The sequence below is a fragment of the Bos mutus genome, chromosome 28, assembly GCF_027580195.1.
Source record: "Bos mutus isolate GX-2022 chromosome 28, NWIPB_WYAK_1.1, whole genome shotgun sequence".
NCBI classification, from domain to species: Eukaryota; Metazoa; Chordata; class Mammalia; order Artiodactyla; family Bovidae; genus Bos; species Bos mutus.
Window position 1 is genome coordinate 44,638,379 of NC_091644.1, and position 72,089 is coordinate 44,710,467.

At 36.1% G+C, this 72,089-nt stretch overlaps 2 protein-coding genes and 2 pseudogenes across 2 annotated transcripts; 2 read left to right on the forward strand and 2 right to left on the reverse strand.

The window, feature by feature from the left end:
- Positions 1 to 14,151: 14,151 nt before the first annotated feature.
- Positions 14,152 to 15,175, forward strand: LOC102281495 (olfactory receptor 4P4-like; annotated as a pseudogene).
- A 7,036-nt stretch (positions 15,176 to 22,211) lies between these two features.
- LOC102281773 (olfactory receptor 4P4-like) lies at positions 22,212 to 25,848 on the forward strand (annotated as a pseudogene).
- A 2,636-nt stretch (positions 25,849 to 28,484) lies between these two features.
- Positions 28,485 to 37,238, reverse strand: LOC102282047 (olfactory receptor 4P4). Its single transcript, XM_070364861.1, has 3 exons — positions 37,225 to 37,238; positions 28,729 to 29,457; positions 28,485 to 28,647 (listed from the first exon to the last, which is right to left on the reverse strand). Exons 1-3 carry the CDS (start codon positions 37,236 to 37,238, stop codon positions 28,485 to 28,487), a joined length of 906 nt encoding a protein of 301 aa, XP_070220962.1.
- A 28,382-nt stretch (positions 37,239 to 65,620) lies between these two features.
- Positions 65,621 to 66,532, reverse strand: LOC102268184 (olfactory receptor 4P4). The gene has a single exon (XM_005905608.1). It carries the CDS (start codon positions 66,530 to 66,532, stop codon positions 65,621 to 65,623), a length of 912 nt encoding a protein of 303 aa, XP_005905670.1.
- Positions 66,533 to 72,089: the final 5,557 nt, after the last annotated feature.

Below are 72,089 nucleotides of genomic sequence, written 5' to 3' on the forward strand. Positions count from 1 at the left end.
TTTCAGAAATAAGGAAACAAATGTTCAAAGATGATAATTTACTTGATCACATTCAAGCATCAACTCACCTTTGATTTTTATCTTTGTTGTTCTAATTTTAGATTTTGAGATGTGTTGGCTCTTGGTTACTTACATAATCACATAGTTTGGGTAATGAAAAATGTTAACACTTAATTTTGATTTTATAAGTAAATAAACAAGAATTTGGTGAATATATATCCTGATATTAATATAAACATTAAAATCCTACAGAAAAAAATACTATTAATATATTACACAACAAAATGCATAATGAAGTTATAACTGTTATTAACATATATATATGTGTGTATATATATATATGTGTATATATATATATATATATATATATATATAATATCAATAATTCAATGACAAAGCAAGCATATTCATAAGCCAAAAAACTGTAGGAGATGAGAGGAGCAATAAACAGACCTTAAACTGAATATATGATATTATATATACATATATATGTGTGATTGTATTGCTGTTATAATCCCAAATAACACAATTACATATATATCACAGAAATCTACTAGTAAGGAATATAATTTTTCCAATTTTTCCTAAGCAATTTAAAAATTGACTATATTTTAACCCATAAGTAAAACACAACAATTTTATCAATAATCAAATTATCATTTATTGGTTGCTAGCAAACATATGAGTAGATAAGACAGTCCATTTAAAACTGTAAAATCATGCCTTTAAAAATTACAAAGGGATAATATAGACTATCATATCAAAAAAAACTATATGAGATATAATCTAGGTGATAATCAAAATAAATTATATGGTATTGCATACTGATAACAAAAAAATTGAAATAGTAAACCATTCTTCTGTAAAGGTCTAGAAAAATACCTTAAGACACTGTTAGGACCTAAAATTTAATCTTCCCACTCATCCTTGCAAAAACTTTTCAGACCAGGGAAATCAAATGAACAACCCATAATTTTTGCATCACTGTGAGAAAGATAACCCCATGAAGTGAAATTTTCCTGTATTCATTTTCCTGTATGTATGCTTGTATTTATTTAAGTAAATAAATACTCATGAGGAGTACGAAGACCTCTGGGTCTCAAATTACCATAAGTCTAAGTGTGTAGAGTGACGAAATCTGAAGACACCCATGGTGGATTCATGTTGATGTATGGCAAAATCAATACAATATTGTGAAGTAATTAGCCTCTAATTAAAATAAATAAATTAAAATTAAAAACAGTTTAGAAAAGAGAAAAGGAAAGTGGAGATCTTATTAGTGGGACATAACAGGTAAAATCAATAATGAAGTTCTACTCACATAACCAGTAGTTGAAAGCAGGTCAAAAGTCTGATAGGAAACAGCACAGGCTGCGAGAAAAAGGTTAGGAATTGTATAGGATTTTAGGTGAAAACTTCAGGTAGGGAAATTTCTTTCTAAGACAAAGGGGGAAAGGGAAAGGATGACAATAGAGTTATAAATGTCAAGAGAAGCAAGATGAGTAAATTGTGTTAAGGATTTCCAGAAACAAGATAAAAGAAACATACATACAAAAATGATCATCAAAATCTCTCAACAACCATGCATTTTACATAGTGAGGGATATATATATATATATATATATATATATATAGGTAGGTATATGCTGATGATGCAGCTGAAACTCAGGTACCCTGGCCACATGGTGTGAAGAACTGACGCATTGGAAAAGACCCTGATGCTGCGAAAGATTGAAAGCAAAAAAGAATAAGACAGTGGCTGAGGATGAGATGGCTGGATAGCATCACTGACTCACCGGACATGACTTTGAGCAAATTCTGAGGGAGAGTGAAGAACAGGGAAGCCTGGCATGCTGCAGTCCATGTGGTCTCAAACAGTCAAACACGGCTTAACAACTGAAAAACAAAAAATACATATAGGGATACATATTGTGTATGTATGTGTGAATATATGTATGTCTGTATGTGTATTCAAATATACTTCATTTCACTACACTACAGAAGAAAACAGCACTAAACTAGAATTCTTGTAAGCCACACAAAACCCAAGCTTACTCCACTCAGTTATTAAAAAAAAAAAAAATCTGTATCCATACATTGCTACTATAAAGGGAGGTGGGAAAAAGCATAAAATGTGTCAAAACATTCCAAACAATGAATATGTTCCCATAAAAACATCACATGCACTCAAAGACACACACAGAAAGAAGAAAATGATAACACTCTGAACTGAATTAAATATCCTTAAATAATTATAGGAAAATATTAAAAGTACAGAATAAATATAAAATAAAACATGAATAGGAAAAAGAGACTATGCCAAACAAGAATTTGTTGGACTCAAGAAAATGGTGAACCACTTTAGTACTTTTGCCTTGAGAACCCCATGAACAGTATGAGAAGGCAAAAAGATATAGCACTGAAAGATGAACTCCCAGGTCAGTAGGTGTCCGATATGCTATAGGAGATCAGTGGAGAAATAACTCCAGAAAGAATGAAGAGACAGAGCCAAAGCAAAAACAACACCCAATTGTGGATGTGACTGGTGATGGAAGTAAAGTCCAATGCTGTAAAGAACAATATTGTGTAGGAACCTGGAATGTTAGGTCCATGAATCAAGGCAAGTTAGAAGTGGTCAAACAGAAGATCGCAAGAGTGAACATCAACATTTTAGGAATCAGTGAACAAAAATGGACTAGAATGGGCGAATTTATTTCAGTTGATCATCATATCTACTACTATGGGCAGTAATCCCTTAGAAGAAATGCAGTAGCCCTCATAGTCAACAAAAGAGTACAGAAAGCAGTACTTGGGTGCAACCTGAAAAATGACAGAATGATCTCTGTTTGTTTCCAAGGTAAACCATTCAATATCACAGTAATCCAAGTCTATGTCCCAACCAGTAATGCTGAAGAAGCTGAAGTTGAATGGTTCTATGAAGACTTATAACACCTTCTAGGACAAACACCCAAAAAATATGTACTTTTCATCATAGGGGACTAGAATGCAAAAAGTAGGAGGTCAAGAGGTATTAGGAGTAACAGGCAAATTTGGCCTTGAAGTAAAACATGAAGCAGGGCAAAGACTAACAGGATTTGGCCAAGAGAACACACTGGTCATAGCAAACACCCTCTTCCAACAACAGAAGAGAAGACTGTACACATGGATATCACCAGATGTCCAAAACCAAAAACAGATTGATTATATTCTTTGCAGCCAAAGATGGAAAAGCTTTATATAGTCAGCAAAAACAAGACTGGGAGCTGACTATGGCTCAGATCATGAAATCCTTATTGCTAAATTTAGACTTAAGTTGAAGAAAGTAGGGAAAACCACTAGGCCACTCAGGTATGACCTAAATCAAATCCCTTATGATTATACAGTGGAAGTGGGAAACAGATTCAAGGGATTAGATCTGATAGACAGAGTGCCTGATGAACTATGGATGCAGATTCATGACATTGTGTAGGAGGCAGAAATCAAGACTGTCCCCAAGAAAAAGAAATGCAAGAAGGCGAAATGGTTGTCTGATGAAGCCTTACAAGTAACTGAAAAAGAAGAGAAGCAAAAGATGAAGGAGAAAAGGAAATCAATGCCCATTTGAATGGAGAGTTCCAAAGAATAACAATGAGTGATAAGAAAGCCTTCCTCAGTGATCAATGCAAAGAAATAGAGGAGAACCATAGAATGAGAAAGACTAGAGATCTCTTCAAGACAATTAGAGATACCAAGGGAACATTTCATGCAAAATTGGGCTCCATAAAGGACAGAAATGGTACGGACATAACAGAAGAAGAAGAGATTAAGAAGATGTGGCAAGAATACACAGAAAGACTATATAAAAAATATATTCATGGCAAAGATAATCATGATGGTGTGATCACTCACCTAGAGCCAGACATCCTGGAATGTGAGGTCAAGTGGGCCTTAGGAAGCATCACTATGAACAAAGCTAGTGGAGGAGGTGTAATTCCAGTTGAGCTATTTCAAATCCTAAAAGATGATACTATGAAGTGTTGCATTCAATATGCCAGCAAATTTGGAATTCTCAGCAGGATTGGAAAAAGTTAGTTTTCATTCCAATCCCAAAGAAGGGAAATGCCAAAGAAAGTTCAAACTGCCATACAATTGCACTCATCTCACACACTAGCAAAGTAATGTTAAAAATTCTTGACACCAGGCTTCAACAGTACATATACGATGTACTTCCAGATGTTCAAAATCCCAACATCTGTTGGATCATAGAAAAGGCAAAAGAATTCCATAAAAACATCTGCTTCTGCTTTATTGACTATGCCAAAGCCTTTGACTGTGTAGATCACAAAAAAACTGAGGAAAATGTTTCAAGAGATGGGAATACCAGACCATGTTTTCTGCCTCGTGAGTAATCTGTATTCAGGTCAAGAAGCAACAGTCAGAATCAGAGATGGAACAACAGACTGGTTCCAAATAGGAAAAGGAGTATGTCAAGATTGTATATCGTCACCCTGCTTATTTAATCTATATGCAGAGTACATCATGGGAAATGTTGGGCTGGCTGAAGCACAAGCTGAAATCAAGGTTGCTGTGAGGAATATCAATAACCTCAGATGTGCAGATGACACCACCCTTATGGCAGAAAGTGAAGAGGAGCTAAAGAGCCTTTTGATTAAAATGAAAGAGGTGAGTGAAAAAGCTGGCTTGAGACTCAACATTAAAAAGACTAATATCATGGCATCCAGTCCCATCACTTCATGGCAAATAGATGGGGAAACAATGGAAATAGTGAGACACTTTTATTTTGGGGGGCTCCCAAATCTCTGTAGATAAAGACTGCAGCCATGAAATTAAAAGATGCCTGCTCCTTGGAAGAAAAGCTATGACCAACCTTGACATTATACTAAAAATAAGAGACATTATTTTACTGACAATTGTCCATCTAGTCAAATCTATGTTTTTTCCAGTTGTCATGTAGGGATGTGAGAGTTGGACTATAAAGACAACTGAGCACCAAAGAACTGATGCTTTTATACTGTGGTGTTGGAGAAGATTCTTGAGAGTCCCTTGAACTGCAAGGAGATCCAACCAGTCAATCCTAAAAGAAATCAGTCTTGAATATTCATTGGAAAGGCTGATGCTGAAACTGAAACTGCAATAGTTTGGCCACCTGATATGAAGAACTGGCTTATCAAATGTACCCTGATGCTGGGAAAGAGTGAGGGCAGGAGGAGAAGGGGATGGCATCTTAAACTTAAAGGACATGAGTTTGAGCAAGGTCAGGGAGTTGATGGACAGGGAACCCTGGCATGCTGCTGTACATGAGGTCGCAAAGAGTTGGGCATTACTGAGTGCCTGAACTGAGTTGAACTGAAGATTAAGTTGCTAGGTAGAAAAAAAGGATAGGGGACTTCCTTCGTGGTCCAGTGGTTAACAATCCACCTTGCAATGCAGGGGACGCTGGTTCAATCCCTGACTGGGGACTAACATCCCACATGCAGAGGAGCAACTGAGACCCCACACTGCAATGAAGAGCAGAGGCAGTGCAATGAGAGATCCCTGTGCTACAACTAAGACTCAATACAGCAAAATTAACTAATTAATTAAAAAAAAAGGATTGGAGAAACAAACATTGTGTGATTCCACTTGTATAAAATGTAAGAAGCAGATTTACAGAGGCAGACTATATTACAGGATATCAGCGGCAGAGGGAAAGGAGGCTGAGGAGTTATTGCTTCTTAATGACTGCAGCCATGAAATTAAAAGACGCTTACTCTTTGGAAGGAAAGTTATGACCAACCTAAATAGCATATTCAAAAGCAGAGACATTACTTTGCCAACAAAGGTCCGTCTAGTCAAGGCTATGGTTTTTCCTGTGGTCATGTATGGATGTGAAAGTTGGACTGTGAAGAAGGCTGAGTGCCGAAGAATTGATGCTTTTGAACTGTGGTGTTGGAGAAGACTGTGAGAGTCCCTTGGACTGCAAGGAGATCCAACCAGTACATTCTGAAGGATATCAGCCCTGGGATTTCTTTGGAAGAAATGATTCTAAAGCTGAAACTCCAGTACTTTGGCCACCTCATGCGAAAAGTTGACTCATTGGAAAAGACTCTGATGCTGGGAGGGACTGGGGGCAGGAGGAGAAGGGGACGACAGAGGATGAGATGGCTGGATGGTATCACCGACTCGATGGACGTGAGTCTGAGTGAACTCCTGGAGCTGGTGATGGACAGGGAGGCCTGGCGTGCTGTGATTCATGGGGTCGGAAAGAGTCGGACATGACTGAGTGACTGATCTGATCTGAATGGGTGCAAAGTTTCTGTTTGGAGTGACGAAAATGTTTTGGAAATATACAACAGTTGCACAATATTTTAAATATAATTAATGCCACTGAGTTGTGTACTTAAAATTGTTAAAGTGCCTTTTTTTTTTTTTAATGTAAACACATTTCAGGAATATGGTCTCTGGAGCTTGAATAAAATGCTGTCAGATAAGAGAAAATACTGTCTCAAAATGTTACTGAGAAATAAGAAAAACATAAATAATCACAAAAAGACTTGGTATTGTCTTCCATTACAGGTATGAGGTAAATAAAGGAGCTGTTTGTGTGAATTGTTGACAGAAAAATCAACAGTAAAGGACATTGAGGAAGAAAGGACAACAGATCATGGTAACTTTTCAAAGTGGTTTTATTATTAATAATCTATAGGAGATGCATGCTGAAACAGCCAGCACCCTCCACAAATGGAAATGAGGCAGCATCAATATTTTCCTTTTACCTGCAACTCAGAGTTTCCTTCTTTTTCTTCACCTCTTCTTTCTGAGGTGTGGGTATTATGAGCTTTCTTTCCAGCTCATTAGAGTTTTCTCACAATTGTCCCTGGATTAAAATAGAAGATGACTTGTACTTTGTTTCCATATGTGCATAGGGAAAATATGACTTGATCAATATAATTATTTTTATGTCTTTGAATAATGTTAAAAAAATTTCAGCTTCACTTTGGTCAAATTATTCCAAAGGGGATTTCCAAACTCACCAAGATATTGCAGTAAATGTCTGCAAGTTAAATATCTCCCTGGTAAAGTTGTTTAGAAATCAGTTAGGAACCATGTTTTGTCTTTGTTTTTACATTCAGCATAGAATATAAGTGTTATTTAAAGAGAAATAAAGAATAGTTGCCAAAATAAATGCTGATGGTATCATTTTATTCTCTGAAATATTAAAATAAAACTCAGAAAAGCCTTTTGAATTTGCTTAAGAAAAAAGCTGGACACCTTACCTTAAAGAGTAGGTAAGTTCTATTTTCAGATTTCTTCAAAATTATTTGTGTAATGAGACATATTATTACATAGTCATAGAATTTACTGGTTAACTTAAGGTATGGTACTCTGAAATATTACATGTACCTTAGATTTAAGCCAAATATCTGGTGAGTTGGACACGAGTTAACTTTTCTTTAATCAACCCACAATTAATCACTATTGCTAGATCAATATTATTTTAAAATTTATTATTTAAATATAATTTAATGATCATTTGCCCTCCGGCTAATGTTTGTTAGAAAACTTTAGCCATGTTTACATACAGCCAATACTTGAAACTATTGCTCTATCTACCTGGTTACATAGAGCATCTCTTTCATGGTTACATATTTTTATACAACTCATGTGTGATAACTTACCCTTCCTATGTCAATTGCATAAAGCAATAAACAATGACAGTGATAAACGTTTTTTCATAACTTGGGGAATATTAAAGGGAACCAAGTAATGCAGAAAGTTGGTGACTTATATTTCAATTAAAGATACAGAAAATCTGTTAAGGAAGTACTCAAGAAGTACAGAGTATGTTAAATCACTCTGCTCTTACTTTCTATTAATTGCCTGAATGTGCCATATTTGTAGCTTGAGTTTCTCATTCCGGTATTAACACCACTTGTTCTATTACATTTCAGCCAAGACAGAGCTTTTATTAAAATAGAAAGTTAATGAAGTTGATCTGAATAATTATTCAGAATAAATGAAAGAGTGGTGAATAGAGCATGGTCAGATTTAGTTCTGTATATTTTGGAGATCACCCAGGCTGGAGACACCCAGGGTGTTAGGGCAAGTGACTTGAGTTTTAATGTATAAGACTACTCTTAAGGGTCTAGTCTCCATAGTAAGCCAAGGGAGTGAGAAATGGGGGAAGGTTACAGGGATGGGTTTATGTGACCTTCAAATGATTTTTGCTAATACACAGAAAACTAGTAAGCATTAGAAGAGCAATTCTAAGTTGATCTTTCCGAGATATCATTCTGAAGTAAATATGATTATAAGATTCTGTGTTTCTATGTGTCTTAAATACATGACAAAACAATTATATTGACAATGAAATAATTAAAATGAATTTTCATTTCATTCTATCAAATATTGAAATAAAATTATTTCTTTGACAAATACATACTGAACACTTAAAATAATCAAAATATAGAGTGAGGATATAATGAGAAAACTAATATAATTAATAATTTAATTCATGATGAGACAAACTGCACTATAATTGATTAAATGAGGAATGCATTGTATAATCTAATACATCAAATCCTTCATAAGTCATTTAATTATCCAGTCACAATCTTATTATAGAAGAACTAGGTAACTAACTTACTAAATGATAATTTCAGTAAAGTCTCCTAGGTGATTTTAGTCTTTTTTCCACCTAGTACAACTCCTGGCACATTGTAATTGATAACTAATTAATAATTTGAGTTTTATTTTCCTTTATTCAGAGATTAAACAAGTAAGGTGGCTCAGAAAGTTTACATAATCTGTTCCAAATTCAAGTATTCACTATTCAACATAGATCTGAATGGCATAAATTGTGTTTGGTGTTGTTTTTCATTATGTCCAAATCAGGGAGAAAATGAGGCACTGGCCCTAACTCTCACCAAGATAAGATTTTTTTACAGAGATAAGCTAAAGCATTCAACAGTATCTGACAATAATTAGATAAAAATATGAAGCAAAGTAGGCAGTTCTAAGAACCACGAGACAGAATATTTGAGTAACCATAGCATGGTGGGCTGTAGTTAGTGAGCTCTGTCTGGAAGTAGCAGGAGTTTAATACACTGATAGAACTGAACAAAGATTGATTTGGAACTGCTGGTCCAGCTTCACTACTTCACAGAATCATTAGGAATTTCAGAGAAGACTATTTAAGATTGAACTATAGATGATAGAGATTTCCATATACCTGGATTGGATAAAGGGAACTTAAAATAGCAGGCTCTAAAGGATCCAAAGTAAAGGAGAGCTTGAGGAGTTGTGCTTCCTTCTGAGATTGGATCACTTAATCTTATAAGAGACAAGAGAGACAATGGCCTGGAGGGGAGTTGTAAATTTATTCTGATTTGTTTGGAAAGTAATAGTCATCAACATCTAGCTGTAGACTCCTCAAAATTTATGTCAGAACCATGTACAAAAAGTTCAGGTCCAGCAGAGATCCTTAAAAATTTAGTTTAACTCCCATTGCTTATTGATGTCTAAACTGAAATACAAAATAGGGGTGTGGCATACTCATGGCAACAAGTTAGAAAATAGTACAATGAGATGAAGGAGACAACATTTTGTTTAAATTTCCAAATACTTCAGTATTTTATATAATATCTTCTGCTAAGATGATATAATATTTATTTTTTAAATATGAAAATACAAAATGATGTTTGTAGACATATGAATCATATTTTTATTTCTATACAAATAATTGAAAATAGGGAAAATGCTTTCAAGTTGTTTAGGAATATAGGTTATAGTTTTTGAGTCATGGATTATACAATTTTTATATTTTAAAAAGTAAATTTTTATAGGTATTTTTCACATCTCTTTCACCTTTTCACATCTCTTTCTAATTGAGTAGATTGAGTGCATTTACATGACAACAATTTAAAAAATAATTATCAATTTTCCCTGAAATGTTCAAGTATTGGTAAGAAAAAAGAATCTTCATTTTAAAAGCTTCTGTTTACTTTCTCAATACTTCATAATCATTTCATTGATTTTCCATTTTAGTCTGCAAACACACTTACCAAAATGGCATTTACATTGTCTTTTTCAAATATGATTTGGCCTGTTATCTGATAAAGAATCTCACAGAGGCAGGGTTTTAGACATAGACTTCAGCAATAAGTGAACAGTGAACTTCCAAATGTTCAAGCTGGTTTTAGAAAAGGCAGAGGAACCAGAGATCAAACTGCCAACATCCTCTGGATCATTGAAAAAGCAAGAGAGTTCCAGAAAAACATATATTTCTGCTTTATTGACTATTCCAAAGCCTTTGACTGTGTGGATCACAATAAACTGTGGACAATTCTGAAAGAGATGGGAATACCAGGCCACCGGACCTGCCTCTTGAGAAACCTATTTGCAGGTCAGGAAGCAACAGTTAGAACTGGACATGGAACAACAGACTGGTTCCAAATAGGAAAAGGAGAACAGCAAGGCTGTATACTGTCACCCTGCTTATTTAACTTCTATGCAGAGTACATCATGAGAAATGCTGGGCTGGAAGAAGCACAAGCTAGAATCAACTTTGCCAGGAGAAATATCAATAACCTCAGATATGCAGATGACACCACCCTTATGGCAGAAAGTAGAGGAACTAAAAAGCCTCTTGATGAAAGTGAAAGTGAAGAGTCAAAAAGTTGGCTTAAAGCTCAACATTCAGAAAACTAATATCATGGCATCTGGTCCCATCACTTCATGGGATATAGATGGAAAAACAGTGGAAACAGTGTCAGACTTTCTTTTTCTGGCTCCAAAATCACTGCAGATTGTGATTGCAGCCATGAAATTAAAAGATGCTTACTCCTTGGAAGAAAAGTTATGACCAACGTACATAGCATATTCAAAAGCAGAGACATTACTTTGCCAACAAAGGTCCATGTAGTCAAGGCTATGGTTTTTCGAGTGGTCATGTACGGATGTGAGAGTTAGACAGTGAAGAAAGCTGAATGCCGAAGAAGTGATGCTTTTGAACTGTGGTGTTGGAGAAAACTCTTGAGAGTCCCTTGGACTGCAAGGAGACCCAACCAGTCCATTCTGAAGGATATCAGCCCTGGAATTTCTTTGGAAGGAATGAGGTTAAACCTGAAACTCCAGTACTTTGGCCACCTCATGCAAAGAGTTGACTCATTGGAAAAGACTCTGATTCTGGGAGGGATTGGGGGCAGGAGGAGAAGGGGACAACAGAGGATGAGATGGCTGGATGGCATTACTGACTCAATGGACGTGAATCTGTGTGAATTCCGGGAGTTGGTGATGGATAGGGAGGCCTGGCTTGCTGCGATTCATGGGGTCACAAAGAGTCGGACATGACTGACTGACTGAACTGAACTGACTGAAGGGAAAAAAGGTTGAGAAAATGAAAGTTAACTGATCAGTTCATGCAGCAAGTCAAGAATTATATAAAGAATAATCTGTGATTGAATATTGAATTTACATTGTTTCCCACCAAATCAGAAGAATATAATTTAGGGGATAAGTTAAAATGGAGCATTCAGTTCAGTTCAGTTCAGTTCAGTCGCTCAGTAGTGTCTAACTTTGTGGTCCCATGAATTGCAGCACACCAGGCCTCCTTGTCCATCACCAACTCCTGGGGTTCACCCAAACCCATGTCCATCGAGTCAGTGATGCCATCCAGCCATCTCATCCTCTGTCATCCCCTTCTCCTCCTGCCCCCAATCCCTCCCAGCATCAGAGTCTTTTCCAGTGAGTCGATTCTTCGCAGGAAGTGGCCAAACTATTGGAGTTTCAGCTTTGGCATCAGTCCTTCCAAAGAACACCCAAGACTGATCTCCTCTAGAATGGACTGGTTGGATCTCCTTGCAGTTCAAGGGACTCTCAAGAGTCTTCTCCAACACCACAGTTCAAAAGCATCAATCCTTCTGCTCTCAGCTTTCTTCACTGTCTAACTCTCACATCCTTACATGACCACTGGAAAAACCATAGCCTTGACTAGATGGACCTTTGTTGACAAAGTAATGTTTCTGTTTTTCAATATGCTATCTAGGTTGGTCATAACTTTCCTTCCAAGGAGTAAGCATCTTTTGATTTCATGGCTGCAGTCACCATCTGCAGTGATTTTGGAGCCCCAAAAAAGAGTCTGACACTGTTTCCTCATCTATTTCCCATGAAGTGATGGGACCAGATGCCATGATCTTCATTTTCTGAATGTTGAGCTTTAAGCCAAATTTTTGACTCTCCTCTTTCACTTTCATCAAGAGACTTTTTAGTTCTTCTTCACTTTCTGCCATAAGGGTGGCGTCATCTGCATATCAGAGGTTATTGATAATTCTCCTGGAAATCTTGATTCCAGCTTGTGCTTAAATTATTAAGAATAATTTTAAAAGCCTAAAACGCAATTGTCAGTTGAATGGGATGGCTTATTTGATAACTACAAATATCCCCTCTTCTTTATTCAGGATGATACATATTTAAATGTCATTTTGTGGCTGTTGATGATGACTCTAATACACTAGATAGATTTGCAGTTTTACTCTTCCAAACCCCATTTTATGTACACAGGTTTGAATGGTAATTTCTCTGTAAATGAAAAAGAAGGAGAGGAGCATTACAGGTTTGAAAATAAATTGTGAATATAATGGTTCTGAAGTCTGAAGTAAATTAAATACAGTATTTTAAATACTAAAGTCCTGTGTTTTATATAGCTGAAGTAAATTTTAGTGTGATTTAGTGGAATAATTAGTTCTCAGTAGTTTTCCCTAGTCTATCCTTCTTGAACTTCTACCAGTAGAAAGATATTGCTTTATTCAAAGGATTAATAGTTATAAACACATTATTAGAGCTGGTCTTACATTACTTTATAGCAGTGACTTGGAGGTGAAGGAGGTAAAAAATAACAGAAATGAAAGAGAGAAAAGCCAGTCTGAGATACTAAGACATGTGATATAGGAACAGAAAGAATTAAACATTTTCAGGATGATTGATTATTAGAAAGAGTAGAACAGTCTGCGTACATCAGTTAGAAAGAAAACAATTTATGCTAGTGAATAAAACACTGTGGGAGACTAAAATTCAAGTGAAACTTATTAGTATCCTCAAATGCCTTACTGAATATCTAAAACATATATTTTTAAAGTGTGAGATGATATATTTTGAAAAAATAGAGGTAATTAACCAGTCCATTCTGAAGGAGATCAGCCCTGGGGTTTCTTTGGAAGGAATGAGGCTAAAGCTGAAACTCCAGTACTTTGGCCACCTCACGTGAAGAGTTGACTCATTGGAAAAGACTCTGATGCTGGGAGGGATTGGGGGCAGGAGGAGAAGGCGACGACAGAGGTTGAGATGGCTGGATGGCATCACTGACTCGATGGATGTGAGTCTGAGTGAACTTTAGGAGTTGGTAATGGACAGGGAGGCCTAGAGTGCTGCAATTCATGGGGTTGCAAAGAGTCGGACACAACTGAGTGACTGAACTGAACTGACTGATACTTTGCTTGTTATCCTTTTAACTATAAAATATAATATTTTATCTGTAAATTAAGCACACTTTTAAATTAGGCACAAGATAAATATAGATGATTTTGGCCATGTATATATACCTCATGATTCCAAATGTGTTGATTTTTTTTTTCTATTTATCACATTTCCAGCTAGAATGGATGGAAGGAAATTTCTCACATATAAGATTATCCACATATTATCTCTTATTTTCTCTTAGGGTTTCATTTCTGTGTCTATTTTCTCAATAACTAATAGTGAGAATAGGAAAGTGATGACTGACTTTTTTCCCTACAGTACCATTTCTTGAATTCTACCAGGGCATAATATCCAGTTATGGTTGATAATACATGCTAATAGAATGGTTATGTAAATATACTGCATTCCACAGTGTTAGTTTTCAAATCAGGTATCAAAGTTGTTTATGAGAAATTAATATTTTCCTCATAAACAAAAAGAACTTAAGGAAAGCTTTTCAAAATAAAAATCAAATATTTTTCTTCAAGTTTTGAAACCTTTTCTGTTATAAAATGCCCCATGCTGCAGTCCATGGGGTCGCAAAGAGTTGGATCAGACACAAACTGAGTGACTGAACTGAGCTGAACTGATGACAAGGAATGATATATTTATAAAGATTGATAACTGATTGCAGATGGCTACAAACCACTCTGAGTCATGGAAAATAGGAATAACATCACAGAATTTTTTCTCTTAGGACTTTCTCAGAAAAAAGGAAATTGACATTCTCTCTCTTTTTTTTTTTTTACTGTTCTTACTTTGTTACATTGCAATTCTGATCGGAAACCTACTTGTCATGAGTTCTATTGCCTCCAGTCAACTTATGAAGCAGCCCATGTATTTCTTCCTGAGTCACCTCTTCCTCACAGACCTTTGTTACACCTCCACTGTCACCCCCAAGTTGATCGCTGACTTACTGGCAGCAAAGAAGACCGTTTTCTACCATGGCTGCATGACACAGGTCCTCACCATGCACTTCTTTGGGGGGATTGAGGTCTTCATCCTTGCGGGGATGGTCTATGATCGCTATGTGGCCATCTGCAAGCCTCTGTGCTGCACTCTGATCATGACCAGACAGAAGTGCGTTGCCATGATCTCTGCTTCCTGCGCTGGGGAATTCCTGCATTCCTTCAATCAGTTTCTCCTGGCCATCTTTTTACCCTACTGTGGGCCAAACGAAATAGTTCATTACTTCTGTGGTGTGTATCCTCTGTTGAAACTGGCCTGCACTGACACCACCAGAATCGGTCTCTTGTCATCGCCAATTCGGACCTCATGGGCCTGGACTTTTGTGGTCTTGTTGATATCCTACTCTGTGATGTTTTACACTGTCAGGTCCTACTCTGTAGAGAATTGCCACAAAGCTCTCTCCACCTGCAGTTCCCACATCACTGTGGTAGTCCTCTTTTTCGCTCCTTTATTCTTCATTTACATTGGACCAGCAACTACTTTCAGTTCAGTTCAGTTCAGTCGCTCAGTCGTGTCCGACTCTTTGCAACCCCATGAATTGCAGCACATCAGGCCAGCAACTACTTTACCAGAAGACAAAGTGTTTGCTCTTTTTTATACTATCATTTCTCCCATGTTCAACCCTCTAATCTACACACTGATAAACATGGAGATGAAGAATTCCATAAAGAAACTCTGGTGCCATATCACAGTAAGAAAAGAAATGAACTAAAACATACCTCTGATTTTCACCACTGAACTTGTTGAATATATGAATTTTATACACTGAAAACTTTAAAATGTATAATGCTTGCCTATGTTTTTTGTTTTGTTTTAGCAACATATAGATTCAAATATGAGCAAAATCTTACAACTCCCTGGATTTATCCAGACTCTCTGCTGTACTCTTTTCTAGTTTTCTTATTTATAGCTCCTCTTCCCCTCTGATCTTTTGGCTGTGTAATCAATTTAGATATTTAGCAGTAGACTATCAAAGGTATCATGTAATACAAATCAACACTGAGAACCCATAGAGCCCATTCTTGTATGTGACTTTAATCAATAAAGCCAATTCCAGGTAGCAATGATTTAGAAGATAATTCCAACATTTACTTGCATAATTTAAAGAATATTCTAAATGACCAAATTTTGGACAAACTTTTGAGACAAACCCTCAGATGATTGTCTTTGAAGCCCTTCCCATACAGGCATATTGGGACCTGCCACTGTCACATATTGTAAGTTGAACCCACAACCCTCAACCATTGGCCCCAGACTTTTTATGAAGATCAGTCATTCTCTAGTAGCCCTGTCCTCAAAGGAAGAGTTGTAATGATGCAAGCCAGGGCCCAGCTCCCAGATTCCAGCTAACAAATGCATTCCAAGAGGAAAGAATTCACACAGAGAAAAACATTGTTTTCCAGTGGAAATCATTGAGACCTCTCTGGCTCTCTTCATAAAACTCAGAAGAATCTAAGCTAACAAGGTTTTCATTTGGGGACCCCAGGACTGATTAATAAACAGTTCACCCCAAGTGGAAAAGGAAGCACAGAGAGTTGAGAAATGCTGTACAGAAAAGCTGCCATCCTTATGCTTTGGTTCTGACCTACTGAGGTATGGTGCCTCCCATTGTCTCTGGTTTGTTTGAATGCTGTAACACCAAATAACCATTTGGCACTGGATGAGCTTGATTTTTCAAAAATGAAGATATTTTAGACTTCTAAATAAGTTGCCCTACTGGTTGTAAACCACAGAGTACAATGTGTGATGGCCATCTTCCATCACACTTATTATTGGAAGCATTATTTTTTTGTTCCTGTCCATAGGTCTTAAGAAGAGTAAGAACATGTGATAAGTGGATATACCTGGGAAACACTAAGAATAAATGCTAGTAGAAAAATAGATGCCTTTTATCATGAATTCCTATCTCTGAGGTGCTACAAGAATATGAAACACAACAGAACTTTGTTATCCTGTAAATAAATTGGCTCTTTACCCTTCCAAACAAATTTACCAATAAAAATGGACAGTTTTATGGACATTCTTAATGGTTGTCTTATACCATCTATCTTTGGATTTCTTTGTGAATGTTATGGTTCAGTGAATACACTGAAATATGGACAAGGAAATCAAATGGTATTTGGGATTTGCTTTAAAACACTGCAGAAAAGGAAAATGTGTGTGGTGGATAAATAAAGCAAGAATGACAAGTTATAGGTAATTATTAAAGTCGGGTGATAGACCCATGGGAGTTCACAATACTTTTGTATTTGCTTAAAATTTCTAAATTAAAAGAAAAGTCAAAGACATGGAAATTTTCCAGTGTTAAAGAACTAACATAAAAACACTCATTAGAGTATGGAGAAAAGGGAACCCTTCTAAACTGTTGGTGAAAATGTAAATTGGTGATGTCACTACGGACAACAGTTTGCAGGTTCCTTAAAAAACTAAAAATGGAAATACCATGTGATCTAGTAGTCCCACTCCTGGGCATATATCTGGGAAAAACAAAACAAAAAAACCCTCTAATTCAAAAAAGATACATGCACCTCAGTATTCATAGCAGCACTATTTACAAAAGCCAAGAAGCAATCAAAGTGTCCATCAACAGACAATTGCCTTAAGAAGTTGTGGCACATATATAAAGAAAGAATGGAATATTACTTGGCCATAGAAAAGGAACAAAGTATTGCCATTTTCAGCCACATAGATGGACCCAGAGAATACTGTATTTAGTGAAGTAAGTCAGACAGAGAAAGACAAATATATGACATCACTTATATGTTATGTCTAAAAAGTGATACAAATGAATCTATATATGAAACAGAAACAGACTCACAGACATTGAAAAATAAATTTATGGTCACCCAAGGGGAAAGAGAGGGGAAAGGGATAAATTAGTGGTATGGGATTAACAGATACAAAAAAAATTATGTATAAAATAGATAAGCAACAAGAATTTACTACTATATAGCCCAAAGAACTATATTAGGTATCTTGTAACAACCCATAATGGAAAATAATCTGGAATATGTGTATATATCTGAATCACTTTGTTGTACACCTGAAACTCCTTAAGCTAACTGGAAGACATGCAAAGAGGGTATAACCAATCTTGCTGGTACATTTTGGTTAAAATGAAAAACAGATTGCCGTGCTACTATTCTAACAAAATAAAGGTGTCAATAAATGAAGATGTCAATGTAAATGGCCCTCAAAAAAATAAAAATATAGCTTTCTACTCTGATAATTTTGTAGCCAATGGCGATCTGGAGCTTCTCATATGTCCAACACCAGTACTCTTACCTAAGTCCCACATCAATCTCTTTTCTTTTGTTCAAAGGAACTGTTTTTCCCAACTCTGTCCATGTAAACATGAACTGCAACTCTGGCTAATTCTAGCACCCGATAGTATATATTTGTTACGGGCATGTGTTCCGGACCCAGAATTGCTTACTAACTATGAGGACTAGGACATATGCTCAACAAACCATCCATCAAGTGATAATAATAGCCCAGCACACAGTATTATAAAGATATGTGCAGGACCGAAATACTGGTCATACAGTAAGTGCTCAGTTAGTATAAGCCATTTTATCGCCCAGTATCCTGTTATGCATTAGAAATGTAACCATTCTGATAATAACTTTCCTTTGGAGTGGTGAGGGTGTGAGAATGGGACTCATATTAATGTCATGCTCCGACTAGTTTCCCTGGTGGATCAGACAGTAAAGAATCCACCTGCAATGTGGGAGACCTGGGTTTGATTTGCTTTCATGAGAATTTGTTTTCAAGTTGTAGAGAGAGCCATGCTAGATACAAAATGAGTTGTCAGTGTTGAGAATTCTCAAAATGGGTGCACAATTCAAAAAGAAAAATAGCATATTTCTATGACTCAGTTCTAAATGCCCAGCAAACAGACCTAAAATATGTGCTAGAAATTCTTGCAAAAAATACCCTTACATATTTGCTTGTTGTTTTAAACCTAGCTCTTGACAGCTATCTGAAAACTCCTGGATAGGGAATGCACAGTATACACATCAGAGAACATAACAGAGCAGGAAAGTGAAAGATCACCTTCTGGTGTGAAATAAGCAAGGTCTTTGATAAGAAGACCAACCAGCCCTCAAAGTTTCCCTCTGCTTCAGAAGCCCTATCCTCCAAGCAACCAGACTTGTATTATTGAAAAATAAAACTTCAAAAATTAACACAAATGTTTCTGTTTTATTTTTACTCTTGGAATAAAAGTTGTGAATATGGATTACTAAAATAATTGGAGACTGCAGCAACATAGATGGACCAAGAAATTATCTTACTAAGTAAAATAAGTCAGACAGAGAAAACCAAATATATGCAATCACTTATATGTGGAATCTAAAAAAAAAAATAAAATTACACAGATGGACTTATTTACAAAACAGTAACAGACTCACAGATGCAGAAAACAAACGTATGGTTACCAAAAGGAAAAGGGGAGGGGAAGGATTAATTAGGAGTCTGGGATTAACAGAATCAGACTACAAAATATAAAATAGATAAACAATGATCTATTATATAGCACAGGGAACTATACTCAATATCTGTAATAACCTATAATGAAAAGTAGTGAGATGGAAAATATACATGCATATAAACACACATATATATGAATTGAATCACATGACTATATACCTGAAACCAGCATGACATTTTAAATAGACTGCAGTTTAATAAAATAAACAAACATGTCATTGCCAATATCAATCACTAAGTAGGGAATTCCTTCACTTTTGCACTTTGATTTCCTCCCTTCTCAGCTTCTCAAGAACATCAGCCATATTTCTCTCTCCAGCTGGATCATTAATAGCATGTAAAATATCAAGAAATGATGATGAGATTCTTTGTAATTTAGTGAGTGACCTTACCAGTTCTTGCATTCAGGTTATTATCCACCTTTCATTAACTTTGGCTAAAATATTTTGCAAGTCAAAATAGAGAAGTTGATTCACACAAAATAATATCAATGCTAACAATGTCTGGCCATAGAAATTCAAATTGTGTCAGGAAAAATGCAATTAATGATAGCCCTTTGTATATTTGACTAGTTTTGCATCAACTTATAAATTCATTTTAGCACCATTTAATGACTATAAATATGTGGGGGAACTCTTGTCTGAACCAATGGTAACAACTTAGTGGTTTCTACATTAAATATTAATTATAAGTTCAATAGAATCTTTGACATGTTCATTCAACATTTGTATAAAAACACAAATATGTTCTGTCTTAAAATGCATCATTTGACAAATGATAAGCTTTAAAGAAACTATAGAAATAGATCTATTCATAGATACCCACTGACTGTTTAAAAAAATTTAGTGGTACATGAAAAGATCTTAGAAGCTTTAGATAGACAATAAAGACAAAGTAAATTTTTTAAAAGACGAATTCAGTTGTATGATTTCAGCTTTTGAACATACATAAATACCACATTTTCAGGTACCAAATGGATGAGAAAATACAATTGTCTTATGGAATTACATAAAGTAAAATTCAAGAAACAACTAAATAATAAATATCTGTATAACATTAAAAAGTCAAAGATTTACAACTGAGTAAAACTTCTATAAACTAAAATGAAAAGACGCACAGCTTCCTATTCATTTATTTAAAATATACTATTTGTAATTATACGTTTGCTTGTTTATTTACTTCATTGTCTGACTCCTTCTTTAGTCTCCAGCATCACTGAGGGTTTTGTTCACCACAGAGCATTTCCTAGGGCTTCCCTGGTGGCTTTGTTGTAAAGAACCCATCTGCCAATGCAGGAGATGTGAGTTTGATCCCTGGCTCAATAAATTCCCTTGGAGAAGGAAATGCAACCCACTCCAGTATTCTTGCCTGCAAAATCGCATGGACGGAGGAGTCTGGTGGGCTACATTCCATGGGACTCCAAAGATTTGCACATGACTTAGCAGCTAAACAACAGCAAATGCATTCTCCATAGTAAGGTTTATCCAATCAGATCTTTTAGAAGTAGGAAATAGTAAATATTTTATATGAATGAATTTATGAGACCATTTTATGTTTCTGTTATAGTTCTTTTAAAAATAAATTTTATACAAAATACATACACCAGAAAAAGCACATCTTTTTAGTAAAGAGTTAGCCATACAAAGATAAATTGGGAAATTATCTGTGCATCTGACAAGAGAACCCATGGGGTCATGTGAGCTTCCACCCCACAAAAAAACCAACCAACCAACCAAACAATAACCACTCTAAAGCATAGGAGACTTTTCTGGGCATCACTTAGAAACTGTAATGCCCTAAAAAAAAATTTTCCCCCCTAGGGAAAATTCAATCTTAAATCCTGGGTCTACACTCTGAACTTTTAATTCTGGCCATAGGGTTCTCAGTATTTCCCATGGCAGCTCACTTCAGTCTCCCTCAGCTAACTGACTCTGCCCTGTCCTGACAAATGGGCATTATATACAACATTCCTTACATTCTTCACATCCCATGTCTAATTGTAGTGCCTTGGATGTTGATGCAATAGGGAAATGCAATTAAGGACTTCAGTGTATTTATTTATTAGGTAGAAATTGAGAAACTGAAGCTATTGTTTACATCTTTGGCAAAGTGTACTGATGGGAAATGTCTAAATCTTCAGAGATATTGAGACCTATTCTATAGTAAACATTTTTCAGAATTCTCCTTAAATGCCAATTCAACATCCAAAAGAATATATCATACATATGTACATACATATATATATATATATATATACACACATATACATATGCAAATTTTGTATAGAGGCAAAGGCAAAATATCAAAGAGACACATTTATTTTTTAGAAATGGAAAAACTGCTTGCTGAAAGTATCTCAAAGTTAGTTCAATTTGCCAAATATATCCCTATCAGTGGAACTCAAAAGCTCTCTTATAAGATGTTATGCAGTTAGAGATGGAATGCTGCATGGAAATGGTAATTTTCAAAATTCTGACTTTATTTTAGGTGTGAAGCCTCATCTTATAAGAAATCTGTCTGATAAGTTAAGTAGCTGGTAAGTTAAATCCAGTTCCTAATTATACTAGTGACTTTCCTTAAAATGAATATTTGAATCATTCTGATTGTATTTATGATCTAAGCATTCTAACAAAACTTTGAAAAATGCCAGAATCTTTAAAGTGCTACTTTTACTATTAGTGAAAACGTTCTGGCTTCAACTATCATGAACTGTGATTTGCACATGAGCTGTTAAAGTTATCAGTGCTATATCTCTCAGCAGCTATAAAAATATTACCAGATTTACTTATCTTTTTAATATTTCATAAATTTGATCATACAGTTAGTCCTTTGGATTCCATGATGGGAAAAAGTTGAATATGAAGAAGAATGGAGTGGCCCAAAAGATAAGTGGACAGTACTGCCATGAAGGAACTGAATATTACAAAGAAAAATCTAATCAAATCAAAACACCAGTATGCTTCTAAAATTATGCAGAAGCAAACATGAATGATTAAATTTTCAAACAACCTACTTGAATGGATAGTATTTAAGTGGTAGACTTATTTTTCTTATGTTTAGATAATGGGTGTTTTTTGAAATGAATAAAAATTATCAAAGGGAAATACAAACATTTGTCTAATTTGGTTAGGGTTAATTAGTTGAAAATAAAGAAAACAAAAGTATTAGCTGACTGAAATAAGCAGAACATTTATCTTCAGAAATGTGGGGAAGTCAGCTCAATCCAGACCAGAGAGAAAGATTTGCTTGATGATAGAATGTTTCTCTGTAAACTACAGCCTTCAGGTAAGAAAGAACAGATTGTTTACAGCAGGGAAAGTATGCTATGTCTTATCTATCTATCTTTATCCCATGTTACAATATTACATATTTTAAGTAAGCTCAAAATGTATAGTAAGAATAATACAATATACCCATTGATACGACAAATATAATGTCAATGACAATGAATGTTTACTAAATGTTTTTTCTTAACATATACCAGTGTCTGTCCGAAGGGCTTCCCCAGTGGCAGGGCTGGTAAAGAATGCACCAGAAATGCAGGAGACCTGGGTTCAATTCCTGGGTTGGGAAAATGCCCTGGAGAAGGGAACGGCTATCCACTCCAGTATTCTGGCCTGGAGAATTCCATGGGCTGTATAGTCCATGAGGTCACAAAGTGTGGGACACAACTGAGCCACTTTCACTTTCACTTTCTGTCCTAGTGAAAATTGCACAGTCATGTCCAACTCTTTGTGTTCTAAGCTGTTACATGAGTGAACTCATCACATCTTTATAGCAGATCTCGGAGTTAATTACAGTATTGCTCATTTTATAGATGAAGAAGTTGAGGTTACATATTTTGTCTGTGATTATGCTCCAAGAGGATTTTGGAGCTGGTATCTCATTCTATGTAGGTCCAGAATTTATAACCTTAATTGCTAGAATCTAGTCCTACTTGAATAGTTAAAGGACTGCTTAAATTTATAACACTATGGGGGTTTCAAGAGGAAGGAGGTGAAACTAGCATGTTTTTGAGCATCAAGTTCTGTATATGTAAGCTTATTTACATTCCACAATAGTCCTGTAAATTAAGCACTGCATGCTTATTTTAAGGAAGAAGGACAAAGTGTTAAAGGAGGTGAAGACTCCTGCATTTGAGTATCAGAGCTGTGTGCTGAACTCGGGTCTATCTCCAAATTTCTGATATTAATATTAATAATATTTCTTATATTGTTCAGAGAAGAATAGTATAATACGCAATTCCTGAGCTGGTATACTTGCATTTTCTCTGGGGCCTTGATCTTGTATTTAGTAACTATGTGTTATTACCTCAGTTGTGTCTGACTCTTTGTCACTCCATGGACTATAGCCCACCAGGCTTCTCTGTCCATGGAATTCTCCAGGCAAACTTATTTATTGAAGTGGGTAGCCATTCCCTTCTCCAGGAGATCTTCCCAACCCAGGGACTGAACCCTAGTCTCCCTCATTGCAAGCAGATTTTTACCATCAGAGCCACCAGGGAAGCCCTTAGTAACTTAGAGGATGGCCAAAAATTATTCAATGTATAGTACTTTCCATATATGCTTTAAGAAATTTCATATTCAGTAATTTTTATTTAATAAAATAGCATATAAAGAGATATTATCTTTACCTCAGTTTTACAGTAAATTGAGGCACAGGAACTGTAATGAAATAACCACTTGCTGATACTGTATTTTTTATTTTTTATAGTCTCCATGTATCAAGCAGAGAAAGGCAAGCAGGAGAGAGGGAGACAGATATCTTCCCCAGATTAATGGAGAATCAGAAGTCACACAGTATTGGAATCTTGGGAGATCTTCAGACACTATCTTATCTCTTATTTTATGAGTGGGAGCCTGGGATCGTAGAGAATGAAGAACTAAACAACAGAATGAGAGAGGAAAAACTAGGTAGTTTGTCTATTCGTATAGTGTATTTACCAGATGATTAGCTGAATGTAGGTATAAGTGTTTCTATTTTAGAGAATTGAAAACATTCTTTTATATAGTCTTGCAGATTGTGTGGGTGAATTCTCTAAGAAATTAAGGGAAGAAGTGCTACATTTTGTTTATTGTATTGTGTTTGGGGGAAATTATTTTTGAATTAAAGGAGTCCATTTCTCTATATTTCCAACTTAGGCAACCATAAGATGTAAGTCAAATAGCTTCTGAAAGTAAATTTGTCTTGAAAGAGGAAATAATCTTGCAAGAGAAATGCAGGCAAATAGAAAAAGCAGAGTTGTAGATACATTAACCTATAGATGTTACAAATAAAGTTTAAGAAATATAAAAGTTTCATTGAGTATTTCACATGATGGAATTATTTCCTCTTATGAATCAAAAAGGATTATGAGTCCACTTATAGAAATTATTTGTTCCTCAGTTTTATCATGAACTACCTGACTAATGGGTGATTGCTTATTTCTTTTATTATTCCTTCAAAACTATAGCACATTGTTTGCTTTCAATTTTGCTTTTTTAATTTAGTTTATATTTATTTAGCATTGACTATGTGCCAAGCACTGTAAAACCCACCCACACATCCTACACCAATTTTGTGGTTTCATTTGAAACCATTTAATCAAGCAAATTCTGTAGTTACCTCTATTTTACATCCTAAATTGGCACATTATATGTCACCCTACTTAACACTATTAAGATTATCTCTTCTTTCATTCTTGACAAATGTAATTTCTTGTTTCTTCACAAAATAATTTAAATTATATAAAAACTGGAACTTTCTCTAATTTGCCATTGTATTCTTAGCTCTTAGAAGAATATTAGTACAGATATTCAAAAAAGTTCCATTAAATGAAAGTGATTTGAGTGGGTCTCAACATGTCTTTAAAAGGCATTGGTACCATTTTAAGTAAATATTAGGTTTCCATTTTCTCATCATTGATTCATTTCATTACCTTTGTCATTTCAGATAATTTTCTTGAACATCATCAAATCAGGGAAGATTGAAGTAATGTTACTAAATTTATTCTCTTGGGACTTTCTATGGACAAGAAATTCCAGATTCTCTGCTTTTTATTTTTCTTACTCTATTACCTGGCTATTTGGTTGGGGACTTTGATCATGATTTCTATTACATGCAGTCAGCTAATCACCCATCCCATGTACTTCTTCCTTAACTATCTTCTTAACCCTCAGATCTCTTCTACACCTCCACTGTGACACCCAAACTCACGACTGATTTACTGATGGAGAAAAAGTTTGTTTCTTATAAAAACTACATGACACAGCTTTTCACCACACACTTCTTTGGGGGGACTGAGGTCTTCATCCTCACAGGGATGGCGTATGACCACTATGTGGCCATCTGCAAACCTCTCCACTAAGCCATCATCATGAACAGGCAAAGACGTCACTCAATTCTCGTAACATCATGTACAGGGGACTTCTTCATTCTCTTGGTCTCTTTCTTCTTGCAATTGTTTTACCTTTCTGTGGCCCCAGTGAAATATATCACTATTTCTGTGATGCATATCCTTTGATGAAACTAGCCTGCCCTGATACACACAAAATTGGCTTTTTTGTCATTGCCAATTCTGACTTGATGGGACTGGTGCTCTTTGTGGTTTTGATGGCCTCCTACATTTTGATTTTGTATAATGTGCACACATATTCTGCAGAAAGCTGCCATAAAGCACTTTCCACCTATAGTTTCCACATCACAGTCATGATCCTCTTTTCCCCACCTGTCTTCTTTGTTTACATTAGACCTGTCTCAACACTACCAGAAGATAAGGTGTTCGCACTCTTCTACACAATTATTGTCCCCATGTTCAACCTGCTTATCTACACACTTAAAAACATGGAGATGAAAAATTCCATAAGAAGAGTTTGGTGCAATAAAAGATTCTGGGAAGGAAGGTTAATGACTTGAAGGTCATTCGTCTTTGATGCCAGTGACTGTCTTCTCATCAATCCTTCTGTTGCTAATTCTCTCATGCTAATGGGAAAAACAGTCAGAATGTGTAAAAGCCAAGCCTTCAACAACAGCTTGCCTTCAGTGTTTCCTTTTTTATTTTCCTCTCAAAGTGTTTTCCTTGATTTCACTTTTCACTAATAATCCCCTCTGTTAAAAGAAAAAAAAGAAAAGAAAAAAGAAAACATTTTACAGAGTAAAAACACATTGAGAAGTCTGGAGAAAGAGTGATACTGCTAGTATTGAAGGCTAAACCTGGGGGAGACATAGCCCTCAAAATACTCGGCCTCAAGGTGTAAAAGGTAATAATATGTTAAAAGGCCAAAGACAGTTAAAGAATCAGCCTGCTAATGCATGAGACACAGGTTCCATCCTTGGGCTAGGAAGATCCCCTGGAGAAGGAAATTGCTACCCACTCCAGTTTTTTTTTTTTTTTTTTGGGAAATCCTGTGGAGAGAGGAGTCTGGTTGGCTATAGCCCATGGGGATGCAAAACAGCTGGACATGACTCAGTGACTAAACAACAACAAAAAGACAGTTATAGGAAATTAGGAACAATCACATACTGCAAACTCCTTTCAGAACTATATACCTAGCCTCATGTCCTACAACTCTAGATTTTTTTTTAAATCAAATATCTACAGATTTTTTTGTGTGTATCTGTACACCACTATTATTTTACTTAAGTGAAAAGAATATATAGATCTAAGTAGAACATAGTGTAAAGTCCAGTCTTATAGTCTACATGGCATGTCCCTCTGAAAAGCAAGTCATTGTGTGATCTGCTTCCAACGTGACATTGTAAGTACTGGGGAAAATATATGTTTTTTATATGTGTATGTATATACACACACATGAACTCCTGCTATTTTAACTGGGTTTGACATTAAGTATATATGATCAAAGAATAAATAAACCACAAGTGACTTTGCTACAAAAAAGAAAATATAAATCCCTTAGTTCCTCAAAATAGATGATTTTTCTCAAAGTAAAAGACTTTCACTTACTATTTAAATTCAAGTGTAGAATAATCCTAAAAAAATATTTGACAAAATATAGATCAGAGTCAGTGATGGGAATGTATATTCTGCCGCTGTGCTTAGGTGTATCAGAGGAAGACCACATAAAGGTGAAGATCAAAGATTTAATCCTCAATAATGACATGTATGACAATAATGAACATAATGACAGTTCAGTTCAGTTGCTCAGTCATGTCTGACTCTTTGGAACCCCATGGACTGCAGCAAGCCCACATTTCTTCCCTTTCCTGAATTGGCAGGTGGGGTCTTTACCACTAGCTCCACCTCGGAAGCCGCTATACATGTGCAATATAATACATTATTCCTCCCCTTCAAGTTATTTTCATGATGTCGAATGAATCTTATTTATTAAAGAATTAAGTAAAAAAAAAATAAAATTCAATTATTTGAAAAGAGATACTTCTTAATTGTATATATATCTAGGGATATCAAAGTGTATAGAAATTATATGGAAATTGAAAATGTGTACCCTTTGCTTTGGGCTTGCCAGATGGCTCTAATAAAGAATGTGCCTGCAATGAAGGAGTTGCAGGAGGCCTGGGTTGGATCCCTGGGAGGGGAAGATCCCCTGGAGGAGGACATGACAATGCAATGGCAATGGAAAAACAAAAGCATACACTAGATTGAATAGATTCAGTACCAGCATTTACATTTATTTTTACAATCCTATTGACTTCATCTAAGATTACATGCAGATTCTGCAATGTTCCTGCCAATAACTTTTTCAGAAGTATAGAGTATCCATACTTCTCAGACATTGAAAAGTGGGCAGACATCCTACTTGTTTGATACAATCCCATTTTATTTCAACATAATTATTAGCAGAACTCCTCTTTTTACACTCAAATTATCTCAATTTTAGCAATAAATCATATAGTTCCCCTTTTTATTTCCAAACTAATTTTTCAGTATATATGAAGATATTGTCATGGTAAAAGGTTATATAATTATTAATTTTGTCATTTTTAAGATGATTTCATTAAAATCACTTTAAAAACAAGTTCCAATTTTTATATAGTGATTTTCACATAAATCATATTTTTGGTGTTCAGTTCCTACCCAATTTTTGCTTTTCAAATAGTTGCAATGAATATGGGAAGTCCTCAGCTGAGTAGAAAATAAGACTTTAAATTTCTGATACTCCTTTTTTTTATGAGAATGCAAGGAGTACAGCAAGGTTCTATGGACTTTCTCTCTGGGATGATCAACAGGACTGTAGCTTATGTACATTTAGAGATTCTTTCCATGGAATTAAAGTATGGGGAGATTAGAATGGTAACCTTCATTTAGTGACTTATGGAAAGAGAAAAAAAAATCAAAGCAAAATGTAACTTCAACAAGGAATTGATGACTCTTGTTACTAGGGGAAGATGTTAATAAGAAACATAGATTGATAGAAGAAAGGATTTCAACTGATGCTAGTGTTTATGCTTAATTTTTCTAGAGCAAAGTCCATTGTTTATTAAACTAAAGTAAGCAAATATTACTTGAATAAGATGTGTAATGAGAAAGCAAAGTGATTTCATTTGATTTGCCTTGCAGTCAAAAATAGTTTCTAGCACCACACCTTCCTTAAGGTATTCTTCATCTCTGCATTTCTGAGAGTGTAAATCAGAGGGTTGAACATGGGAGGAATGATGATGTAGAAGAGAGCAAACACCTTTTCTTCTGGAAACGTTGTGGCCGGTCTAATGTAAATAAAGAAAGTAGGTGCAAAGCCCATGGTGGATGCATGTTGATGTATGGCAAAACCAATACAATATTGTAAAGTAAAAAAAAAAAAAAAATAAATTAAAAATAAAAAAACCACAACTGTGATGTGGGAACTACAGGTGGAAAGAGCTTTGTACCAGCTTTCTGTAGGGTAAGGCTTGATGGTATATAATATCAAAATGTAGGAAAGCATCACTACCACAAAGATCACCAACCCCATCATGCCTGCATTGGCCACCACTAAGATCCCAACTCCATAGGTGTCCTTGTTGGCCAGTTTCAGCAAAGGATACACGTCACAGAAATAGTGATCTATTTCATCGGGGCCACAGAAAGGTAAGTTAATGGTGAGGAGACCCTGGGGAAAGGAGTGCAGAAATTCCCCAGCACAACAAGCACTGACCATGGCACAGCGTCTGTGCCTGCTCATGATGACGGTGCAGTGCAGGGGCCTGCAGATGGCCACAAAGCAGTCAGAGGCCGTCATGGTGAGGATACAGACTTCAATCCCCCCAAAGAAATGCGTGGCAGAAAGTTGTGCCATGCAGTCTATGTATGAAATTGTGCTACTTTCTGCCAGCAAGTCAGTGACTAACTTGGGTGTCACTGTTGAGGTATAACACAGGTCTGATAGAGCAAGGTAATTAAGGAAGAAATACATGGGTTGACTATTTAGTTGACTGCATGTGATAGAAATCATTATGAGCAAGTTTCCCATCCAAATAGCTATGTAACAAAATAAGAATACTAGGAAGCACACATGTTTGATTTTCATGTTCTGGGAAAGTCCCAAGGGAATAAATTCAGTGATGTTACTGGTATATTTTATGGTCTAATGCAGTGAAGACTCAGTGAGTTTGCCTTAAAAATATATATGTATATATATATATATATATATATATAAAACATATTATATATAGAAATCTTGAAATCTTGCATGGTGTCAATCAGAGTGAGTGTTGGAGAAATACATTCATTTGGTAAATCAGCTTCCAACACTATACTTTTAAATAGTTAATTCTAAACCCCATATGATTAGCTTGCCATATAATACACCAGATCCAATTATTTTCTAGAGTGAAAGAGAATAGTATTAATAAGTACATTTGCTCAAGTATAAACAAACATGCACAGTCATCTTATGTATGGGATGAAAAGTGAGCTTAGGAAAGATACGTTTGTTTTCCTGAAGCAGCTTGTTTGCTTAGGAGATTCACACAACCAGACTTAAAGTGAAGGGAGTAAGGTAAGTTGTGCAATTTCAAGATAGAACCCTGTCTTTATTTAAAATATTTGTAATTTTCTTGTGGAACATTATTTTTTTTTAAATATTGCACTAAATTATTATTATATTTATCAATGTGTTGCTGGCACACAGGGCAAGTGACTCATTTGACTCACTGAATAAAAGCTATAGCAAACCTAGACAGCATAAGAGATATCACTTTGCCAACATAGGTCCACATAGTCAAAGCTTCAGTTTTTCCAGTAGTCATGTATGGATGTGAGAGTTGGAGCATAGAGAAGGCTGAGTGCGGAAGAATGGAGGCTTTCAAACTGTGATGTTGGAGAAGACTCTTGAGAGTCCAAACAGCAAGGATGACAAACAAGTCAATCAATCCTAAAGGAAATCAATCCTGAACATTCATTGGAATGACTGATGCTGAAGCTGAAGTTCCAATATTTTGGCCAACTGATGTGAAGACCTGACTCTCTGAAAAAGACCCTGATGCTGGGGAAGATTGAGGGCAGAGGGAAATGGTAATGACAGAGGATGAGATGGTTGGATGGCATCATCGACTCAATGGACATGAATCTGAGCAAACTCCAGGAGACAATGAAGGACAGGGAAGCCTGGCATGCTACATGTGGTCCATGTAGCAACAAAAAGTTGGACACACTTAAGACTGAACAAGAAAACGTCTTGATTCTGGGAAATAGACTGATATATTTACAAACATTGTGGAGAATAATAAAGAAAATACTGTATCAGGTGAACCAAAAGTGGCTGTGGCATTTCTTTTTAATTTAAATTATTAAAAGTAATAGTAATTATATGTAAAATTAAGAAACAAAGGTTGCCTAAAAGACTAATAACAGTAATAAGGAAATGAATCAAACACTCCCTTGATACAGATCAGGTTTCAATAATTTCTATAATAGAATATTTTGCAATTAGACTAATTATAATCTTTCTGCTTTGTTACCTTTTAGGTTACAATGATTTCTTCACAAATAATATATCCCCAAAAATATTTTTCAAAGTATCACATATATTATTAGTATTTCTATAATCAGAAAAATATGTAAAAGTACTTCCTTAAATAGCTTTAGTTTAGGTTGTAGATGCTTTCATTTCCAATTAATTTTCCATTATGCTTCTATAATTTATAAGCATATTTTTAGTCCAAAGTATCAAAGTAACAAAATGGGAAAATAATTAGAAAACTTAACTGGTTCCCTTTTTTTCCTCTTAAATGTTTCTCCTTGACAGCCTCCAACTTAATATCAGGGACTTCATACTCATGTTATTTAAATTATAACTTACATTTCCAAAACTCCCATGTTATTTCCAGTTTCCTTTGTTAATATTTGAGTTACTCATTTTATATATACAAGATCTTCATTTTCATATCTAAGTGATTTAAAGAGAACATTTCCTATCATAAACTACAAGGGCTAACATTGCTGCTAACACAAATTCATTATATATGACAACAAATTTTTCCTTTTTAATATGAGCATTTCTAGTGTAAATATAAATATTTCATGGTAGTGCAGGTAGAATTAGCAGGTACATACTATGAAATGGGCACTGATTATTTTCTCTTTCACTTTGTTTCTCTTCATATCATTATGTATAGATTGAGTATCCCATACACCATGATAAAAAAATAAACAAAAGTGTGCTGAAAGATTAACAGCTAAAAATGAAGCTATTACAACTCATATCAAATTGATTGTTATTGCAGGTCCTTCACAGACATAAAAGATAAGTAATGATAATAATACCTAATATTTCCTGGAAGCAGTTTTAAATATTTCACATTTATTGAACCATTAATCCTGATAAATGATCATTTTTTATCTCTCTTGCAAATAATGGAAGCCAAACAGTTAACAATTTGCATAAATACTGATAAATATTAAAGACTGTTTTTAGGTTCATTTTAATTTTTTTTCACTATCCGGATGTTGCTAATTTGGTTGTCAGGTACAAATTATGATTCTAGGGACATTTTTTTGTTGTTGTTCTTATTTCTTTCATAACCAAGTTGTCTCACATGACAAAAAGTCATGAATAAGTTAAATTTTTCCCGACAGCTTCAAAGTTTTCTCTTAACACCTGTACCAATTCTTGGCTAAACTAATACTATTTGCTCTCTGTTCATCCTGTTCTAATTCTTCCTTATTGAATTTGCTCTACCTTTACATTCCAGATCCTCTGCTGATATTAAGTTTTTCTATACTATAGCCTTCTGCTATTTCAATTAGTCAGTATATACATATTGTGCAGAGTAGCAAAGTAGGCAGAAGAGTGATGAATCTCTATACTAGTACATTCCCTTAACTTATTTTAACTGTAACCCTTTTTTTCTTTATTTTTTTTTCTCTTCTGTCTGAAGCATAATGTCTTTTTTTTTTTTTTTTTTTTTTTACTTTTCTCTTATATAGCCCCTATGTGACACAAATGCTATCATTTTCTCATGAATTTCTCAAACTCATACCAAAAGAAGTCTGCTTAACTTTGGCATCTTCTGAGGCATATGACAAGGGAATGAACATATGGAATCAGCATTTTTATAGATAAAATTTAATTTAAATGATATATGCAAAATTTATTTTTTTGTATTTGAAAGATATTATTATTTACTATAGCTTGATTGAAATTTTACCAGATGATTATATCACTAGATAAATTCTTTTATCTCTGAGTAAATGGTGGCAATGTTCTGAATGCAGTCAGAATCTTAACTGCATTGCTAAGATTAATGAATTTTAACATATAATCAGCTCACATGAATCCTGGTTCTAGGACTTTCCTGCTGTCCTTATAGAAATAGGAAATGCTCTTCTGATTTTTGAAAATAAAATAAAGTGAAATCATCTCTAGCATTTATATTGAATAGTGTTTTTTTTTTTTTCCTACACAAATGTTGTATCTCCTCTGTGGTTCTTGGAATGGAATGTACATATAAGCCTTCTGTTTGATTTCCAAAGGTGTTTAAATTAGGTGACCTGGGAGATTACATGAGTTGAGTGAACTCTGGGAGTTGGTGATGGACAGGGAGGCCTGGCATGCTGTGATTCATGGGGTCACAAAGAGTCGGACATGACTGAGAGACTGAACTAAACTGAACTGGGAGATAATAACCCCCAACCTCCCTGTCATCTTTTTTAAGGTTGAGACAGTTCCCCAAAGAAGATCTGGCCAAGTCTTGCCAGCTAATATGCCGCAGCTAATAATTGCTTATACTCTGAGGAGTTTGAGTACTAACTGAAAGCCCAATTTTGTTCAATACTGAGACTGTAAATCATGTTCTTTATGTTGAAACAAAATTTGAGGAAGCCAAAGGCCCAGATAATCAGAAATAAATTTTTATATATTTATTTATTGATATGGACCATTTTTTAAGTCTTTATTGAATTTGTTACAATATTGCTTCTGTTTTATGTTTGGGTATTGGTCATGTGGGATCTTAACTCCCTAATCCAGGGATTGAACCCACACTTTCTGCACTGGAAGGCAAAGTCTACTGAACTGTCAGGGAAGCCCCAGAACCAAGTTTTGAAGTTTGGTTTATTATAGAATAAACGGTTTGAAAAGAGAATGAAAAACATCTTGTGTGTTGCTTGAAATCTAAAGGACCCTCCGAACGTTACTAGTTGCTGTATTGTATAATTTAAAATTTCAATTTGTTTAAAATATGTGCTTATTGCAGTAGACACTTAACTGAATTGTCATCAGACGAGGCGGTCAAAGTAATGAGGATTTGAAGAAAATTAATTTATAATACAACATATACTATTTTAAAAAGTAATAACTGTGTGCTTAAATTGAATTTAACAGAGACTCTGGTTCAAGTGAGCTGTAGCTGTCCATGAGATCTCATTATATTTATAAACCTCTATTTCCATAGAATATACAAACTTCTATTTCCATAGAATTTTTATAGTTTCCTAGTGCAAAGAAATGTCATTGACATAATTTTTTCTGTTAATTTTTTCTTCCGACATTAATACAAACACTATCTTTCTTTTCATTAGTACTTACCCACTCAATATTCTTCCTTTACTTTTAACCATTTGGCATCTTTACTGTTGAGGTTAATCTCAGCTACATTTAAAAGTCTAGTCTGGGGGCTGGCGGGCAAAGTGGGAGGCACTGCAACTCGGCCAGAGGTGGCTGCTGCAGCTGCTGCCCTCTTTCCTGCCACTGCTTCTCCAGTCCCGTCAGTGGATACCCCACCAGCTACTGGGAATGGACAAGAGAGAGGAGGAGGAGGAGAAACTCCCACCGACCCACAGAGTGTGTCCCCCTGAATGGCAAGGTGTCGAGTGCTGGGAAGGAGAAGGAGCATGACTTCAGCAACTTCACCCATCATTTTAAATTGGGACCCCAAAAGTTTGGAAATCCTGACCCTAACAGTGGAGAGACTTTTGGAACCACTTGTTACAGAGATGGAGAAGTCTTGAGGCTACTGTAAGAATAAGACTGAAAACCAGAGGAAGGAGGCTTAAGTCCAAATCCTGAGACCACCAGAGAACTCCTGACTCCAGGGAACATTAATCAATAGGAGCTCATCAAATGCCTCCATACCTACACTCAAACCAAGCACCACACAAGGGCCAAAAGTTCCAGAGAAAGACACCAGTTCAGTTCAGTTCAGTTCAGTAGCTCAGTCATATCCAACTCTTTGTGACCAGGTGAATCGCAGCATGCCAGGCCTCCCTGTCCATCACCAACTCCTGGAGTTCATTCAGACTCATGTCCATTGAGTCAGTGATGCCATCCAGCCATCTCATCCTCTGTCGTCACCTTCTCCTCCTGCCCCCAATCCCTCCCAGCATCAGAGTCTTTTCCAATAAGTCAACACTTAGCATGAGGTGGCCAAGTACTGGAGTTTTAGCTTTAGCATCATTTCTTCCAAAGAAATCCCAGGGCTGATCTCCTTCAGAATGGACTGGTTGGATCTCCTTGTGGTCCAAGGGATTCTCAAGAGTCCTTTCCAACACCACAGTTCAAAAGCATCAATTCTTCGGCACTCAGCCTTCTTCACAGTCCAACTCTCACATCCATACATGACCACAGGAAAAACCATAGCCTTGACTAGACCGACCTTTGTTGGCAACATAATGTCTCTGCTTTTGAATATGCTATCTAGGTTGGTCATAACTTTCCTTCCAAGGAGTAAGTGTCTTTTCATTTCATGGCTGTAGTCACCATATGCAGTGATTTTGGAGGCCCCCAAAATAAAGCTTGACACTGTTTCCACTGTTTCCCCATCTATTTCCCATGAAGCTATGGGACCGGATGCCATGATCTTCATTTTCTGAATGTTGAGCTTTAAGCCAACTTTTTCACTCTCCACTTTCACTTTCATCAAGAGGCTTTTGAGTTCCTCTTCACTTTCTGCCATAAGGGTGTTGTCATCTGCATATCTGAGGTTATTGAGATTTCTCCCGGCAATCTTGATTCCAGCTTGTGCTTCTTCCAGTCCAGCGTTTCTCATGATGTACTCTGCATATAAGTTAAATAAGCAGGGTGACAGTATACAGCCTTGACGTACTCCTTTTCCTATTTGGAACCAGTCTGCTGTTCCATGTCCAGTTCTAACTGTTGTTTCCTGACCTGCATACAGATCTCAAGAGGCAGGTCAGGTGCTCTGGTATTCCCATCTCTTTCAGAATTTTCCACAGTTTATTGTGATCCACACAGTCAAAGGCTTTGGCAGAGTCAATAAAGCAGAAATAGATGTTTTTCTGGAACTCTCTTGCTTTTTTGATGATCCAGTGGATGTTGGCAATTTGGTCTCTGGTTCCTCTGCCTTTTCTAAAACCAGTTTGAACATCTCGAAGTTCACGTTTCACGTATTGGTGAAGTCTGGCTTGGAGAATTTTGAGCATTATTGTACTAGCATGTGAGATGACTGCAATTGTGTGGTAGTTTGAGCATTCTTTGACATTGCGTTTCTTTGGGATTTCACTGAACACTGACCTTTTCCAGTCCTGTGGCCACTGCTGAGTTTTCCAAATTTGCTGGCATATTGAGTGCAGCACTTTCACAGCATCATCTTTCAGGATTTGAAATAGCTCATCTGGAATTCCATCACCTCCACTAGCTTTGTTTATAGCGATGGTTCCTAAGGCCAAATTGACTTCACATTCGAGGATTTCTTGCTCTAGGTGAGTGATCACACCATCGTGATTATCTGCTATCTTTTTTGTACAGTTCTTCTATGTATTCTTGCCACCTCTTCTTAATATCTTCTGCTTCTGTTAGGTCCATTCCATTTCTGTCCTTTATCGAGCCCATCTTTGCATGAAATGTTCCCTTGGTATCTCTAATTTTCTTGAAGAGGTCTCTAGTCTTTCCCATTCTGTTGTTTTCCTCTATTTCTTTGCATTGGACGCTGAGGAAGGCTGTCTTATCTCTTCTTGCTATTCTTTGAAACTCTGCATTCAGATGCTTATATCTTTCCTTTTCTCCTTTGCTTTTCACTTCTCTTCTTTTCACAGCTATTTGTAAGGCCTCCCCAAACAGCCATTTCCCTTTTTTGCATTTCTTTCCCATGGGGATGGTCTTGATCCCTGTCTCCTGTACAATGTCACGAACCTCAGTCCATAGTTCATCAGGCACTCCATCTATCAGATCTAGGCCCTTAAATCTATTTCTCACCTCCACTGTATAATCATAAGGGACTTGATTTAGGTCATACCTGTATGGTCTAGTGGTTTTCCCTACTTTCTTCAACTTAAGTTTGAATTTGGCAATAAGGGGTTCATGATCTGAGCCACAGTCAGCTCCCGGTCTTGTTTTTGTTGACTGTATAGAGCTTCTACATCTTTGGCTGCAAAGAATATAATCAATCTGATTTTGGTGTTGACCATCTGGTGATGTCCATGTGTAGAGTCTTCTCTTGTGTTGTTGGAAGAGGGTGTTTGCTAATACCAGTGCCTTTTCTTGGCAAAACTCTATTAGTCTTTGCCCTGCTTCATTGCTTTTTCCAAGGCGAAGTTTGACTATTACTCCAGGTGTTTCTTGACTTCCTACTTTTGCATTCCAGTCCCCTATAATGAAAAGGACATCTTTTTGGGTGTTAGTTCTAAAAGGTCTTGTAGGTCTTCATAGAACCGTTCAACTTCAGCTTCTTCAGTGTTACTGGTTGGGGCATAGACTTGGATTACCTTGATATTGAATGGTTTGCCTTGGAAATGAGCAGAAATCATTCTGTAGTTTTTGAGATTGCATCCAAGTACTGCATTTTGGACTTTTTTGTTGACTATGATGGCTACTCCATTTCTTCTGAGGGATTCCTGCCCGCAGTAGTAGATATAATGGTCATCTGAGTTAAATTCACCCTTTGCAGTCCATTTTAGTTCGCTGAGTCCTAGAATGTCGACATCCAGTCTTGCCATCTCTTGTTGGACCACTTCCAATTTGCCTTGATTGATGAACCTCACATTCCAGTTTCCTATGCAATATTGCTATTTACAGCATTGGACCTTGCTTCTCTCACCAGTCACATCCACAGCTGGGTATTCTTTTTGCTTTGGCTCCATCCCTTCATTCTTTCTGGAGTTATTTCTCCACTGATCTCCTGTAGCATATTGGGCACCTACTGACCGGGGGAGTTCCTCTTTCAGTATCCTATCATTTTGCCTTTTCATACTGTTTATGGGGTTCTCAAGGCAACAGTACTGAAGAGGTTTGCCATTCCCTTCTCCAGTGGACCACATTCTGTCAGATCTCTCCACCATTCCCCGCCCATCTTGGTTTGGCCCATGTGAATGGCTTAGTTTCATTGAGAAACTAAGAGAAAGCATACCATGCAAATTATCCAGCAACACAGGAACATAGCCCTGAGATTCAAGATACAAATTGGTATTTGTTATCAATTTTGTACCTATAGTTTTTTTTTTTAATAATTTCTGTGACACTTTTTTATTTTTTCTTTTTCTTTTCCTCTGTTTCTTTCTCTTCTTCTTTTAAATAACATTGTATATCTGAAATTCCAAACTCTACTCTAGATTTTCAATTTATGCTTTTTGGTATTTGTTATCAATTTTGTACCTGTATTTTCTTTATAATTTTTGCGACCTTGTTTGTTTTTGTCTGTTCGTTTTTTTCTCTCTTTCTTTTCCTTCTTCTTTTCTTTATTTATTTATTTTTAATTTTTTTAAATTTTATTTTATTTTTAAACATTACATAATTGTATTAGTTTTGCCAAATATCAAAATGAATCTGCCACAGGTATACATGTGCTCCCCATCCTGAACCCTCCTCCCTCCTCCCTCCCCATACCATCCCTCTGGGTCGTCCCCGTGCACTAGCCCCAAGCATCCAGTATCGTGCATTGAACCTGGACTGGTTTCTCGTTTCATACATGATGTTCTACATGTTTCAATGCCATTCTCCCAAATCTTCCCACCCTCTCCCTCTCCCACGGAGTCCATAAGATTGTTCCATACATCAGTGTCTCTTTTGCTATCTCGTACACAGGGTTATTGTTACCATCTTTCTAAATTCCATATATATGCGTTAGTACACTGTATTGGTGTTTTTTCTTCTGGCTTACTTCACTCTGTATAATAGGCTCCAGTTTCATCCACTTCATTAGAACTGATTCAAATGAATTCTTTTTAATGGCTGAGTAATACTCCATTGTGTATATGTACCACAGCTTTCTTAGCCATTCATCTGCTGATGGACATCTAGGTTGCTTCCATGTCCTGGCTATTATAAACAGTGCTGCAATGAACATTGGGGTACACGTGTCTCTTTCCCTTCTGGTTTCCTCAGTGTGTATGTCCAGCAGTGGGATTGCTGGATCATAAGGCAGTTCTATTTCCAGTTTTTTAAGGAATCTCCACACTGTTCTCCATAGTGGCTGTACTAGTTTGCATTCCCACCAACAGTGTAAGAGGGTTCCCTTTTCTCCACACCCTCTCCAACATTTATTATTTGTAGATTTTTGGATCACAGCCATTCTGACTGGTTTGAAATGGTACCTCATATTGGTTTTGATTTGCATTTCTCTGATAATGAGTGATGTTGAGCATCTTTTCATGTGTTTGTTAGCCATCTGTATGTCTTCTTTGGAGAAATGTCTATTTAGTTCTTTGGCCCATTTTTTGATTGGGTCATTTATTTTTCTGGAGTTGAGCTGTGGGAGTTGCTTATATATTTTTGAGATTAGTTGTTTGTCAGTTGTTTCATTTGCTATTATTTTCTCCCATTCTGAAAGCTGTCTTTTCACCTTACTGATAGTTTCCTTTGATGTGCAGAAGCTTTTAAGGTTAATTAGGTCTCATTTGTTTATTTTTGCTTTTATTTCCGCTATTCTGGGAGGTGGGTCATAGAGGATCCTGCTGTGATGTATGTCAGAGAGTGTTTTGCCTATGTTCTCCTCTAGGAGTTTTATAGTTTCTGGTCTTATGTTTAGATCTTTAATCCATTTTGAGTTTATTTTTGTGTATGGAGTTAGAAAGTGTTCTAGTTTCATTCTTTTACAAGTGGTTGACCAGTTTTCCCAGCACCACTTGTTAAAGAGATTGTTTTTAATCCATTGTATATTCTTGCCTCCTTTGTCAAGGTTAAGGTGTCCATATGTGCGTGGATTTATCTCTGGGCTTTCTATTTTGTTCCATTGATCTATATTTCTGTCTTTGTGCCAGTACCATACTGTCTTGATGACTGTGGCTTTGTAGTAGAGCCTGAAGTCAGGTAGGTTGATTCCTCCAGTTCCATTCTTCTTTCTCAAGATAGCTTTGGCTATTCGAGGTTTTTTTGTATTTCCATACAAATTGTGAAATTATTTGTTCTAGCTCTGTGAAGAATTCTGTTGGTAGCTTGATAGGGATTGCATTGAATCTATAAATTGCTTTGGGTAGTATACTCATTTTCACTATATTGATTCTTCCAATCCATGAACATGGTATATTTCTCCATCTATTAGTGTCCTCTTTGATTTCTTTCACCAGTGTTTTATAGTTTTTCTATATATAGGTCTTTAGTTTCTTTAGGTAGATATATTCCTAAGTATTTTATTCTTTCTGTTGCAATGGTGAATGGAATTGTTTCCTTAATTTCTCTTTCTGTTTTCTCATTATTAGTGTATAGGAATGCAAGGGATTTCTGTGTGTTGATTTTATATCCTGCAACTTTACTATAGTCATTGATTAGTTCTAGTAGTTTTCTGGTGGAGTCTTTAGGGTTTTCTATGTAGAGGATCATGTCATCTGCAAACAGTGAGAGTTTTACTTCTTCTTTTCCAATTTGGATTCCTTTTATTTATTTTTCTGCTCTGATTGCTGTGGCCAAAACTTCCAAAATTATGTTGAATAGTAATGGTGAAAGTGGGCACCCTTGTCTTGTTCCTGACTTTAGAGGAAATGCTTTCAATTTTTCACCATTGAGGATAATGTTGCTGTGGGTTTGTCATATATAGCTTTTATTATGTTGAGGTATGTTTCTTCTATTCCTGCTTTCTGGAGAGTTTTTATCATAAATGGGTGTTGAATTTTGTCAAAGGCTTTCTCTGCATCTATTAAGATAATCATATGGTTTTTATTTTTCAATTTGTTAATGTGGTGTATAACATTGATTGACTTGCGGATATTGAAGAATCCTTGCATCCCTGGGATAAAGCCCACTTGGTCATGGTGTATGATCTTTTTGATGTGTTGTTGGATTCTGATTGCTAGAATTTTGTTAAGGATTTTTGCATCAATGTTCATCAGTGATATTGGCCTTTAGTTTTCATTTTTCGGGGGATCTTTGTCAGGTTTTGGTATTAGGGTGATGGTGGCCTCATAGAATGAGTTTGGAAGTTTACCTTCCTCTGCAATTTTCTGGAAGAGTTTGAGCAGGATAGGTGTTAGCTCTTCTCTAAATTTTTGGTAGAATTCAACTGTGAAGCCATCTGGACCCGGGCTTTTGTTTGCTGGAAGATTTTTGATTACAATTTCAATTTCCGTGCTTGTGATGGGTCTGTTAAGATTTTCTATTTCTTCCTGGTCGAGTTTTGCAAAGTTGTACTTTTCTAAGAATTTGTCCATTTCTTCCACGTTGTCCATTTTATTGGCATATAATTGTTGATAGTAGTCTCTTATGATCCTTTGTATTTCTGTGTTGTCTGTTGTGATCTCTCCATTTTCATTTCTAATTTTGTTGATTTGATTTTTCTCCCTTTGTTTCTTGATGAGTCTGGCTAATGGTTTGTCAATTTTATATATCCTTTCAAAGAACCAGCTTTTGATTTTGTTGATTTTTGCTATGGTCTCTTTTGTTTCTTTTGCATTTATTTCTGCTCTAATTTTTATGATTTCTTTCCTTCTACTAACCCTGGGGTTCTTCATTTCTTCCTTTTCTAGTTGCTTTAGGTGTAGAGTTAGGTTATTTATTTGACTTTTTTTCTTGTTTCTTGAGGTGTGCCTGTATTGCTATGAACTTTCCCCTTAGGACTGCTTTTACCGTGTCCCACAGGTTTTGGGTTGTTGTGTTTTCGTTTTCATTCGTTTCTATGCAAATTTTGATTTCTTTTTTGATTTCTTCTGTGATTTGTTGGTTATTCAACAGCGTGTTGTTCAGCCTCCATATGTTGGAGTTTTTAATAGTTTTTCTCCTGTAATTGATATCTAATCTTACTGCATTGTGGTCAGAAAAGATGCTTGGAATGATTTCTATTTTTTTGAATTTACCAAGGCTAGCTTTATGGCCCAGGATGTGATCTATCCTGGAGAAAGTTCCATGTGCGCTTGAGAAAAAGGTGAAATTCATTGTTTTGGGATGAAATGTCCTATAGATATCAATTAGGTCTAACTGGTCTATTGTATCATTTAAAGTTTGTGTTTTCTTGTCAATTTTCTGTTTAGTTGATCTATCCATAGGTGTGAGTGGGGTATTAAAGTCTCCCACTATTATTGTGTTATTGTTAATTTCTCCTTTCATACTTGTTAGCATTTGTCTTACATACTGTGGTGCTCCCCTGTTGGGTGCATATATATTTATAACTGTTATATCTTCTTCTTGGATTGATCCTTTGATCATTATGTAGTGACCTTCTTTGTCTCTTTTCACAGCCTTTGTTTTAAAGTCTATTTTATCTGATATGAGTATTGCTACTCCTGCTTTCTTTTGGTCCCTATTTGCATGGAAAATCTTTTTCCAGCCCTTCACTTTCGGTCTGTATGTGTCCCCTGTTTTGAGGTGGGTCTCTTGTAGACAACATATGTAGGGGTCTTGTTTTTGTATCCATTCAGCCAGTCTTTGTTTTTTGGTTGGGGCATTCAACCCATTTACGTTTAAGGTAATTACTGATTAAGTATGATCCCGTTGCAATTTACTTTATTGTTTTGGGTTCGAACTTATACTGTTTTTGTGTTTCCTGTCTAGAGAATATCCTTTAGTATTTGTTGGAGAGCTGGTTTGGTGGTGCTGAATTCTCTCAGCTTTTGCTTGTCTGTAAAGCTTTTGATTTCTCCTTCATACTTGAATGAAACCCTTGCTGGGTACAATAATCTGGGCCGCAGGTTATTTTCTTTCATCATTTTAATTATGTCTTGCCATTCCCTCCTGGCTTGAAGAGTTTCTATTGAAAGATCAGCTGTTATCCTTATGGGAATTCCCTTGTGTGTTATTTGTTGTTTTTCCCTTGCTGCTTTTAATATTTGTTCTTTGTGTTTCATCTTTGCTAATTTGATTAATATGTGTCTTGGGGTGTTTTGCCTTGGGTTTATCCTGTTTGGGACTCTCTAGGTTTCTTGGACTTGGGTGATTATTTCCTTCCCCATTTAAGGGAAGTTTTCAACTATTATCTCCTCAAGTATTTTCTCATGGTCTTTTTTTTTGTCTTCTTCTTCTGGAACCGCTATGATTCAAATGTTGTAGCGTTTAATATTGTCCTGGAGGTCTCTGAGATTGTCCTCATTTCTTTTAATTTGTTTTTCTTTTATCCTCTCTGATTCATTTATTTCTACCATTCTATCTTCTAATTCCCTAATCCTATCTTCTGCCTCTGTTATTCTACTATTTGTTGCCTCCAGAGTGTTTTTAATCCCATTTATTGTATTATTCGTTATATATTGACTCTCTTTTATTTCTTCTAGGTCCTTGTTAAACCTTTCTTGCATCTTCTCAATCCTTGTCTCCAGGCTATTTATCTGTGAGTCCATTTTGATTTCAAGATTTTGGATCAATTTCACTATCATTATTCGGAATTCTTTATCAGGTAGATTCCCTATCTCTTCCTCTTTTGTTTGGTTTAGTGGGCATTTATCCTGTTCCTTTATCTGCTGGGTATTCCTCTGTCTCTTCATCTTGTTTAAATTGCTGAGTTTGGGGTGTCCTTTCTGTATTCTGGCAGTTTGTGGAGTTCTCTTTATTGTGGCTTTTCCTCGCTGTGTATGGGTTTGTACAGGTGACGTGTCAAGGTTTCCTAGTTAGGGAAGCTTGTGTCGGTGTTCTTGTGGGTGGAGCTGTATTTCTTCTCTCTGGAGTGCATTGAAATGTCCAGCAATGAGTTATGAGATGTCTATGGTTTTGGGGTGACTTTGGGCAGCTTGTATCTTGAAGCTCAGAGCTGTGCTCCTTTGTTGCTGGAGAATTTGCTTGGTATGTCTTGCCCTGGAACTTGTTGGCCCTTGTGTGGTACTTGGTTTCAGTGTCAGTATGGAGGCGTTTGATGAGCTCCTGTCAATTAATGTTCCTTGGAGTCAGGAGTTCCCTGGAGTCAGGGTTTGGATTTAAGCCTCCTGCTTCCAGTTATCGGTCTTATTTTTACAGTAGTTTCAAAACTTCTCCTTCTATACAGCACCATTGATAAAACATCTACGTTAAAGATGAAAAGTTTCTCTACTGTGAGGGTCACTCAGAGAGGTTCACAGCATTTCATGGAGAAGATAAGAGGGAGGAGGGAGTTAGAGGTGACCCAAATGAGATGAGGTGGAATCAATAGTGGAGAGAGTGGGGTAGCCAGTAGTCACTTTCTTATGTGCACTCCACAACTGGACCACTCAGAGATGTTCACGGAGTTATACAGAGAAGAGAAGAAGGAGGAAGGAGACAGAGGTGGCCAGAGGGATAAAAGGGGGTAATGAAAAGGAGGGAGACAGATCCAGCCAGTAATCAGTTCCCTAAGTGTTCTCCACCATCTGGAACACACATAAACTCACAGAGTTGGGTAGAGTAGAGAGGGGTTAGGGAGGAGACACAGGCAACCTGGTGGAGAAAAAGGAGAGTCCAAAGGGAGAGAGAGCAGTCAAGCCAGTAATCTCGCTCCCTAGTGAAAAATGGGTCCTGAAGATTGGGTTCTTAAAGGTAAAAAATTGGTAACAAATACATAAAAGCAAAAATTAAAAATCTAGAGTAGAGTTTCGATTTCAAAAATACGATGTTAAAGAAAAGAAGAAGGAAAAGAAAGAGAGAAAAAACGAACAAAGAAAAACAAACAAGGTCGCAAAAATTATAAAGAAAATACAGGTACAAAATTGATAACTAATACCAAAAAGCAAAAATTAAAAATCTAGAGTAGAGTTTGGAATTTCAAAAATACAATGTTAAAAAAAAGGAAGAAGAAACATAAAGAGAGAAAACAAACAAAAACAATGTCGCAAAAATTATAAAGAAAACACAGGTATAAATTTGATATCAAATACAAAAAAGCATAAATTAAAAATCTAGAGTAGAGTTTGGAATTTCAGATATACAATGTTATATGAAAGAAGAAGAGAATGAAACAGGAAAAAAGTCACAGAAATTATAAAAAAAAACTGTAGGTACAAAATTGATAACATATACCAAAAAGCTAAAATTAAAAAACTAGAGTAGAGTTTGGAATTTCAAAAATACAATGTTAAAGAAAAAAAGAAGAAAAAGAAAAGGTCAAAATTATAAAATATATATATATATGAAGTTTGCTGAAGAAGAAAAAAAAATAGGATCTTTTTTTTTTTTTTTGCAAAGTAATAGGTTATAAAAGTGAAAATTAAAGGACCAATAGAGGACTTAAAAAATTTTTTTAATTAAAAAAAGAAAGAAAGAAAGAAAGAATGATAGTAAAAATATATCTAGGACTTTCTCTGGTTTTGTTGTATTGTGGGTTCAGTTCATTTTTGGCTAGTTCCTTGGTCTGACTTATATTTCTCAAGATCTATAGGCCCCTTCCTATGTAGTCCATAGTAACCACGGGGTTTTAATCTATTGCCCGTAGCTTCCAAGGCGTTTCCCTCTGTTATAACTTCTTCTGTTTGCTGGTCTCTTCAGTGTCTGGCTTCCGCCCTGACACAAAGGGGACGGTGGGGGAAACTTTTTTTTTTTTTTAGGCTCACTTGTTCAGTTGCGCTGTAGGGAGGGAGGGAGGGATGCTGCAAACAAATAACACTGGCGTGCGCTCGCAGTGCCTCAGCCACACTGGGTCTGCCCCCGCTCATGGTGCGTGTAGCCTCCCTGCCCACACTGCTCGGGCTCTAGGTTGTTCCGCCGAGAACAATCCGAGGCCGGCCCTGGGCTGCATGTACCTCCCAGGTCCAAGCCGCTCAGGTTCAGGCACTCGGGTAGTCCTCAGAGGCGCAGACTCAGTTGGGCCTGCATTTTGTGCTCTTCCCAGGTCCGAGCAGCTCAGGTGATGAGGTGTTTGGCGAACGCCAATGCTGCGACTTATAGCCTCCCGCCACTCGGTTATCTGGGTGTAAAACCGGCACACCTTCTCAGGTGGATGTTGACTGTCCAGACCCCCAAGAAGTTTTAGTTAGCAAAGAAGCCTGCTTACAGTTTTATAGATAATGTCTCTCTGGGGCTGCGATTGCCCCCTTCTGGCTCTGGCTGCCTGTCACCGGAGGGGGAAGGTCTGCAGCCGACTATCTATGTTCAGTCCTTTGTTCCGTGCGCGGGACTGGCGGTGTCTTAGGTTGGGGCTGGCTTTTCGCGTGGTAGATATCCCAAAGTCTGGTTTGCTAGCCCAAATTATTTCGCTCAGATAGTGCTCAGGGTATTCAGGCCAGATTCTTACTCTAAGCGATGCATCCCGCGCCGCACCTCCCTGCCCAGCCCCCGCTTGCTAATGGCGTGTGCAGGCATCTGCGCTGCTTCTCCACTGGGGGAGTTACCGTAGGGCTCGCAATCTGCGAGTTTTAATTGTTTATTTTTTCTCCCTGTTATGTTGCCCTCTGTGCTTCCAAAGCTTGCCACAGATTCGGCAGTGAGAAGGTTTCCTGGTGTTTGGAAACTCCTCTCTTTTTAAGACTCCCTTCCTGGGACGGAACTCCGTTCCTCCCTCTTTTGTCTCTTTTTTTGTCTTTTATATTTTTTCCTACCTCCTTTCGAAGAGTTGGGTTGCTTTTCTGGGTGCCTGATGTCCTCTGCCGGCATTCAGAAGTTGTTTTGTGGAATTTACTCGACATTTAAATGCTCTTTTGATGAACTCGTGGGGGAGAAAGTGTTCTCCCCGTCCTACTCCTCTGCCATCTTGGCTCCTCCCCCTCTTCTTTTCTTTAACATCGTATTTTTGAAATTCCAAACTCTACACTAGATTTTTAATTTTTTCTTTTATGTATTTGTTACCAATTTTGTACCTTTAAGAACCCAATCTTCAGTACCCATTTTTCACTAGAGAGCGGGATTACTGGCTTAACTGCTCTCTCTCCCTTTGGACTCTCCTTTTTCTCCACCAGGTCGCCTGTGTCTCCTCCCTAACCCCTCTCTACTCTACCCAACTCTGTGAATTTCTGTGTGTTCCAGATGGTGGAGAACACTTAGGGAACTGATTACTGGCTGGATCTGTCTCTCTCCTTTTCATTCCCCCCCTTTATCCTCCTGGCCACCTCTGTCTCCTTCCTCCCTCTTCTCTTCTCCACGTAACGCTGTGAACCTCTCTGGGTGTCGCTCACTGTGGAGAAACTTTTCATCTTTAACCTAGATGTTTTATCAATGGTGCTGTATAGAAGGAGAAGCTCTGAAACTATGGTAAAAATAAGACTGATAACTGGAAGCAGGAGGCTTAAGTCCAAACCCTGATTCCAGGGAGCTCCTGACTCCAAGGAACATTAATTGACAGGAGCTCATCAAATGCCTCCATACCAGCACTGAAACCAAGTACCACACAAGGGCCAACAAGTTCCAGGGCAAGACATACCAAGCAAATTCTCCAGCAACAGGGAACACAGCCCTGAGCTCCAAGATACAGGCAGCCCAAAGTCACCCCAAAACCATAGACATCCCATAACTCATTACTGGACATTTCACTGCACTCCGGAGGGAAGAAACACAGCTCCACCCACCAGAACACCGCCACAAGCTTCCCTAACCAAGAAACCTTGACAAGCCACCTGTACAAACTCACACAGAGCGAGGAAATGCCACAATAAAGAGAACTCCACAAACTGCCAGAATACAGAAAGGACACCCCAAACTCAGCAATTTAAACAAGATGAAGAGACAGAGGAATACCCAGCAGATAAAGGAACAGGATAAATGCCCACCAAACCAAACAAAAGAGGAAGAGATAGGGAATCTACCTGATAAAGAATTCCGAATAATGATAGTGAAATTGATCCAAAATCTTGAAATCAAAATGGACTCACAGATAAATAGCCTGGAGACAAGGATTGAGAAGATGCAAGAAAGGTTTAACAAGGACCTAGAAGAAATAAAAGAGAGTCAATATATAAGGAATAATGCAATAAATGGAATTAAAAACACTCTGGAGGCAACAAATAGTAGAATAACAGAGGCAGAAGATAGGATTAGGGAATTAGAAGATAGAATGGTAGAAATAAACGAATCAGAGAGGATAAAAGAAAAACAAATTAAAAGAAATGAGGACAATCTCAGAGACCTCCAGGACAATATTAAATGCTACAATATTCAAATCATAGGGGTTCCAGAAGAAGAAGACAAAAAGAAAGACCATGAGAAAATACTTGAAGAGATAATAGTTGAAAACTTCCCTTAAATGGGGAAGGAAATAACCACCCAAGTCCAAGAAACCCAGAGAGTCCCAAACAGGATAAACCCAAGGCAAAACACCCCAAGACACATATTAATCAAATTAGCAAAGATGAAACACAAAGAACAAATATTAAAAGCAGCAAGGGAAAAACAACAAATAACACACAAGGGAATTCCCATAAGGATAACAGCTGATCTTTCAATAGAAACTCTTCAAGCCAGGAGGGAATGGCAAGACATACTTAAAGTGATGAAAGAAAATAACCTGCGGCCCAGATTATTGTACCCAGCAAGGATCTCATTCAAATATGAAGGAGAAATCAAAAGCTTTTCAGACAAGCAAAAGATGAGAGAATTCAGCACCATCAAACCAGCTCTCCAACAAATACTAAAGGATATTCTCTAGACAGGAAACACAAAAATGGTGTATAAATCGAACCCAAAACAATAAAGTAAATGGCAATGGGGTCATACTTATCAGTAATTACCTTAAACGTAAATGGGTTGAATGCCCCAACCAAAAAACAAAGACTGGCTGAATGGATACAAAAACAAGACCCCTACATATGTTGTCTACAAGAGACCCACCTCAAAACAGGGGACACATACAGACCGAAAGTGAAGGGCTGGAAAAAGATTTTCCATGCAAATAGGGACCAAAAGAAAGCAGGAGTAGCAATACTCATATCAGATAAAATAGACTTTAAAACAAAGGCTGTGAAAAGAGACAAAGAAGGTCACTACATAATGATCAAAGGATCAATCCAAGAAGAAGATATAACAATTATAAATATATATGCACCCAACACGGGAGTGCTGCAATTTGTAAGACAAATGCTAACAAGTGTGAAAGGAGAAATTAGCAATAACACAATAATAGTGGGAGACTTTAATACCCCACTCACACCTATGGATAGATCAACTAAACAGAAAATTGACAAGGAAACACAAACTTTAAATGATACAATAGACCAGTTAGACCTAATTGATATCTATAGGACATTTCACCCCAAAACAATGAATTTCACCTTTTTCTCAAGCGCACATGGAACCTTCTCCAGGATAGATCACATCCTGGGCCATAAAGCTAGCCTTGGTAAATTCAAAAAAATAGAAATCATTCCAAGCATCTTTTCTGACCACAATGCAGTAAGATTAGATCTCAATTACAGGAGAAAAACTATTAAAAATTCCAACATATGGAGGCTGAACAACACGCTGTTGAATAACCAACAAATCACAGAAGAAATCAAAAAAGAAATCAAAATTTGCATAGAGATGAATGAAAATGAAAACACAACAACCCAAAACCTATGGGACACTTTAAAAGCAGTCCTAAGGGGAAAGTTCATAGCAATACAGGCATACCTCAAGAAACAAGAAAAAAGTCAAATAAATAACCTAACCCTACACCTAACGCAACTAGAAAAGGAAGAAATGAAGAACTCCAAGGGTAGTAGAAGGAAAGAAATCTTAAAAATTAGGAAAGAAATAAATGCAAAAGAAACAAAAGAGACCATAGCAAAAATCAACAAAATCAAAAGCTGGTTCTTGGAAAGGGTAAATAAAATTGACAAACCATTAGCCAGACTCATCAAGAAACAAAGGGACAAAAATCAAATCAATAAAATTAGAAATGAAACTGGAGAGATCACAACAGACAACACAGAAATACAAAGGATCATAAGAGACTACTATCAACAATTATATGCCAATAAAATGGACAATGTGGAAGAAATAGACACATTCTTAGAAAAGTACAACTTTGCAAAACTCGACCAGGAAGAAATAGAAAATCTTAACAGACCCATCACAAGCACGGAAATTGAAATTGTAATCAAAAATCTTCCAGCAAACAAAAGCCCAGGTCCAGACAGCTTCACAGCTGAATTCTACCAAAAATTTAGAGAACAGCTAACACCTATCCTGCTCAAACTCTTCCAGAAAATTGCAGAGGAAGGTAAACTTCCAAACTCATTCTATGAGGCCACCATCACCCTAATACCAAAACCTGACAAAGATCCCCCGAAAAATGAAAACTACAGGCCAATATCACTGATGAACATTGATGCAAAAATCCTTAACAAAATTCTAGCAATCAGAATCCAACAACACATTAAAAAGATCATACACCATGACCAAGTGGGCTTTATCCCAGGGATGCAAGGATTCTTCAATATCTGCAAATCAATCAATGTAATACACCACATTAACAAATTGAAAAATAAAAACCATATGATTATCTCAATTAGATGCAGAGAAAGCCTTTGACAAAATTCAACATCCATTTATGATAAAAACTCTCCAGAAAGCAGGAATAGAAGGAACATACCTCAACATAATAAAAGCTATATATGACAAACACACAGCAAACATTATCCTCAATGGTGAAAAAATGAAAGCATTTCCTCTAAAGTCAGGAACAAGACAAGGGTGCCCACTTTCACCATTACTATTCAACATAGTTTTGGAAGTTTTAGCCACAGCAATCAGAGCAGAAAAAGAAATAAAAGGAATCCAAATTGGAAAAGAAGAAGTAAAACTCTCACTATTTGCAGATGACATGATCCTCTACATAGAAAACCCTAAAGACTCCACCAGAAAATTACTAGAACTAATCAATGATTATAATAAAGTTGCAGGATATAAAATCAACACACAGAAATCCCTTGCATTCCTATACACTAATAATGAGAAAACAGAAAGAGAAATTAAGGAAACAACTCCATTCACCATTGCAACAGAAAGAATAAAATACTTAGGAATATATCTACCTAAAGAAACTGAAGACCTGTATATAGAAAACTATAAAACACTGGTGAAAGAAATCAAAGAGGACACTAATAGATGGAGAAATATACCATGTTCATGGATCAGAAGAATCAATATAGTGAAAATGAGTATACTACCCAAAGCAATTTATAGATTCAATGCAATCCCTATCAAGCTACCAACAGTATTCTCCACAGAGCTAGAACAAATAATTTCACAATTTGTATGGAAATACACAAAACATCGAATAGCCAAAGCTATCTTGAGAAAGAATGGAACTGGAGGAAACAACCAACCAACCTGACTTCAGGCTCTATTACAAAGCCACAGTTATCAAGACAGAATCAAGGCACAAAGACAGAAATATTGATCAATGGAACAAAATAGAAAGCCCAGAGATAAATCCATACACATATGGACACCTTATCTTTGACAAAGGAGACAAGAATATACAATGGATTAAAGACAATCTCATTAACAAGTGGTGCTGGGTAAACTGGTCAACCACTTGTAAAAGAATGAAACTAGAACACTTTCTAACACCATACACAAAAATAAACTCAAAATGGATTAAAGATCTCAACGTAAGACCAGAAACTGTAAAGCTCCTAGAGGAGAACATAGGCAAAACATTCTCCGACATATATCACAGTAGGATCCTCTATGACCCACCTCCCGGAATATTGGAAATAAAAGCAAAAATAAACAAATGGGACCTAATTAAACTTAAAAGCTTCTGCACAACAAAGGAAACTATTAGCAAGGTGAAAAGGCAGCCTTCAGAATGGGAGAAAATAATAGCAAATGAAGCAACTGACAAACAACTAATCTCAAAAATATACAAGCAACTCCTACAGCTCAACTCCAGAAAAATAAATGACCCAATCAAAAAATGGGCCAAAGAACTAAATAGACATTTCTCCAAAGAAGACATACAGATGGCTACCAAACACATGAAAAGATGCTCAACATCACTCATTATCAGAGAAATGCAAATCAAAACCACCATGAGGTACCATTTCACACCAGTCAGAATGGCTGCGATCCATAAGTCTACAAGCAATAAATGCTGGAGAGGGTGTGGAGAAAAGGGAACCCTCTTACACTGTTGGTGGGAATGCAAACTAGTACAGCCACTATGGAGAACAGTGTGGAGATTCCTTTAAAAACTGGAAATAGAACTGCCTTATGATCCAGCAATCCCACTGCTGGGCATACACACTGAGGAAACCAGAAGGGAAAGAGACACGTGTACCCCAATGTTCATCGCAGCACTCTTTATAATAGCCAGGACATGGAAGCAACCTAGATGCCCATCAGCAGATGAATGGCTAAGAAAGCTGTGGTACATATACACAATGGAGTATTACTCAGCCATTAAAAAGAATACATTTGAATCAGTTCTAATGAGGTGGATGAAACTGGAACCTATTATACAGAGTGAAGTAAGCCAGAAAGAAAAACACCAATACAGTATAGTAACACATATATATGGAATTTAGAAAGATGATAACAATAATCCTGTGTACGAGACAGCAAAAGAGACACTGATATATACATCAGTCTTATGGACTTTGTGGGAGAGGGAGAGGGTTGGGAGATTTGGCAGAATGGCATTGAAACATGTATAATATCATGTATGAAACGAGTCGCCAGTCCAGATTCAATGCACGATACTGGATGTTTGGGACTGGTGCACTGGGACGACCCAGAGGGAGGGTATGGGGACGGAGGAGGGAGGAGGGTTCAGGATGGGGAGCACGGGTATACCTGTGGCAGATTCATTTCGATGTTTGGCAAAACTAATACAATATTGTAAAGTTTAAAAATATAATAAAATTAAAAATTAAAAAAAAAATGTTCATGAAACTCTTGCCAAATCATTTATTTTCCCTCAGTCCACAACTGTGATCTTATGGGGAGTTGGCAGAGGACGAAACGTGATTGCATCTGTTTGCATTTAGTTCTACAAGAAAATTTGGCACTGACTGAACATGGACTATTATAGCATTGCAGCCTCAAACATGAATATTTCTAAAAGGAAAACCTCGGCCAATGCATTTGATTGTCTAGTTTGTATAGACCACAAGATATCTAGATGTGTAGGTCTATTCCAGTTAGTGACATTTGGTTTCACTGAATGTTTAACTTTAGAAACCGTAGAATAGAAGGTGTGAAAGAATTTTTTTTTCAGGTTCCATACTGTACAGAAACCAAACAAGTCCACTGAAAACCCACACATACAAGACAGATACAGATTTTTATGGCCAACATCTCAGCTGAGGTCCTAGTTCACAACCAGCATCAACTTTCAGGCATGTAATTTAAAGTGATAAGCAATTTCAGCTGCCAGTTAATGAACTTTTGAATTTTCTAAGCTGCAACCCCAGACATCACAGAGCAAAGATAAGCCATCTTCACTATGTCTAAATTCTTGATCCCAATCACAGAAACAAGGGCTAATTCAGTATTGCATAATTTTCATACATTTAATTACATACTTCTATTTTATTTTTTAAGTTTGGATTATTAATTTTACAATCTATTCTTAGTGTTACAGATTATTCAAGAAAGATTTTAACCTGAACTAGAAGAGAAACTAGCATTGTCCAGAATGTTCAGGATTTGCATTTCCTTTTTGGGAGAGAAAGAGGGAGACTATCTTTGTAGAAGCATCTTGTTTGGTAAAAGCATAGAGATACTATTGGTTTTTGTAAGGAGGTCCAAATTTAACGTAGAGGAGTGTTTATAAACAGTAGGAAAAGGAGTTAAATGTTGTACTCATGTACTTATTAGCCTCAGCTCAATAATTGACCTTTAAATGTTCTCTGAGATGCTGGGAGTAAAATTTCACAATATTTTTCCTTTAGCAGATGACTTCCTATTAGTTTATGTCATTAAGAGCACACTAGAATAAGATTGGAAGTCCAAAAGAGAGAAAATTAGCTATAAGATACTAGAGAATTTACGTTTCAGTAATTAAGGATGCTTATTTAATATTAGTCTGATATTTTAAGAGAGCTTCTTTGGTAGCTCAGATGGTAAAGAATCTGCCTGGAATACTGGAGACCTAGTTCCAATCCCTGGGTCAAGAAGATCCCCTGGAGAAGGGAATGGCTACCCACTTCAGTATTCTGGTCTGGAGAATTCCATGGGCAGAGGAGCATGGTGGGCTACAGTCTATGGGGTTGCAAAGAGTCAGACACAACTGAATGACTAACACTTTCACTTTCATTTTAAGAATTGACAAAATCATTTTACTCAAATTTAGTAAACATCCACTTCCCACTACCCACCACCTACCATTTCCTATAAATTAAGCATTTCAAAGAAAGAAAGAAAAAAAATATATATATATAGCACAGTCAAAATACAATGTCAAATTAAGGAATCTTGAGACATGTATGAGAAGGGCAAAGGGGGAAAATAAACATGAAAAAATCAAATTTCCCAAGAAAGAGAGATCTGAGAAAATGCTGAAGATTCTGTAGCCAGCTTTTGCAATCACTGTAAATCTATCCAAACATTTTTCTTATCAATTTTATTAAATATTTTTCCCTATATAGCATATATTTTTAATATGGACCTCAGTCAGTAAATAGAATTAATTTTCTCCACTTCCCTATGATTTGTGAACATTGCTCACCTCTTAAAAACACATTGTCTATATGTATAGATTTAATATGCTACTACAAAAACTCAGAATACAATGAATAAGGTAAGAAATAATTTGAAATACTCCAGTGTCATACATGGGTATGATGTGCTAGTTTATTTTTCTTTACTGTATTTTTTGAGTGAGCAGTTTCTGAAATTGCCATATATGCATTTCATTAAAAAATACAATAAAGTTCTTTGGCCCATTTTTTGATTGGGTCATTTATTTTTCTGGAGTTGAGCTGTAGGAGTTGCTTGTATATTTTTGAGATTAGTTGTTTGTCTGTTGCTTCATTTGCTATTATTTTCTCCCATTCTGAAGGCTGCCTTTTCACCTTGCTAATAGTTTCCTTTGATGTGCAGAAGCTTTTAAGTTTAATTAGGTCCCATTTGTTTATTTTTGCTTTTATTTCCAATATTCTGGGAGGTGGGTCATAGAGGATCCTGCTGTGATGTATGTCGGAGAGTGTTTTACCTATGTTCTCCTCTAGGAGTTTTATAGTTTCTGGTCTTACATTTAGATCTTTAATCCATTTTGAGTTTATTTTTGTGTATGGTGTTAGAAAGTGTTCTAGTTTCATTCTTTTACAAGTGGTTGACCAAATGCAAATCAAAACCACTATGAGGTACCATTTCACACCAGTCAGAATGGCTGTGATCCAAAAGTCTACAAGCAATAAATGCTGGAGAGGGTGTGGAGAAAAGGGAACTCTCTTACACTGCTGGTGGGAATGCAAACTAGTACAGCCACTATGGAGAACAGTGTGGAGATTCCTTTAAAAACTGGAAATAGAACTGCCTTACGATCCAGCAATCCCACTGCTGGGCATACACACTGAGGAAACCAGAAGGGAAAGAGACACGTGTACCCCAATGTTCATCGCAGCACTGTTTATAATAGCCAGGACAAGGAAGCAACCTAGATGCCCATCAGCAGATGAATGGCTAAGAAAGCTGTGGTACATATACACAATGGAGTATTACTCAGCCATTAAAAAGAATACGTTTGAATCAGTTCTAATGAGATGGATAAAACTGGAACCTATTATACAGAGTGAAGTAAGCCAGAAAGAAAAACACCAATACAGTATACTAACGCATATATATGGAATTTAGAAAGATGGTAACAATAACCCTGTGTACGAGACTTCAAAAGAGACACCGATGTATAGATCAGTCTTATGGACTCTGTGGGAAAGGGAGAGGGTGGGGAGATTTGGGAGAATAGCATTGAAACATGTATAGTATCATGTATGAAACGAGTCGCCAGTCCAGGTTCGATGCACGGTACTGGATGCTTGGGGCTGGTGCACTGGGACGACCCAGAGGGAGGGTAGGGGAGGGAGGAGGGAGGAGGGTTCAGGATGGGGAACGCGGGTATACCTGTGGCAGATTCATTTTGATATTTGGCAAAACTAATACAATATTGTAATGTTTAAAAATAAAATAAAAGTTAAAAAAATACAATAAAGATGAAAGAAATATCACAGCACAGATTTATGAAGTAGTTTTAATTTTGATAGTCTGTTAATAAAAATGAAATTACTGTAAGATATTGGTTATCTTAGGGTACTTCTTAACACTAAGTCACAATTTTCTCTGCACTACAAAAATATAGTTAAATAATTATTTTTATTTCTTTAGTATCATTTCACAAAAATTCAGCATTCTTTTTTTCATTTTGCTGCTTAAATTATAAGAATAGTTATTATTATAGTTAAAGTAAATTTTATGCCATAAGTTCAAATTTTCTCCTAGTTGTATCAGAATATGGTTTCCTATAAAATTACCTTAATTGAATTGAATGACTCTATCCCATTTCAGGATGGCAAGGATTTTGAAGCTAGGAAATTATTAGTCAGTGGAGATATACAAGCATAAACTGGGCTATTCTTTGATAAGAATACGGAGGAAAGAGGAAAATATAAGAGAATCAAAATAGGACTCAATGCAATTCACTATGGATAGAATATTTTATAACTCTAACTCAACTGGGATTCTACTTGTGAATAATGTGCTACTAACACTAAAGTTAGCCAAATAATTTTATGGTAATCAAAATTTAAACTAAAGAGAATAGATTTAAATGATGTATAATGCACATTTGTTCAAATATTCTTTTTAAAAAGTGAAATGGTTATTTCATTAATTCATTGATCATTACATCTAAGTGGCTGTACAATGAATTTTTAGGTTGAATCAGGAATAGTTTCTTCTTGAGACACTCACTTTGCAGAGTCTTAGAAAATTGTATATATTTGCCCAGGGAGTAGAATGTGAGTCAGTGATGGAACCAATGGATCTTCAGATTAAAACAAATAAATAAAACAAGTATTCTGCAATTCTCACACAAGCAAACATTTTCAATCATGGGAGTCATAGAGTCATTTATTTTATGTCTATGCCTAAAGGAAATTTGGTTGAGAAGAACAGAATGTGACTTATATGACAATGTAAGAATTAATTAGCCTTTGAATATTCTAAGAAATCGTGTTCCAAGAGGCATTTCTAAACAGAGCTTCACAAAAAGCCTCCCACCTTGCTGTCCAAGGTCACGTCCCTGGAGCTGTGGACATTGCCTATCTTAGTAGAGCTTCTATTCTGCTGTTTTGTTTTTCTCTTATGCCACTTCATTTCCACAGATCATATACGCTCAGCCCCAAAAGTACTTCAGGTATTTAATCTCTTACTTCATACTGAAATCCATGTGTTAATGGTTTCTTTCAAGTATATAAGACTTCAGAAAATCAATTTTTATAATATCTTAAGTAGTAGAAAGTAGTAATAACAATAGTTTACTGAGATTATTTCATGCTTCAAATTTATAATTTCATCTCACAATAATGACATAAATGGCATTACCTCTATTGTGTTAATCTGGACTTCCCTGGTGGCTCAGAAGGTAAAGCATCTGTCTACAACGCGGGAGACCCTGGTTTGATCCCTGGGTTGGGAAGATCCCCTGAAGAAGGAAATGGCAATCCACTCCAGGACTATTGCCTGGAAAATCCCATGGACAAAGGAGCCTGGTAGGCTACAGTCCATGGGGTCACAAAGAGTCGGACACTACTGAGCGACTTTACTTTACTTACTTTACTGTTACGTTAAGAAGAACATAAAGTAATTACCAAACTAATCAGAATCCGTTTTATTATTCACTCTCAGAAAGCACTCAATTATTTTTCTCCTATTTACTAGCTGTTTGAACTAGCCACTTAACTTCTAGAGACTCGTTTTTTTTTTTTTTTTAATCTTTTACCTAACAATATTCATTTATGTGTCCACCATATCTTCTCATGGCTTGGTAGCTCATTTCTTTTTAATACTGAGGTGTATTACATTGTCTAAATGTGCCACGGTTTTGGGCTTCCCTGGTGCCTCAGCCAATGAAGAATCTGCCTGTAATTTGGGAGACCTGTGTTCAGAAGATTCCCTGGAGAAGGGAATTGAAACCCACTCTACTACTCTTGCCTGGAAAATCCCATGGATAGAGGAGCCTGGCAGGCTATAGTCCATGGGATTGCAAAGAATGGGACATAACTCTTTCACTTTATTTACTGAAGGGCATCTTAGATGCTTCAAGGTTTGGCAGTCATAAATGAAGTTGGTATAAGCATCCATGTGCAAACAAATGTATTTTGCAGTCAGTTTGCTTGTTCTTTTCTAGATCACATTTGTCTTTTGCTGATTTTATTTACTTTTTTCCTAAGTGTATAAGGTAAGGTCTTTGGTTTTGACTTCCATTCACTTACCAGTTTTAGATAAGTAGGAGTGGGTGAATATTTATACACATTTTAATTTAGTTCCTTAAGTTTTATGCAGAATGTTTTTAAAATCTGGTCAGTAGGTATAATATACGTTAGTCTGAGTTTTTGCTTCTTCCTCTGTCTACACTAATTACTATTATTATTTTTTCCCCCAAAGGGAAGTCAGGACAGTTGACCCAGAAACTACTTTAAAACATAACCTACATACTCGTATTTTTTGTTGCTGTTGTTGTTGCACAATTCATTTCTCAATGACTCTAGGGAATGTATATATGAAAGTTCTATCAGAAATTGCAAATGTTACTTTAATTTTAGATTTCAGTTTCTCCAGTACCACAGAATCAATATCAGTACATGATTTGACCCCTAAGTGCAATGTTTTTAATAAAATTATAATTAAAATATATTTGCTTATAATTCACTGATCCATTACGTCTCATTACATAATGAAAGTCATTTATGACAAACCCATAGGAAACATCATGCTCAGTGGTGAAAACGGAGAGTCTTTTTGCTAAATCAGAAATGAAACAAGCCTGCCCACACTCACCACTTCTCTTTAACATAGCGTTTGAAGTCCCACACAACAATCAGACTAGAAGAAGAAATAAAAGCAATCCACACTTAAAGCGAAGAAGTAAAAGTCACTCTTTGCAGATGACATAACTTTATATAGAAAACTCGAAAGTCTCTACCTTTAAAATATTAGAAAAATGAACTTAGCAAAAGTTACCAGATTTAAGATTTGTATATACCTGTTGCATGTCTATACACTAATAATGAATTAACAGAGAGGGACAATATATATATTTTTAATTCCTGGTTAAAATCACATCAAAAAGAATAAACTATCTAGTAATAAACTTAATGAAAGTAAAAAGCCTACACTCTGAAAAAGAAAAGAAAGAGAAAATGGTGGGAGAAATTGTAGAAAATGCAAATAAATGAAAACACATCCGTTGCTTCATTTGCTATTATTTTCTCCCATTCTGAAGGCTGCCTTTTCACCTTGCTAATAGTTTCCTTTGATGTGCAGAAGCTTTTAAGTTTAATTAGGTCCCATTTGTTTATTTTTGCTTTTATTTCCAATATTCTGGGAGGTGGGTCATAGAGGATCCTGCTGTGATGTATGTCAGAGAGTGTTTTGCCTATGTTCTCCTCTAGGATTTTTATAGTTTCTGGTCTTACATTTAGATCTTTAATCCATTTTGAGTTTATTTTTGTGTATGGTGTTAGAAAGTGTTCTAGTTTCATTCTTTTACAAGTGGTTGACCAGTTTTCCCAGCACCACTTGTTAAAGAGATTGTATTTAATCCATTGTATATTCTTGCCTCCTTTGTCAAAGATAAGGTGTCCATAGGTGCATGGATTTATCTCTGGGCTTTATATTTTGTTCCATTGATCAATATTTCTGTCTTTGTGCCAGTACCATACTGTCTTGATAACTGTGGCTTTGTAATAGAGCCTGAAGTCAGGTAGGTTGATTCCTCCAGTTCCATTCTTCTTTCTCAAGATAGCTTTGGCTATTCGAGGTTTTTTGTATTTCCACACAAACTGTGAAATTATTTATTCTAGCTCTGTGAAGAATTCTGTTGGTAGCTTGATAGGGATTGCATTGAATCTATAAATTGCTTTGGGTAGTATACTCATTTTCACTATATTGATTCTTCCAATCCATGAACATGGTATATTTCTCCATCTATTAGTGTCCTCTTTGATTTCTTTCACCAGTGTTTTATAGTTTTCTATATATAGGTCTTTAGTTTCTTTAGGTAGATATATTCCTAAGTATTTTATTCTTTCTGTTGCAATGGTGAATGGAATTGTTTCCTTAATTTCTCTTTCAGTTTTCTCATTATTAGTGTATAGGAATGCAAGGGATTTTTGTGTGTTGATTTTATATCCTGCAACTTTACTATAATCATTGATTAGTTCTAGTAGTTTTCTGGTGGAGTCTTTAGGGTTTTCTATGTAAAGGATCATGTCATCTGCAAACAGTGAGAGTTTTACTTCTTCTTTTCCAATTTGGATTCCTTTTATTTCTTTTTCTGCTCTGATTGCTGTGGCTAAAACTTCCAAAATTATGTTGAATAGTAATGGTGAAAGTAGGCACCCTTGTCTTGTTTCTGACTTTAGAGGAAATGCTTTCAATTTTTCACCATTGAGGATAATGTTTGCTGTGGGTTTGTCATATATAGCTTTTATTATGTTGAGGTATGTTCCTTCTATTCCTGCTTTCTGGAGAGTTCTTATCATAAATGGATGTTGAATTTTGTCAAAGGCTTTCTCTGCATCTATTGAGATAATCATATGGTTTTTATTTTTCAATTTGTTAAAGTGGTGTATAATATTGATTGACTTGCGGATATTGAAGAATCCTTGCATCCCTGGGATAAAGCCCACTTGGTCATGGTGTATGATCTTTTAAATGTGTTGTTGGATTCTGATTGCTAGAATTTTGTTAAGGATTTTTGCATCTATGTTCATCAGTGATATTGGCCTGTAGTTTTCTTTTTTTTGTGGGATCTTTGTCAGGTTTTGGTATTAGGGTGATGGTGGCCTCATAGAATGAGTTTGGAAGTTTACCTTCCTCTGCAATTTTCTGGAAGAGTTTGAGCAGGATAGGTGTTAGCTCTTCTCTAAATTTTTGGTAGAATTCAGCTGTGAAGCCGTCTGGACCTGGGCTTTTGTTTGCTGGAAGATTTTTGATTACAGTTTCAATTTTCGTGCTTGTGATGGGTCTGTTAAGATTTTCAGCCTTCAGAATGGGAGAAAATAATAGCAAATGAAGCAACGGACAAACAACTGATCTCAAAAATATACAAGCAACTCCTACAGCTCAACTCCAGAAAAATAAATGACCCAATCAAAAAAATGGGCCAAAGAACTAAATATACATTTCTCCAAAGAAGACATACAGATGGCTACCAAACACATGAAAAGATGCTCAACATCACTCATTATCAGAGAAATGCAAATCAAAACCACTATGAGGTACCATTTCACACCAGTCAGAATGGCTGTGATCCAAAAGTCTACAAGCAATAAATGCTGGAGAGGGTGTGGAGAAAAGGGAACTCTCTTACACTGTTGGTGGGAATGCAAACTAGTACAGCCACTATGGAGAACAGTGTGGAGATTCCTTTAAAAACCGGAAATAGAACTGCCTTATGATCCAGCAATCCCACTGCTGGGCATACACACTGAGGAAACCAGAAGGGAAAGAGACACGTGTACCCCAATGTTCATCGCAGCACTGTTTATAATAGCCAGGACAAGGAAGCAACCTAGATGCCCATCAGCAGATGAATGGCTAAGAAAGCTGTGGTACATATACACAATGGAGTATTACTCAGCCATTAAAAAGAATACATTTGAATCAGTTCTAATGAGATGGATGAAACTGGAACCTATTATACAGAGTGAAGTAAGCCAGAAAGAAAAACACCAATACAGTATACTAACGCATATATATGGAATTTAGAAAGATGGTAACAATAATCCTGTGTACGAGACTTCAAAAGAGACACCGATGTATAGATTAGTCTTATGGACTCTGTGGGAGAGGGAGAGGGTGGGGAGATTTGGGAGAATAGCATTGAAACATGTATAGTATCATGTATGAAACGAGTCGCCAGTCCAGGTTCGATACACGGTACTGGATGCTTGGGGCTGGTACACTGGGAGGACCCAGAGGGAGGGTAGGGGAGGGAGGAGGGAGGAGGGTTCAGGATGGGGAACGCGGGTATACCTGTGGTGGATTCATTTCGATATTTGGCAAAACTAATACAATATTGTAAAGTTTAAAAATAAAATAAAAATTAAAAAAAAAGAAAACACATCACAGGCTCTTGGATTAGAATAATTAATATTGTTAAAATGTCTATACTATTCAATACAATCTAGAAATATAATACAATTCCTATCAAAATACCAATGAAATTTTTACAGAAGTGGAACAAATAATTCTAAAATTCGTATGAAACCAAAAGACCCCAAATTAACAAAGCAAACTTGAACAAAAACAAAAGCAAAAAAAACCCTGAAGGTATCACAATTCCACTCTTCATACAATATTCAAAGCAACAGTACACGAAATGCATGGTATTGATACAAAAACAGACATATGGATCAATGGAACATAACAGACAGCACAGAAATGAACCTATGGACACCTATGGGCAATTATCTTTCACGTAAATGCCAAAAACAAATAATGGGGGGAAATATAGTTTCTTCTGCATTCCACATCTGATATATCATGGGATTTATGCTAATATTTAGTCTTTCTGATATATTATTAATAAATAAGGGGAATTTTATATACAAGAGAACAATATATACATTCATATTAAAAGGAAAATACAGAGTCTTTGAATTTAATTTCATAAATGTTTAATCACAGCTTAATTTGTCTTGGGTTTATTATGAAAAACTTCAGGGGTACAAATAAATAGAAAGATATATAATTTTTGCCTCAGTCAAACAGGGAAAATCAAACACACACACACAACACACACACACACACACACACACACACATACACACACACACAAAAAGTAGTATGGGGTTTGGATTATTTCATATACAGTAAAAGTACAGCTAAAAACCAATAAAAGGAAAAGAAAAGCAAAAAGGAAATACTTCTGGTCTATTTCAGTTCAATTTAGTCACTCAGTCATGTCCGTCTCTTTGTGACTCCATGGACTGCAGCATGCCAGGCCTCTCTGTCCATCACCTACTCCCAGAGGCCACCCAAAACCATGTCCATTGAGTCAGTGATGCCTTCCAACCATCTCATCCTCTGTTGTCCGCTTCTCCTGCCCTCAATCTTTCCCAGTATCCCAGTCTTTTCCAATGAGTCAACTCTTCACATCAGGTGGCCAAAGTATTGGAGTTTCAGCTTCAACATCAGTCCTTCCAATGAACACTCAGGACTGGTATCCTTTAGGATGTACTGGTGGGATCTCCTTGCAGTCCAAGGGACTCTCAAGAGTCTTCTCCAACACCACAGCTCAAAAGCATCAATTCTTTGGCACTCAGCTTCCTTCACAGTCCAACTCTAACATGCATACATGACCACTGGAAAAAAACATAGCCTTAACTAGACAGGCCTTTGTTGACAAAGTGATGTCTCTGATTTTTAATATGCTGTCTAGCTTGGTGATAACTTTCCTTCCAAGGAGTAAGTGTCTTTTAATTTCATGGCTGCAGTCACCATCTGCAGTATTTTGGAGCCCCCAAAAATAAAGTCTGACACTGTTTCCACTGTTTCCTTGTCTATTCCCCATGAAGTGATGGAACCAGATGCCATGATCTTAGTTTTCTGAACGTTGAGCTTTAAGCCAACTTTTTCACTCTCCTCTCCTTTTTCACTTTCATCAAGAGGCCCTTTAGTTCTTCTTCACTTTCTGCCATAAGGGTGGTTTCATATGCATATCTGAGATTATTGATATTTCTCCCAGCAATCTTGATTCCAGCTTCTGCTTTCTCTAGCCCAGCATTTCTCATGATGTACTCTGCATAGAAGTTAAATAAGCAGGGTGACAATATACAGCCTTGACATACTCCTTTTCCTATTTGGAACTAGTCTGTTGTTCTATGTCCAGTTCTGACTGTTGCTTCCTGACCTGTATACAGGTTTCTCAAGAGGCAGGTCAGGTGGTCTGCTATTCCTATCTCCTTCAGAATTTTCCACAGTTTATTGTGATCCACACAGTCAAAGTCTTTGGCATAGTCAATAAAGCAGAAATAGATGTTTTTCTGGAACTCTCTTGCTTTTTTGATAATCCAACAGATGTTGGCAATTTGATCTCTGGTTCCTCTGACTGTTCTAAAACCAGCTTGAACATTTGGAAGTTCACTGTTCATGTATTGCTGAAGCCTGCTTGGAGAATTTTGAGCATTATTTTACTAGCGTGTGAGATGAGTGCAATTGTGCAGTAGTTTGAGCATTCTTTGGCATTGCCTTTCTTTGGGATTGGAATGAAAACTGACCTTTTCCAGTCCTGTGGCCATTGCTGAGTGTTCCAAATTTGCTGGCATATTGAGTGCAGCACTTTCACAGCATCATCTTTCAGGATTTGGAATAGCTCAACTGGAATTCCATCACCTCCACTAGCTTTGTTCATAGTGATGCTTCCTAAGGCCCACTTGACTTCACATTCCAGGATGTCTGGGTCTAGGTGAATGATCATGCCATCATGATTATCTGGGTCATGAAGAACTTTTTTGTACTGTTCTTCTGTATGTTCTTGCCACCTTTTCTTACTATCTTCTGTTTCTGTTACATTCCTACCATTTCTGTCCATTATTGGTTTATTTATAGATCTGCAAAATATTCCTGAATAAGATAATATCTGAAATGTGAATAATATTTATGACATGGACCCTAAAACATAAGAGTGGAGGGATCCTAGTCAGAGAAAATAGAAGAAAAACAGTCATAGATTGCCAGATTTTAGGGTCAGTTTAGAGAATGTAGAGGGGCCCAGTGTAGCTGGATAAAAGCTTCTAATGAGAGGGAACTGAGGGGTAAAAGATGAAGAAACAAGAAAGAATCTACTATGAGTTTATTATTGCCAAATCTGGTGCAAAGCACCTAGTATGAGTTTCTTGTAGCCATACCCCAAGCAAAATTTAACAGATGGTGGCCCAATTAATATTTCATTTTATGAAGCATAATATTATCTCATTTCATAGGTATTCATTTTCAAAAACAATATAATTAGAACAAATTTCCAAGACAAAGGCATAAAACCAAAAAAATTGAGAAGTCACCCAGGTTTCCTTGACCACCTAGTCTCTTTGTAACTCCATAATTTCTTTCAATGTGATGACTTATAAAATTAGATAGTTATACCTAATTTTCTAATGCATGAGTGAGAAGGTTAGATTGTATTCCAAGGAAAATAGGTTCCTCAGGAATTATTGGGCAGGTCGGTCATACAATAAGAGATGAGTTTTAGAAGGACAATTCTTGCATTCCTTCAGTGCTCACACACGAAACTAGCTGGGTTCTTTAAAGTGCATATTGTAGTCTGAATCACAGTAGCATGCTTCATTGGCTAACCTAATGTCAGGCATGAGAGATGGACTATAAAGAAATCTGAGTGCCAAAAATTCATGCTTTCAAACTATGGTGTTGGAGAAGACTCTTGAGAGTCTCTTGGACATCAAGGAGCTCCAACCAGTCCATCCTAAAGAAAACAAGTCCTGAATATTCATTGGAAGGATTGATGATGAATCTGAAACTCCAAAACTTTGGCCACCTGATGAGAATAACTGACTCATTGGAAAAGACCCTCATGCTGGGAAAGATTGAAGGCAGGAGGAGAAGCAGACGGCAGAGGATGAGATGGTTGGATGGCATCATCGACTCAATGAACATGAGTTTGACTAAACTCCGGGAGCTGGTGATGGACAGGGAAGCCTGGTGTGCTGCAGTCCATGGGGTTGCAAAGAGTTGGACATGACTGAGTGACTGAACTGAATGCCTGAAGACATTTATTTCAATTCCTCAAAGAAATGGTATATGTTTTCTGCTAATACCTCAAAGGACACAGGTCCTAGAGATGAGACATGAATTCTAAATCATAATGAGTATCATCCTATTTACTTTAAACCTGAATGTGCCACTTTAGCCCATACCTTCCTCATGGCGATTTTCATCTCCATGTTTCTCAGGGTGTAGATGAGAGGGTTCAGCATGGGGGCAATTACAGTGTAAAACACAGAGATGTCCTTGTCCTTGTTCTTGCTCCCTGCAGGTAGAATGTAAGTATAGATACAGGGCACAAAGAATAAAACTACAACTGTTATATGAGAACTACACGTTGAGAGAGATTTTTTTCGCCCTGCAGAAGAATGTATTCTAAGGTTATATAATATGACTATGTAAGAAGCTACTAGAACAAGAAATATGACAACCACCACCATTCCTGAATTTGCAATCACTAAGATACTCACAACATGAATATCTTTGCACACCAGTTTTAAAAGAGGCTTCACATCACATAGGTAGTGATCTATCTGATTAGGACCACAGAAAGGTAACTTGAGTACCATGAGAAGTAAAGCAATAGAATGCCAAAAACCTACAGCCCAGGCCAGGACCATCAACATGTCACAACTCTGTCTGTTCAGGGGCTTGACGATGGCGATATAGTGATCAAAAGCCATGAACACCAAGATGAATATTTCCACACCTGCCAGCAAGTGGGCAGTGAAGATCTGGGTCATACAATTGTTATAGGAAATGTTTCTTCGTGCTGCAGCTAAGTCCGTGATTAGCCTGGGGATCACAGTGGAGGTGTAGCTGAAATCCATGAAGGAGAGGTGACAAAGGAAGTAGTACATCGGTTGTTGCATTAGATGGCTGCAGGTGATGGTGAGAAAGATGATGAAATTCCCCATTAAGACAGCCAGATAACAGAGCAGGAACAAGAAGAAGAACAGTAACTCTATTTTCTTATTTCCCCACAACCCTATGAAAACAAATTCTGTGACATTGTTTTGGGTTTCCATGAAGTTGTGTAGAGTTTGGAGGACACAACAGAAATTCAGTTCATCTAAAACAATAAAGAACATAATACATCTTTAATTGCATATTTAAAGTTTTGGATTATTGTACATTGGGCAAAGATGTAGGGCACAGAAAATTTACTATAAGCAATCTATTATTTGATATTAAGAGCAGCATATTTTGAACAATATTTAATAAAATAATAATTATGTCTGGAACATAACAACCCAACCAAGAGGTGGTATTCTGATACTCATTTTATACTTGTAAAATAAAAGCAAGAGTTTTCAGAATTTGCACCAAGTCATTAAGAGATTAAGTTGCAATCAAACTAAGATGAACCTGACCCTGATACCGGAGTTCATGTTCTTGGGAACTATGCAACAACATTCACTGATCACAGAAATTTCAGCTTTTGTCCATCTCTATAAAAAATATAAAGTCATTCTCCATCCCAGCCTTTAGTTATCTATGTAATGGCTATTTACATATTTAAGAAAATCTCTCGACTTCTCCATGTGCATGTAAATCATGTACAAAGTCCCAATTTCAGATGAATATTCAATGGAACCAAATATTACTTTTGAAAATTTTGAAAAATGCTTTTAGTCATAGCAGAGCATACCTGTATTAGTTTAAAATATTTTCAGTGACTCTCCTTGTACTCATGTGTGATAAAGATTCAGAACATGGAGAGACCGGAAACAGAGAAGTTAACCACAATGTAAACCATCTGAATATAGGAAGAAATGTTATTGTTACATAAAAATCCACTTTAACCTTAATTTCAATAAATGTATGTTTCAGAGGTTTCTGTTGATACTCCTTAGAGCTAGTAATTTTTTTTTTTTTTTTTTTTGACATTGGGCGAACTCAACACAAGGAATGACTTATTTAGTTAAACACTAAATGCCACCTTTTGGATGTTGTAAACCAAGGAGAACAGAGTGAGTATGTTGAAAAAATCAACTTTTACCCAAAACCAAATGTTTTCCACAGTAAAATCATTGTTTTAATCAAATGCTGTTAATTGTAATGAGTTGTAGAAAATGCAGCTCTTAGTTTAGCATCTTTTTTAAACAGCAGTACAAGCCTCAGCATCCCTTAATATTTGAATTAGTCATGCACTACTTACAGTGGTTCATCAGAACTTTGGAAAATACAGACTCATGGAAAAAGATCCCTCAGTGAAGGCTTTATTCTTCTTCTGGTCTTCCTTTAAACCAAAAAAAAAAAAAAAATAGACTGCCTTGTCCCTTTCTTTGTCCCTCCCTGTTTTCTCTCACACTCTCTTTCCCTGCATCCAGCCCACACACATACCACCATCACCCAAATACATATTTAGATACCAAGGATTTTGGGAGTGAAGGAAGAACATTGAGTCCAACTTTTCACATATCTTTCAGTTAAGGTGTTTCTTCCCAAAATCCCTCCTTCAAACTTTAAATTCTTAAAAAAAAAAAAATCATTGAGGGATAGTTTCAAAAGATATATCAAGCTACAGTTTGAAAGAGAAAAAAGCACTTAAATAAGCATATTAAGAAAGGGGATTTATAATTAAGGTCATGATTGTACATGGACAGTGTAAAAACCCATCAAGGGCAATTTGATAAAATTGTTATCAACATTTTAAGTGTTTATCATATTAGTAATAAATAAATGTATCATGAAATTAACATGTATGGTTTTCATTATTTTCTGTGTTTAGAGTAAAGTGTTAAGATGAAAACAGAAAGTGCAAGTGTAGTTTTCTCAGTCATGTCTGACTCTTTGAAAGCCCATGGGCTGTAGCCCTCCAGTCTCTGTCCATGGAATTCTCCAAGAAAGAATATTGGAGTGCATTGCCATGCCCTTCTCCAGAAGATCTTCCCAATCCAGGAATCAAAACCAGGTCTCCTGTATTGCAGGCAAATTCTTTACCATCTGAGCTGCTAGGGAAGCCCAAATGTTGAGATACTATATACTAACTAATTAAATGATCTGAGCATAAAACTTAAAAAAAAAATCATTTACTGACCATTTCACCTTTACCAACACGTACTAAGGCATATAAAATTTCAATTACTATAATCAAAAATTACATAAAATTTTTCTAAATCCCAATTATTTTTATAGAAATTTAATGTGCATCTGTGCAACTAATCATAACACTGATTTCTGCAAAACTTTGCAGTCATTTGAAATTTCAAGTGATGCTTCAGACTGTTTCTTTTTTTTTTTCCTCTGAGACTGGGCTTTGAAACAGCAAATAGATAGATAATATATCTGACCCTCTCAGGAACTGTCCATCCAAAAGACTCTTTGAGGAAGGCATTGCTGTATATAACTTGAATTGAAAGCACACCAAAGGAAATTAGGGGAAAAAAAATTCCCATAGGCATTTTACAGCAGCCAGTGTGTATAACATTATAATTATAAGAATAAAACTACTAATATTAATGGGGTATATAAGACGGGTTTGAGGCTTCTTTCTTTAACTAAATATCTTGAGGGTTATCATAGGAATGATTCAATAACTTTATAATGTTATAGAAACTAATGAAATATTATGGATATTTATTTTTCTATATCTCACTTCTCCTAAAATAATTTCCTCAAAAACTGAGTTTGCTGATGTTTACCAAGGTATATATAAAACACATTTAATATATTTGAAATCTTTATTATTTAATTGTGTAAATGTGGTAAGAGATAATCAGAACATGTATACTTAAAATCACTATCAAAATTTGGAAATTATTTCTCAATGCTTATTTACTCCCACTTGAAATTTAAAAGCCTTGAACAGAAATTTGTGTCAACAGGTGTCATCTAGTATTAGATTATTATTATTTTAGTTTTTTTTTTTTTTTGCTTTCCTTGGTCCCTTTTAATCCCTTTGGCAAGCAGGGTGTCAGTAGAAACTAAGGGACCAGGTGTAGTAAACTGTAGTCCTTAGTTCCTATTTCTTATCAAGCGATTTTTATGGGTCATGAAGGATCCTTCTAAGGTTTTGTTTATTTTACAATATATTTTTCCTTTTTAAATTGCTCATTTCCACTCTAGATACTCACTGTACCCTAATGTATTTAACTCTTACTAGCTTCAGGGTATTTCATATTTGTTGTACTCTCCCCACACTGTCAATATCTAGAAATAATCTTTTAATAAAATCACCTTAAATTGTGGTGTTTGACTCTGTCTTCTCCTTGCTGCTTGATACTGGGAAGCAGTAAAAGTCCTTAAATGCAAATTTGATTAAATAAGAAACAGTATTTGAAAGATCAAATAAAACTGGTAATATCTCAAAATAAGGAAAAGGGGGAGAGAAGTAAAGAAGAGAATGAGAAAAAAATAGAGAAAAAAACACTTGAACCAAGAATGAAATAATGTACAGCATTGCAGAATCTATGGATTTTAACAGGGTGGTAGAAAATATTAAAAATAATTTTAATAAAAATATTGTCAAATCTAACAGAAGATACAGAAAAGCAGAATTATTGTATATCAGCTAAAGAAATTAAATTAATTGCTAAACTTCTTGACAAATAGAACTTCTGGTCCAATGAATTTAATAATAATTTATCATGATCATGTGGAAATTATCCCAGGAATAAAAGACTCAAAATGCAGCAGTTCAATTCACTGTATTAGCACAATAAAGAGAATCACAAGGTTATTTCAATAAATGCATGAAGTTAATTATAATTTTAAAATTCAATTTTTTTATATATATAATATTTTTCAAACATTTCAGCAAATGAAATTGCCTAACCTAATATAGCAACTGTATAAGACTTACAACTACCATCACTTATAATAATGAATACTCGGTAAGTTAAGACAAATAAAAGACTGTCCACTCTTATTTCTGAATTAAATCCTAAGTTCTAGACACTGCAGTGAGGTAAAATAAAGAAACATAAGACATAGAGCTTCAAAAGGTAGGAGTAAAATTTTAATAAATATACACATATACAGAAAGAATGGTTATATGATAGAAAATTCTAAGTGTTCTGTAAAGAATCTAAGGTGGACCTAGTAGTGGTAAAGAAACCATCTGCCAATGCAAGAAACACAAGAGACAGGGGTTTGATCCCTGGGTCAGGAAGATCCTCTAGAGGAAAGCATGGCAATCCACTCCAATATTCTTGCCTGGGGAATCCCCATGGAGAGAGGAGACTGGTGGGCTACAGCCCAAGGGGTCTCAAGGAGTCTGACACAACTGAAGCGAGTTAGCATGCATGCAATCAGTTAGTTTAGCAAGTTCACAAGATAAAATTTTAATACAAAAATTAAGTGCATTTCTATAATAGCAACAATTAAAAATTGAAATTAGGATCAACATCTATATTAATGAATTAAAATTCATTAATTAAAAATATGAAACTTGAGAGATAAAGTTGAGTATATAATAATACTTGTAGAACATTTAACCTGTATATCAAAAGCAGAAAGTATTTCTTAGAAAAATTCAATACATAAGTAAGTAGATATGCCATATAGGTGAATTATAAGACACTATATTCTACCATTTTGCTTTTTAAATTTCAATGTAATTCCAATAAAATAAAACAGAATAATCAGAATAGATCAGTAATCCCATTCTAGAATATACAAGCTTAAAGAAACCTGGAATACTTTCAAAAATCTTTTGTGACCACAATAAAATCAACCACAGAGACAAGAAGAAAAAAAATTATGGAGACTAAAAAACACATTACTGAAAAACCAACGGGCTACTGATGAAATCAAAGAGGAAACTAAAAAATACCTTGAGATAAATGACAATGAAAACACAACTATACAACCTATGGGATGCAGCAAAAGTGATTCTTAAAGGGACATTCATAGCAATACAGGTCTTCAAAAAACAATAAATAACTCAAATAAACAGTCTAATATACCACTTGAAAGGATTAGAAAAAGAAGAACATACAAAACCTAGAATATGCAGAAGGAAGGAATAAAGATCACATAGAAATAAATAAAATAGAGATGTAAAATAATAGAAAAGTAATAAAACCAAGAGCAGGTTCATTGAAAAAATAAACAAAGTAGACAAACCTCTGGCCAAGCTCATGAAGAAGAAAACAGACAGGATCCAAATAAACAAAATAAGAAATGAAAGGTGAGAAATAACAAACAATACCACTGTAATACAAAAGTATGTAAGTGAATACTAAGAATAATTATATACCAATAAATTGGACAAAGTAGAAGAAATGAACACATTTCTGGAAACATATGATACACAAAAACAGAATCAAGGAAAAATAAATAAATTGAACACACTAATCACTAGAAGTGAAACAGAATCTGTTAAAAAAAAAAAAAAAAAAGTAAGAAAAAAAAACCTCCCAAAAAAAAAAAAAAAAAATTCAGACCCAGAAGGCTTCACTGGGAAACTCTACCAGACAAAAAAGAACTTACACTAATCCTTCTCAAACTCTTCCAAACGATTGAAGAGGAGGGAACCCACACAAAATCATTGTATTAAGCCATCATCACTCTGAAATCAAAATCAGACAAAGACAGTACCAAAAAGATATTACTGCCCAATATATTTTTTTTCTCATT

What these genes read in the sequence shown, in the direction of transcription:
- LOC102282047 (XM_070364861.1), bottom strand. An exon ending in ATCACAGTTGTGGTTTTTTT is followed by an intron (nt 28,648 to 28,728) that starts ATTTTTAATTTA and finishes ATCCACCATGGG; the next exon opens with CTTTGCACCTACTTTCTTTA.
- LOC102268184 (XM_005905608.1), bottom strand. Translation starts at nt 66,532, where the DNA reads ATGGAAACCCAAAACAATGTCACAGAATTTGTTTTCATAGGGTTGTGG.